Source organism: Littorina saxatilis, linkage group LG9 (assembly GCF_037325665.1).
Source record: "Littorina saxatilis isolate snail1 linkage group LG9, US_GU_Lsax_2.0, whole genome shotgun sequence".
NCBI lineage: Eukaryota > Metazoa > Mollusca > Gastropoda > Littorinimorpha > Littorinidae > Littorina > Littorina saxatilis.
Genome location: NC_090253.1, coordinates 55770262 through 55824136, shown reverse-complemented (window position 1 = coordinate 55824136; position 53875 = coordinate 55770262). Strand labels below are relative to the sequence as shown.

Below are 53875 nucleotides of genomic sequence, written 5' to 3'. Positions count from 1 at the left end.
TGTGTGTGTGTGTGCGTGCGTGCGTGTTTGTGAGTGTATGTGAGTGTGAGTGTAACATACACATACATTGCTACGTAAGGGAAGAAAAAACATCAATTGAATTGAATTTTCTACGCGTAGCAAAACAAAACATTGTTTATACAGCCGACATAAAACTCTAAACTAAGTTTCTACTGCGTTGACTTCTTTGGTTAAACTCAAACGATTGCCGGGAATATACGCTGCATATGTCTACATACAATGTAGCGATATAAGCCAATACATTCCGAAGTAATAAAACTGAAGTAAAAAAGTTTGCAAATAAATCACCGCTTATATCTAAAAAAAAAAAAAAAAAAAAAAAAAGTTAAGCGCAAAACTGTTCCGTTCATAGTAAAGCAGAAATGTACATAGCCAGAGCAAGGTGACATATTTTGACAAAGTCTGGCCTGCAAATCTGTCTATATCAAATAACTTTCAGAGGCAGAGAGTTTAAACATCAATATGACTCAACTAAAATAAAATAAAAACTTCGACACGATTTTGTGGATAGCACAATTATATAATACCCAACCCGTTTTCGAGATCAAAAATAAAATAACAACTACGACACGATTTTGTGGATAGCACAATTATATAATACCCAACCCGTTTTCGAGATCTAAAATAAAATAACAACTACGACACGATTTTTTGGATAGCACAATTATATAATACCCAACGTAGCCTAACCCGTTTTCGAGATCTAAAGTACATGGACGAAAATCTACTGCGAATACAATTATATAATACCCAACGTAGCCTAACCCGTTTTCGAGATCTAAAGTACATGGACAAAAAACTACTGCGAATATCTGCACCTTTGGATATCATATTACACCAACCCCGTTTTCCAGACCTAGCATACATCGGGGAGACACTTATGAACATCTCCGTGCCTTTGAATTGCATATGATATCCAACCCGTCTGAATATCTTACAGAGATCGACATAACACCAGTGCACATTTCTCTACCTTTGCATAATATAATATATCATACCAAACCCGTTTTCGAGATCTGTCATATGAGAAATCACTAATGCAAACACCTTCCGATAGCATGTAATAGTGACCCGTTTTCTAGATCTGACAGACACTGACAAAACACTAATGCAAATCTCTGTATATACCTTTTACTGACCAGTCAATATCTCTAGCAAGTATACTTTTATACACATATTGAATGATTGTGCGTGATTGTCACAAAATGGTGATTCCTTCTGTGAAGTTTTTTTTTCCTCCGATATTGAATGCCCTCAAGAATATTTCGATTTAAAATTAAATCTCATGCCTTATAATTAAGTGTTTGTCTGCCTCTGTTCCTTTTCATCCAAATCCCTGCTTATTTCCTTGTGGCATTGTCTTTTAGGTGGTGCATGCACGCGTGTGCAATCACGATTACGTGTCAACTATCTTATAATTATGTATTATAGTTTTATAACTTTGAGAAATAGATCGATTGAAAAAAGTTTCTAACACCATTGTGTACGCATAAAATTGAGGATAGCCACAGACAAAAGAATTTACTTTTTGCGTGGCTCAATTTACAAAGCCACGAAAGACATCACACCACAAACAAATGCGAATAATGTCCAACCTGTTCCCACGTGCTGACACAATTTGGTACATGACGTCACAACACAACGTCACTGATGACATCAAACCACACTGATGTCATCAAAACGCCACAATGTGTCACTGTCACAGTTAGTGACGAAGCACATAATAATGACAAATCACATCTGACAGTCGTGTGAAACATACACAGATTTTTCTTCTTCACAAATCACGTAATTTCTGTGTCGAAATTCCAAACAATGACGTCAGCTGTTCACAGTGACCAGAACGGACAACACATCAATATCAAATGAGTGACGTCACATTTCTGTACTTCAAATTGTACATGCTTGCATATTGCTGTATTGAACATGCCAAGATGACGTCACAAGAGATACATCACGGCCAGCTTCCAAAAGCGGATGACGTCATTTTTGTGTGAACACTCCTTTGGTGTTTTCATTTTATGGCCGTCTCTCTCTCTCTCTCTCTCTCTCTCTCTCTCTCTCTCTCTCTCTCTCTCCCTCTCTCTCTCCCTCCCCTCCACACACACACACACACACACACACACACACACACACACACACACACACGATGAAGATGATATGGCCACAAATGTCAGCAACGTATTTTTGTCTTTTAAAGTTGTTTCAACCAGAACGTTATGCAACATGTCTTGTGCAGCAAACATAATCATGATGTCATAACACTACCAATAATTATGGCTCAGTCAGATCTGACGGCTTGTTAGCACTGTGCAGGTCTTTGCGTCTCGTTTCAGCTGCGTAAGGAATATCAACCACGATTCCCATCTCAAGGCAACATAAGGAACAGCAGGACAGGAGGAGGTACAGGGCGATGATCTTCTTTGGACGAAGGCGAAGCCGAAAGGGAAGAAGAAGGAAGTCTTATAATTCTGAAACAGAGAAAGCAATGCAGTCATTACTAAACATTTTAGATGTTTTAAACTGTGGTTTTGTTTCAACAAGTTAGTATTCATTGAATACCGCTAGTTTCGTTGAAGCCGCCGCCACTCGGTTTGTGTTACTATCAGGCATTTGTTGTATTTTTGATTCAGAGGTACAGAATGACATGCAATTAATCCTCCAGTAAAGATTCAAAATAAAGTAGACTACGTTTTAAAGATTCTTTCCTTGCTGTGTGAACCATCTAGTTAATCGATCATCATAGATTTGTTCAGGATTTTACAGGGAAAGGACCACCCTTCCTAGGACACATGGCACAAGTCTGCATCTCAGTAAATCACTATGGATTTGTTCAGGATTTTACAGGGAACACATGGCACAAGTCTGCACCTCAGTAAATCACCATGGATTTGTTCAGGATTTTACAGAGTACACATGGCAAAAGTCCGCACCTCACACCTTATGAGGAAATCAGTCACTGAATACTTGTCACAACTGAGTAATGACTGTTCTTCACATTTGCTTACGGTCAATTCAAACATTACGAACGCAGACAGCGATCAATTTCTCCTGTACAATTATCAGACCAAGAAGGGAACCACAATAACAATGACATCAACATCAAAAGCAAATAAAAACCATACGTCATCAAAGACATTTATCGAAAACATGAAAAAAACGTCCGGGGATACCATACCCAGGAACTCTCATGTAAAATGTCATAAATATCGGTCCAGTAGTTTACTCTGAATCGCTCTACACACACACACACGCACACACACACACACACGCACAGACAGACAGACACACACACAGACACACACACACACACACACACACACACACACACACACATACACCACGACCCTCGTCTCGATTCCCCCTCTATGTTAAAACATTTAGTCAAAACTTGACTATATGTAACAAGAAGAACAAAAAGAAGAAACTAATACCCAAAAAGATGGAAAGAAAAGCACGTTGGAGTAGAGTTTTAACGGTTACGATTTGTTCATGTGGGAGCTACAATTAGAGTCCCAAAGCACACCTGGTGTGTACATTAGACACCTGACGCGAGCATTTCTTGACTGTGAGTCAAACCCACCCACAGCGCTGTGCTACATCTGTCCTACGATAGAGAGAGAGAGAGCGAGAGAGAGAGAGAGAGAGAGAGAGAGAGAGAGAGAGAGAGAGAGAGAGAGAGAGAGAGAGGGAGAGAGAGAGAGAGAGAGCGAGAGAGAGAGAGAGAGAGAGAGAGAGAGAGAGAGACAGAGAGACAGACAGACAGACAGAGACAGAGAGACAGAGAGAGACAGAGAGAGAGCGAGTGTAAGAGAGAGAGAGAGACAGACAGACAGTGACAGCAAGAGAAAGAGAGAGAGAGAGAGAGAGAGAGAGAGAGAAAGACAAACATACAGACATGCACATACATCCAGACAGACAGACAGACAAACAGAGACAGACAGACAGACACACTGACAGAAAGACAGCCAGCCAGCCAGAAAAGACACACAGCCACACAGACATAAGACCAGACTGGCAGACAGACAGAAACAGGCCGACAAACAGAGACAAAGACACTGGTAGAGATTTATCTAATGAAATTATTGTGTGTGTGTGTTTTTTTTTATCGACACACAACTTAATAGAATAAAACTAATATACAGAGAGCGTTAAGTAAAAAAAAAATTAAAAAAAGAGAAGAAAAACATGAAATCATAAAAACCAAAGAAACCCAAAGTGCTGATCGACAAAACGGATTCCATTATCTCGCACTCTATCCGGCCGTGTTTAGCAAACCTGAGAGGACACGAGACGATTGAGAAATCACCTACTTGCAACCCTTGTGCAATATAGCAGACACCGAGCACGTTAAAAATGTACTTCTCTTTTTGAATCGCAGTCTGCATAGCAGCAGTCCCGATAGAGAAAAATGCCTGTTGAAAGTCGTAAGTCAACATGTCATGTTTTGTTGTAGAGTACTTGAGATTCGGGTAAGAGTGCAGCGGTTTTCATTTGTTTATGATTTTTTTTTAATGATTTTTTTTATCAGTGTCAGTATTTGCTCTAGTGCACTTTGGTCCCTGAGATAACTTTTGGGGAAGAATAAAAAATGAAAAAGTTGAGTTCGAAAAGTCAAGGTCAGTGTAATAACGGCAGAATTAGTGCTAGTGTTTGCACCTCTCTTTGTGCGTGATTTGCACGAGTCAAGGAGGGAGATAGCAAAAGGATTAGGAAAGTGGAATAGAATAAATCGGAGGGGGAAAACCCGGACTTTTTAAAGGAGACGAAAACGAAGGACCGAGGGGCGGGATGGAGAAGGAGGCGTAGACACTGAACACATGGGGGAGAAGGAGGCGTAGACACAGAACACATGGGGGAGAAGGAGGCATAGACACAGAACACATGGGGGAGAGGAGGCGTAGACACAGAACACATGGGGGAGAAGGAGGCGTAGACACAGAACACATGGGGGAGAAGGAGGCATAGACACTGAACACATGGGGGAGAAGGAGGCGTAGACACAGAACACATAGGGGAGAAGGAGGCGTAGACACAGAACACATGGGGGAGAAGGAGGCGTAGACACAGAACACATGGGGGAGAAGGAGGCGTAGACACTGAACACATAGGGGAGAAGGAGGCGTAGACACAGAACACATGGGGGAGAAGGAGGCGTAGACACAGAACACATGGGGGAGAAGGAGGCGTAGACACAGAACACATGGGGAGAAGGAGGCGTAGACACAGAACACATGGGGGAGAAGGAGGCGTAGACACAGAACACATGGGGGAGGAGGCGTAGACACAGAACACATGGGGGAGAAGGAGGCGTAGACACAGAACACATGGGGGAGAAGGAGGCGTAGACACAGAACACATGGGGGAGGAGGCGTGGACACTGAACACATGGGGAGAAGGAGGCGTAGACACTGAACACATGGGGGAGAAGGAGGCGTAGACACAGAACACATGGGGGAGAAGGAGGCATAGACACAGAACACATGGGGGAGAAGGAGGCGTAGACACAGAACACATGGGGGAGAGGAGGCGTAGACACAGAACACATGGGGGAGAAGGAGGCGTAGACACAGAACACATAGGGGAGAAGGAGGCGTAGACACTGAACACATGGGGGAGAAGGAGGCGTAGACACAGAACACATGGGGGAGAAGGAGGCATAGACACAGAACACATGGGGGAGAAGGAGGCGTAGACACTGAACACATGGGGGAGAAGGAGGCGTAGACACTGAACACATGGGGGAGAAGGAGGCGTAGACACTGAACACATGGGGGAGAAGGAGGCGTAGACACTGAACACATGGGGGAGAAGGAGGCGTAGACACTGAACACATGGGGGAGAAGGAGGCGTAGACACTGAACACATGGGGGAGAAGGAGGCGTAGACACTGAACACATGGGGGAGAAGGAGGCGTAGACACAGAACACATGGGGGAGAAGGAGGCGTAGACACTGAACACATGGGGGAGAAGGAGGCGTAGACACTGAACACATGGGGGAGAAGGAGGCGTAGACACAGAACACATGGGGGAGAAGGAGGCGTAGACACTGAACACATGGGGAGAAGGAGGCGTAGACACAGAACACATGGGGGAGAAGGAGGCGTAGACACAGAACACATGGGGGAGAAGGAGGCGTAGACACAGAACACATGGGGGAGAAGGAGGCGTAGACACAGAACACATGGGGGAGAAGGAGGCGTAGACACTGAACACATGGGGGAGAAGGAGGCGTAGACACTGAACACATGGGGGAGAAGGAGGCGTAGACACAGAACACATGGGGGAGAAGGAGGCGTAGACACAGAACACATGGGGGAGAAGGAGGCGTAGACAGAAGAAGAGAACTGAACTGAACTGAACTGAACTAAACTTTATTATAACAAGAAATTCCTCCGAGGTAGGAAAAACACCCCCGTTGGTCAAAGGAAAATAACCATTCTCACTGCCACCAACTGAGAAGGTTATTTCCCTTTGACCATTAATATGTCCCTCTATAAGTCCTTGTAGAATCTTAATCCACCAATAACTCCCTAACCGTGTGTTTGACTGGTCCCGTCTGAGGAATGTATAGAACCTGTTCACCAAGTTTGGTGACGATCGGTCCGTTCATTCTTGAGATCTATATGCGAACACAAACACACACACAAACAAACAAACAAACAAACAAACACATCGACCGAATCCTATACACACCCCTATACCGGGGGTGTAATAATAATAATAATAATAATGATAATGATAATAATAATAATAATAATAATAATAATAATAATAATAATAATAATAATAATAATAATAATAATAACTGGACATTGTTAAGTGCCTAACCTATAGCTCTAGGCCCTTTACAAAGGAACATAGATATACAGAACAGAACAATTAAAAGTACAACCTACATAAAACAAATTAATCATTCAGACACAAATCACCACATGTACTGTTCACACAATAATCATATATATGCAATACACACTATATTATACACAAACATACACAGCTAACACTCTCAACAATCATAACAACTTTATGGGAGAGGAGTATGTGCAGAAATGGAATGAAGAAGACATTAGGCCAGGTTGGTGTAATATTCTGTGAAAAAGAAAGTTTTCAACTGTTGTTTAAAAGAGCTGAGAGAGGTGCAGTGTCTGACAGAGAAGGGAAGAGAGTTCCAGAGTGGTGGTGCAGCACAACAGAAGCTTCTTGCTCCGTGATGCTTCCTGTTGATGCGCTCAACTTTCAGTAACCTGGTGTCAGCGGATATTAAAACAAGAATGATAAGAAGTAGGAGGAGGAGGAGGAGGAGGAGGAGGAGGAGGATTTAGCTGGTTGGTTGGTTGGTAGTTAGATTTTCATGTTCCGATTCTGTTTTGTTTCCTTTCTCGGTGAGTTGGAGGAAGGACAGAAAGAGGGACGGACGAAAGAGTGCAGAGCCATCGTCATCAATAGATATATAAATAGCTAGCTAGATAGCTAGATAGGTAGAAAAATAGATAGGTAAACAGACAGACAGACATATATATAGATAGATAAATAGATATATAGATAAATAGATAGATAGATAAATAGATAAATAGATAGATAGATTTAGAGCTATTTTGCTTTAGGTGTGACAGGGCCGGATCTGGGGGGGGGGGGGGGGGTTCCTGGGGTTCCGGAACCCCCCCCCTGGCCATCCAATGTACCTCTCAGAGAAAAACAATGTGGACTTTGGACCCCTGCCTTCAGTTGGAACCCCCCCCCCCCTCAAACGAACTTGGTCCGGCCCTGTGTGATGATACGATCTGATATGTTGACGAGCCAAGCCTAATGCCACTAAAAGCTTAAACGAAATGTTGTTAGAAACCGATACAGCAAAGTGCACAGAGCACAAAAAGCAAACATATACCGTAAAATCCCTAGCATAAGCCCACCCCCCCTGTGCACAGATTTAGGGCAAAATTGGGGGGTGGGCGTTTGCTAGGGATAGACCCCTTTGCACAAAGTAAGTTTTGTGCTCAACCGTGTAATTGAGTGAATACAAACCCCGAAAGCATGTAAGTTAGGTCGTGTGAGTAGAAGTGAAGGAAAAAAGAAAGAAAAAGGACTTTGAGGCAAAGAAGGCCAACCATGAGAGAGAGAGAGAGAGAGAGAGAGAGAGAGAGAGAGAGAGAGAGAGAGAGAGAGAGAGAGAGAGAGAGAGAGAGAGAGAGAGAGAGAGAGAGAGAGAGAGAGAGAGAGAGAGAGAGAGAGAGAGAGAGAGAAAAGGACTGGCTCTTCTGAAAACAACCCGAGCATAGTCATTCATATAAATTTATAAAGTAAAAAGAAAATCGCCAGACCTTTGCAAGGACAAACAATAACAACACAATTCCGGGAAAAAGAAACTTGATGAAATGTCGAAATGTCAACACCAATGAAGCCCTTTCTTTCTGTACAGGGAAGAAATTACACGATCGTCTTTGAAAATGAAACGTTAACTGAACTTGGATTTTGTCTTCAAAAGGCCCAATCTTTCTGAGAAAGAAAAACCCACAAACTTAGGAAAAAAAAGAGAAGAGAAACTCGAAAAAACATGAACGATGGGTGGGAGTGAGGAGAGGGGACAAAGAATAAGAAAAAAGGAAAGAAACACGAAAAGGTAAAGAAGGGGAAAAAGATGACTTTTAGAACAGTCTGCACAAATCCTAGTGAAAGTGAGCCTATAGTCTCTTTGAAAAAAGCAGGGTGGGCGTTTGCTAGGTAGTTACCCCTGTGCACAACTTTTGGCCCAAAGTGGGGGGTGGGCGTTTGCTAGATGGTGGGCTTATGCTAGGGATTTTACGGTATATGTATGCTCCACTTTCCTGGGAACAGTATGTACTGCATCTGGCAAACGTTTAACACACAATGACATAATTGGCTACACTAGTGTATTTTTCAGTTAACCTTTGCAGCGACACAAGCGCCAATGGGAGGCTGCAAAAACTGCACTGTCAGCAGGAACGACTTCGAAGCTGTCACCCATACTATGAAGATTCTTATCAGCTTGTCAGCAACTTCTGCGCCGATTAGCAATGACTGCCAGAATACACCAAAGGGGGGTAATCTGTTGCGAAGCGATCTGTCATTGAGAGTTGTCCCGCTTTTCTACGCCCTGTCATGATTTATGAGATTGGGTGATGACGTGGCAGACAAAATGGCGGACGAGGGGGGTGGGCGGGGTGATGAGGTTAGTTGGGAAAGAATGGGAGTGGAGGGAGGGGGGGAGGGGGGGGGAGGGGGGGGGGTGGAGTGTTAGATCTCATTGATGAAATTCTGATGTGTATATTTGAATGGGGGAAACCGTTCTGTCTCCATTTGTAAAAAAAAAATCGGAGATTGAGACTGATGTAAAACAGAAATTGGACTATTGCAAACTCTGCCAGTGGCTATGTACCATCAGAAGCCAAACTATTTAATCCCTTCAGGAATAATCCCTTCAGGAATGGGATCCTATATAGTAATCCTATATAATCCCTTCAGGAATCAGATACAAAAGAGGTTCTGCCGGAGAGCAAGAAAACTCATACAGGTGAACAAACTAATAACCCTAAAACCTACGTACGCCTTCGTGGAAGTCCTTCAACATTAAACAGAAACAAAACAACAGTAACACGCTCTATACCGTAATGCATCATTACGAAGTTCTGCTTTTATCCAAGGTGAAAATATTGACAGTACAATATTGCCTGATACACCCCAACAGCCTCTCTCTCATTCGGTTGTTGAACCTGCAGTATGCTAAGGCCAACAAAAAAAAAATAGTCTGTTTACGGTAACCCGACCGACCCTATTTTTTTCTCGCGACCCTAGACTTTTTTTTGGCATTTGGGAAAAAACAAAACAAAACAAAAAACCGTAAAAATATGGTTTTTTGGAGAAAAAAAAATCCCGACCTACCGACCCTATTTTTTTGGCCTATGTTACCGTAAACAGACCTATTTTTTGGGGGGGCCTAACCGAGTCTTGAGAGAAGTAATTGAGGACCGAGAACCGAGACCAGAGTAATGGCGTAGGAATGCTGCCCCCGGAATCAGTACGCAACAGTAAGCAATACAAACATCACATGCAAAAACAAAAACTTGGAACACTGACTACACATCCTACTGCCTACGCAATACGTATGTTCAACCTTCTCTATTTGCCATTGGGCCCTGAAACATTTGTTTTCTATTTCTGTTGTAGCTGATGTTCTCAAGTAACAAAGTCATGACAAATCCGAAATCAAAGCATAATTATTTGCGTGTTGGATTTTAATCTAAACACCTCACGGGAGCACGTGAAATTTGAAAATACATGTACAAACTGTCAGCATCATTTCGTGTGTGCGGTTGAGTCCACATTTTGCACGGATGTACGTTAATCTACCTGAAGACTAATTTCAGGAAACTTGAACAGTGTCCAGACACTTTTCAGGTACACATAGATTTTTGTGTAAGATGTTTTTTGTAAGTTAGTAACAAACACATGTTCTAAGAATAAGCTCCAACACAAAAACATCTACACGCTCACAGCAACAAGGCAAACTAGACGTGACGAAATATTCAAATCTTAACATGATTGGAAAACGATTGGGGAAAAAATAACCGGTTAACAGCAATCCAATCCGGCAGTATACATATACCCAGCCTGATTTACTTGATAAACTTTGTGTTATTTTATCAATTCAATCTAAAAATGACAGAATTTCGAGTCAATGCAAACTTTGGTTGTCTTCTTCTTCTTGACTTTTGATAATCAGCTTAATTCCTGGATCATTTTCAATTTTCAAAAGGTAACAACAACAACAACAACAACAACAACAACAACAACAACAACAACAACAACAACACCAACAACAAAAGCCCTCCAAATTCTCAAAAACAAAACTAAACAAACCAAAACAACAACAGAAGGCATACTGAAGGAAAGAAACTCTTAAAGCTTGAAACTTTTTTTAATATATTTTTTTAAAACGTACATTTTTGTAAAATTAAAAGAAGTCTCAAAATAATGTAAAAAAAATAATCTCAATTTATGTCAATAGTAATACTATTCTGTCGCCTGTGGCCACACTAAACGGTCAGTGTCCGTCGGTCATTCTTTCTTCTTCAGACAGTGGTTACCTAGCTGGAGGAATGAACGTGTCACGCACTTAAATCCGGGGCTGCATGTTGCTTTTTGCTAACGACGCGTGAACGCTGGTAAGAGCCGTCCTTGATCTGTACGCGTGACTGAACACCGAGAAAACGGTACTAGGCTTCTCTGTCCAACGAATACCCGAATGGCTTAGGTCATTCTCCTCCGTTAATTCCCTCCTTGTTCCTTTGGCTCTGTCTCTATATCTGTCTCTTTGTCTCTGTCTCCGTTTGTCTCTTTTTCTCTTTGTCTTTCAGACGCTCTCTCCATGTCTCTATGTCTGTTTGTCTCTGCCTCTCTATGTCTGTCTCTGTCTGTATGTATGTCTGTCTGTCTCTCTCACTTTCTCTCTCTCTCTGTTTCTCTCTCTCTCTCTCTCTTTGTTTCTATGTCTGTTTGTCTCTCTGTCTCTCTGTCTGTCTCTGTCTCTCTCTCTCTCTTTCCTCCTCTGTCTGTCTGTCTGTCTGTCTGTCTGTGTCTCTGTCCCTCTCTCCCTCTCTCTCTCTCTCTCTCTCTTTCTCTCTCTCTCTCTCTCTCTCTCTGCATTTTTTGCAGTCAATGTCATCGCTGTCTTATTAAGCCGCTGGCGTAAAATCAAATTCCTGAAAGTGGGATGCAAGGTCTACTTACCTACACCTCAATCCTTGTTTTTCTTCGGTATAATTATGTTTCTAAACTATTCAACATCCTCTGAAATACTCAGCAAAATGTGTTGGACATGCACATGTAACCAATTTAAACGTTACCATACGCGAATTTAAAATATGGACTGCACAGAAGCCCACATGACTTTGCGTGTTTTTGTTTTGTTTTTGTTTTTTAAGTAAAATGTCCAAGTTGAAGGATGAACCTCCTGACAGGCTCCCATGGGGTCGCCTTCACGCGGCGGGAGCGTTTAAACAGAGCTACCCCACCCCTTTACTTCTCTTCTTTTGTCTTATTTCTGCCTTACCAGTCCTTTCACCTATATTTCCTTCCAAGAAAACTCTCCCTACTATTCCCTGCAGTTTTCCAATTCTTTTCTTGTTGTCTTATTTCTACCTGACTGGATCCATCACCTTTATTTCACTTACCAAAAGTCTTCTTTTCCACATCCTTATTTCTCTGCACCCCGCATGTCGTAAGAGGCGACTAACGGATTCTGTTTCTCCTTTTACCCTTGTTAAGTGGTTCTTGTATAGAATATAGTCAATGTTTGTAAAGATTTTAGTCAAGCAGTATGTAAGAAATGTTTAGTCCTTTGTACTGGAAACTTGCATTCTCCCAGTAAGGTCATATATTGTACTACGTTGCAAGCCCCTGGAGCAATTTTTTTATTAGTGCTTTTGTGAACAAGAAACACTTAACAAGTGGCTCTATCCCATCTCCCCCCTCTCCCCTATCCCATCTCCCCCCTTTCCCTCGTCGCGATATAACCTTCGTGGTTGAAAACGACGTTAAACACCAAATAAAGAAAGAAAGACCTCCTTACAGATTTATGATGGCTTACACGATCATGTGACGTACGCGAGAGGGAAAGGTCCTTTAACAAAGACGACACAAAGAGGCAGGTGGTCTCACAAACATGTCCACAAAGAGTTAGTTCAAGGTCGACTATCCACAGCATGGAGCCTCGTGAATGTCCTAATGCTGACCTTAACACAAAGTATTTCATCGCCAGCGGGTCTGTTTGGACGGATACAGACATAAATGCAAGCTGTATTCTTTACGGTTTAGCGTAGGTGAAAAGGTCAAGAAAAAAACATTTAATCACTCAAATGATCACGACTGGCAAGTTCAGTTTTACGTCCTGAAAGGTCCAATAATTGGTCTATATTGGGACAGGTGGAGAAAGTATGCTATGTGGTAGGACAAGACAGAAGACAGACATGTAAAAAAAAAAAAAAAAAGACATATTACGATTAGTGTTGTAATTCTAATTAAGCTGTTGATGCACGCACCAGTTTTTCACAATGGAGACAGACAGACAGACAGACAGACAGACAGACAGACAGACAGACAGAGACTCGGAATACCTGCAGAGGGCAAACATGTTAGAAGAAGAAGGAGGCGAAGACACCAGTAACAAAATACTAACGGTAAAAACTTAAACGAAAACAAAATGTCAAAGCGCAAAACAGAACAAACATGCACAAATACACAGACACGGACACCGTCACACACACACACTGACCCCCCCCCCCCCCTTCCCGCTCCACCCCCCCCTCCCTTCCCCCACACACACAACCAAAACTCACCATCACACAAGAGGTCCACAAGCGTTTCCCGCATATCACCGAGACGGTCGTAGCTGTCGACGTGGTAGAAATGCTTCTGCGTGGGGTAGTCGCACATCATCATCATCTCGGGTTGAGGTGCTTGCGTCCCGACGGAAATGACGTAAATCTCCACGCCCTTCTTGTCCCGTATCCGCTGAGCTTCCGTCAACGTTCTCAACGGATCGTCCAGCTCGCCATCGATGATGAGAATGGCGACTCTCTTGGCGCCCCTCCTGGCTCCGGCTCTGTGTCGGAACGCCGTCTTCCTCAGGTCCTTGACCAGGCTGGCGAAGTCCGATCCTCCAGGGGCCTGGAGGTTCTCCACGAGGTTGTCTTTGGTTGAATGCTGGTTGAGCTTGAAGCTCTGCTCGTGAGGCACGCAGGGGTCCGGAGCTACCAGCCCCAGCTGGATCTGCTCGCGGTCGATCTCCATTTCGCCCGCGATGGACTTCATGAAATCCAGCGCCTTCTTGGTGTTCTTCTGTCCCGCGTTGGCGCTGTCCACCACGAACATCATGTCCGCTTCTTGACGAGTCCCACACGCTGAGAGAGAAGGGGATGGAAAGAGTTAAAAGTTGTAGAAAGAGTAAAAGAATGCGGTTGTTTGAATTGGGCGAAATCCCATTAACCTGTTCGCTGCCATGACCTGCTGGTAAATAGTTTTCAGCATGGATTTGTTCACGTGAACGAAAGAAAACATCGGTCTCGGATAGCAATATCTAGTTCTGACGTTCGTAGCAAGCACAACTACGAAAAAAACAAGTAAAACAAGTCGCGTAAAGCGAAAATACAATATTTAGTCAAGTAGCTGTCGAACTCACAGAATGAAACTGAACGCAACGCAACGCAGCAAGACCGTATACTCGTAGCATCGTCACTCCACCGCCCGTGGCAAAGGCAGTGCCCGTGGAATTGACAAGAAGAGCGGGGTATTCGTTGCGCTGAGAAGGATAGCACGCTTTTCTGTACCTCTCTTCGTTTTAACTTTCTGAGCGTGTTTTTAATCCAAACATATTATATCTATATGTTTTTGGAATCAGGAACCAACAAGGAATAAGATGAAAGTGTTTTTAAATTGATTTCGAAAAAAAAAATTCATAATAATTTTTATATATTTAATTTTCAGAGCTTGTTTTTAATCCGAATATAACATATTTATATGTTTTTGGAATCAGCAAATGATGGAGAATAAGATAAACGTAAATTTGGATCGTTTTATAAATTTTTATTTTTTTTTACAATTTTCAGATCTTTAATGACCAAAGTCATTAATTAATTTTTAAGCCACCAAGCTGAAATGCAATACCGAAGTCCGGGCTTCGTCGAAGATTACTTGACCAAAATTTCAACCAATTTGGTTGAAAAATGAGGGCGTGACAGTGCCGCCTCAACTTTCACGAAAAGCCGGATATGACGTCATCAAAGACATTTATCAAAAAAATGAAAAAAACGTTCGGGGATTTCATACCCAGGAACTCTCATGTCAAATTTCATAAAGATCGGTCCAGTAGTTTAGTCTGAATCGCTCTACACACACACACACACACACACACACACAGACACACAGACACACACACACACGCACATACACCACGACCCTCGTTTCGATTCCCCCTCGATGTTAAAATATTTAGTCAAAACTTGACTAAATATAAAAACCACACAAGTAAATCAAACAAACAAACTAACAGCACTTACCTTGATCAGCAACAGGGTTGTCAGTGGGTTCCGCTGAAACAAACATTAAACATTAAAGGTTAACGCCTCTTGTGTATCTTTCCAAGTGCATTGTTTATTGGGCTTAATCAATTGCAAGATAAGTCGCATTTGCTCATACAATTTGACAATTCAATCCGAAGAAATGAATGTTCGTCTGCTTTTTCGTTTTTCTGTCTCTTTCCCGTCATTTGGATCTACCTCTTTGTCTTTTCGTCTGCCTATCAGTCTCTTCATCTCCCTCTCCCATTTCCTACAACCCCGCCCCACCCTCTCCCTACTCTACTACCTCTCTGTCTCTGTCTTGCGTTTGTCAATCAGGATCTAAATCTCTCTCTCTCAATTCCCAGACCCCCATTACTCTTTGCCTTGCTCTCTCTGTCTCGGTCTCTCTCTGTCTCGGTCTCTCTCTGCCTCTGTCTCTCTCTGTCTCGGTCTCTCTCTGTCTCGGTCTCTCTCTGTCTCGGTCTCTCTCTGCCTCTGTCTCTCTCTGTCTCGGTCTCTCTCTGCCTCTGTCTCTCTCTGTCTCGGTCTCTCTCTGTCTCTGTCTGTATTTGTCTCTGTCTGTGCGTCTATCTGTCTGTCTGCCTGTCTCCACAAGGAACATGATGTGTAATGCAAATACCTGTTAATCCCTTTTGTCATCAAATGTTTTGGATTTTTATATATATGGCATGCGTTCAATGTCAACACTATATTTTGTATGATTGAACCGTTTTCCCCTTTTGTAGTGTGTATAAGAAAATATGATTTTTGTTTTCTTATTATTATTAATATCATGTGCGTCCGTATTAAGTGTTTGCATAAGGGACAGGTTGTAAAGATTAGGCTTTGCATAAAACCTCTATCCTTTTGTAATAAAGTTCAGTTTCAGTTTCAGTTTTTCTCTCTCTATCTCTCTCTATCTCTCTCCCCTTCATATCGGCAACGCCTCTCACCCTCGCATGTTTGCAGGACAGCGTCAAGGAGAATACTGTCCAGTTCCGTGAAGCTGTCCAGGCGGAAGACGGGGCTCCTGGGGGCGGGGGGAGTGGTGTGGAGGGGGATCACATTGTTGTCCATCTCCCCCTCTCCTCCCATCAGCTCGTCCATCATCATGGCCGCCTCACCGTCCAAGCTGGACAGAGGGGGAAGGAGCTTCACTTTGGACGGCTGTCAATCAAAAGTGAACTCCAGGTTAGACCAATACATGTAGAAGACTGCAATCACTAGGGCTAAACCGTTTCAAGGTGACGGACACATTGAGCGAAATATTACAACACCAAAAAAAGAAACAAACAAACATGGAAAAAAGAAAAAGAAAAAGTCGCTTGTTCATTGCAATGCTTGTTATTCTCTCAGGTGCCAGGAGACTGGTTCCCCACACCTCTACCTAACACTTGTTGCACGTGTCATGCATTCAGAACGCAAACGTCAATGTGTTGCTTAAAGCACACACAAAAACAACAACAAAAAACGCAACAACTTTAAAATCGTTATTATATTGTGGCAGAAAAAGCCCATAGAGTGGTACCTGGGTGAAGAGGACACTTTTTGAACCAGCTAGGAGTGTCCCTGCATTGCAGATGTCCCTCCGTGTCGAGTGTGACTTCGTAAAGTACACCCACAATAAGGACAAGCGGAAGGTGTCTTCTTAATAGATAAGGACCTTACCTTACACGTATCGCCACACAAAGAAAAGAGATCTAGCGGGAAGATCTTTGGTCAGTTCACTCACATTGTCTGTTTCAGGCACGGAGCCAGGTCCAGTGAGAATCCTCAGCTCTTCTTCGTTGACCTTGCTGCCCACTCCGATGACCAGGAAGGTCAGCCCCGTTCTGCGAGCCTTCAGTGCCTGCTTCTTGGTGCGGTGCAGTTTGGTGGAGGCACTGGCGGTCAGCACTATCACAACCTGTTGGGAGAGTAAAATGACAATCATGAGCATAATAATAAAATGAGAGTGCCCGCAGTGCTTGCTTCTTGGTCCGGTGCAGTTTGATGGAGGCACTGGCCGTCAGTACCATCACAACCTGTGGGGAGAGTAAAATGTTGCATGATATTCCTTTGTGGAAATGTCAAGCCGAATATTAATGGCTTTGACACAAAACTCGTTGCACAAAGCTTTTGGCACTGAATTGTCGGTAAAAACAACCTTGGTGAAATCTTTGCCAAGCCAACTTCCAGCTCAATAAAGGACAGCCTTAACTCAGAAGTTCCAGACATCTCATACAAATTGTACTTGCTACAAATATGTGCCTTCTTTGTCACATAAACATCCAACTATAGACACAGACACAACCTCTTTCTTTCTGTCTGTTTGTCTGTCTGTTCGTCTCTCTTCCTCTTTCTCCCTCTCCCTGTCTTTCTCTCCATCTCTCTCTCTCTCTCTACTCCTTTCTTGTTCCCTCTCTCTCTACCTCTTCCTCCTCTCTCTCTCTCAGCCTCTCTCTTTCTATATCCTTCTATCCCTCCCTCTCTCTCTCTCTCTCCATCTCTCTTCCCCCTCTCTCTGTCTCTCATTCTCCTCCCCTCCCTCTCTCTCTCCATCCCTCCCCTCTCTTCCCCCCTCTCTCTCCACGCCTTTTACCTGAGCAGCTCCCCTCCTGCTGACGGACCGCCTGAAGGACTTGGTCCTGATGTACTGGATCATGGTGTCCAGGTTGGCCTGACCTTTGGACATCTGCAGCTTGTACAGGTGACTGACCAGTCCGTGCAGGTTGTCGTGCTCGTTCAGGGCAAACCCGTGCTGAACCTGGATACGGATAAGATATGGCTAAGGATACGAAGTAGGATAATAATTATAGCGATAAAATAAGGATAACGATATAGATATAAGGATAAGATAAGGGTTAGGAAAAGGTTTAAGGTAAGATAATGATAGATGAGGATGAGGATAAGACAAGGATAAGATAAAATAAAAACATGTTAATGACGTCACAGAACAAGAACAGAGGAGAAAAGATCTGCCGTCACAAATAGGTACGGAAAATGGAAGCAGGAGAATTGCGTATGGTAAAAAAACCACAACAAAAACACTTACAGTGTCACTGAAGAGCTCCACGCCAATGCGAGTACCGTTGTCGCGGATGTCCAAGCCTCTCGCGAAGTCTCGCACGAAGCGGATCATCTGCCAGAAGTCGTGATGCGTCACAGCGTCCGAGTTGTCCAGAGCGAAGACAATGTCCACCATCTTGCCATTGCACGCTGCAACACACACACAAATCATAACATAAGAAAATGAAAAATAAGAAACATGTGGGAAACGTACGAGGGCCAACCGAGAAGTACCGGGCCCGATCAGGAAGGAATTGACTTCGATATTCAGAACTTGGCATGAATTAAGACGTCCTACAAGCGATGACGTATTTTCAACGGTTAGTTTGTGTAACTTATGGCTCCTCAAACTGTTTACCCCACAATGAAGAAAATCAGTAAAGAGCATAAATGAAATATATGCAAAGAAAAAAATACTGGAAATCCAGGATTGCAAGACTCGTACCCTTGAGCAGTGAATTGTTTTAAATGAAATGAGGTTTTTTTTCTCGGTAACTTGAAACATGTTTGAAAAAAAAGAAGCCCTAAACAACTAAAACGCAGACATTGTCCAGCAACAGGATAAAAGCAGGTCACCAAAGATTACACAGTTAACGCGGCTTCTTGGCCAACTTCTATTACTTCTGTGTTCGCGGTAAGAGCGTTTACAAGGAGATTGGGGATCATGTGAAAGAAAGATTGCACCCGCAACCCTTTCTATTTCCTTTTGTCTCGGTTGATGGATTTTGATGTTTTATTTTCCTGTTTTGAGTATGAATCGGTGGCAAACAACATTTGTATGTGTCAGTGGCTCTCTCTCTCTCTCTCTCTCTCTCTCTCTCTCTCTCTCTCTCTCTCTCTCTCTCTCTCTCTCTCTCTCTCTCTCTCTCTCTCTCTCTCTCTCTCTCTCTCTCTCTCTCTCTTTATTTAACTTTAAGTTTGCACACTTAGTATTACGCCAAAGATATGCTGTGCATTGTATATTCTGAACATATTTTTGTTGTACTATTGCTACATGTTCGATTGCTACCAGCTTGTACTTATAATTACTTGCATAGTATGCATTTGATTTTATGAATAACCACATAATTATGTATGCTCTTCATGCCTCATCTTCATCATCATCATCATCATCATCATCATCATCATCATCATCATCATCATCATCATCATCATCATCATCATCATCAGCTTTATCATCACGTGCTGAATTTTTCTGACTTTTTAACTTTTTAATTTTTAATTTTTCAATTGTATCATTGTGTGTCTGTGCGTCCCAAGGACAGATTGTAAGAAAACGCGTAGCCTTAAATCTTAATCCTTGTTAAATAAAGTTCAATTCAATTCAATTCTCTCTCTTTCTCTCTCCCTCCCTTTTTCCTCATTGATCGACTGCGGGGAGGTCACGTTGCACCGCAAAGATGACACAAGATGACATTATCCTTTTAACTTCAACACTTCTTTAAAGATAACAAAACGCCAGAAAGACAGTCACATACCGTTACGTCTGACACTGTCAACTCAAACGCAACAGAATATTTTAGGAATGACAGATCTTAGGCTTCAAGGTTCATACCAACGAACAGGTGTGCACGTCCTACATGCTTCAACGGTCAGTAACCTTCCGAATCCAACCATCAAATGCACAGCGACCTGCTAAGGTCTCATTCGGCCAAACAAACAGCTTACAGGCGGTAGAGAATTCCACCTATCCTGACCCGCTTAGCCTCAGATTAACACTTCCATGCAATGTGGTCGCCCCGCTATTTGTTTTTCGTGTCAGCAAGGCATGTGTCCCGTCTGAAGAGATGGAGAGAAACACTAGACTCCTTGTAGGTGTGTGTCCTTTGTCCAGTTTCGTGGTCAAGGTGAGGCGAAGTGGTCCCTTCAGAGTGTTGTTTCTTCTTTTTCGTCTTCCTTGTTCATGGGCAGAAACTCCCACGTTCACTCTTGTTTTTGCACGAGTAGATTTTTACGCGTATGACCGTTTTTACCCCGCCATTCACGCAGCCATACGCCGATTCCGGGGGAATCATGCTGGGTATTTTCGTGTTTCTATAACCCACCGAACTCTGACATGGATTACAGGATCTTTTCCGTCGCACACTTCAGGGAATAGAAATTGTATTGAAAAGCAGCCCATGAAGCATTTGAATTGTTAACATACACTGATACCGGTTGTTTAACGAAGCTGCTTGGCTTAATATTGAAATTCACTGTGGATTAACCGGATAAGGGCTAGGGTGAGGTTTAAGAGGACCCTAAACTGAGTGGAACACAGTAACAGGACCAAAACAATTATCATTTCGCGAATAGTGAAAGTACATGGAGCAAAAACCAAGGTTACTGCGGGAATGTCACTTAAAAAAATGTCCAGTATGGACACACTATCCGGTTAATCCACAGTGAATTTCAATATTAAGCCGAGCAGCTTCGTTAAAAAACCGGTATCAGTGTATGTTAACAATTCAAATGCTTCATGGGCTGCTTTTCAATACAATTCATATTCCCTGAAGTGTGCGACTGTGTATTCGTACTTAATCGTCCTGTTGTCGTGTTCCCTCGTCCTTGAAGATCCTGTGTCCCCCGAAAGCGTAGTATGGCTGCCTAAATAGTGGGTAGAAACGGTCATGCATGTTAAAACCGTGGGAGTTTCAGCCCGTGAACGTAGAAGGAGAAAAAGAAGAAGAAGAAGAAGAAGGAGAAGGAGAAGGAGGAGGAGGAGAGAGAGAGAGAGAGAAAGAAAGAGAGAGGGGAATGTTTTAGGGGTTTTAGAGTGAACTCTCGAAACCTATCTTCTACCTGTGAGGGGTCAGTGTTTTTCAAATACACATGGATGCAGGGTTACCTCCCGCATGACTCTGTGTTAGATACCCCCCCCCCCCTCCCTTTTTTCACACCCTCTACACTGCCGACAAGACTAATAGATGTTTTATTCTAGGCGTCCGGAGACGCCTAGTAATTGGGATCAAGTAAGCGCTTGCCTATGGACAGGATAACTCTGCGGTTGCCTATGGGACACTGCCACATTTACGTCTTGAGTTACTGCCCTTACTTTTTTTTTGTTTTTTTTGTTGACAAAATTGTTCAACAAAAACATCGTAGGTCGAACTGTGCAGGGTCATCCGCAACAAACTCTAACCATTCATACTTTGAAGTATTTGAGTGACTTATATACCGACATTTTTACTTCTTAGTTTTAGCACAGGTGTAGGAAAAAATCATGAACCAAAATGTTATTTATTTTTTAATTTAACATTTGTTTTACAAATGTGACCATGGTCTTTCAAACATACAGTAACATTAAACATTGTTATGTTAAAAAAAAGAAAAAAAGAAAAAAAGCTTTTGTGCACAAATCAGAAAATACATTGTACATTTTACCTACAGGCCAAACAGTGTCCGTGGCGGCAAAGGACCTATATTTTTAGATCAGTCACTGTGGCAATTTGTCAAGAACAGGCGCTTGCATTTGGATGTGTCCACTGATAGTAGGTTTGGTTGTTATGAGGAATAAAAATGTATGACAGTTTGTTATGATGACATGTAATTCACATATGCTGAAATGTAATATTATACATGATATAATATTATTATGGCTGTTGCCATGACCATGAACCCCAAGAAAGGTTTAATGTTATGTAAAATCAAAATACCAAAATCAAGCACCTATTTATTTGGTCTACGGCGTGTGTGTTCTGCTCTCTCTTGGCACACAGCCACAGGTCAAAGCAGAGGTTAACTTGAGTGCGCGTGTACCTAGCGGGTGATTTCTATTTACTGTAGACCGCGCGCTGAGTTATGTCGAGTTACTCCCCTTGGGTACGGGCAAACTCGCTGTCGAAGCCACGCTGCAAACTGAGGAGTAGATTGTGTGTGTGTGTGTGTGTGTGTGTGTGTGAAGTAAAGGGGATGGTTTGCGTCCTGATATTAATCAAGAATAAATTTTTGGGGGAACAAAAATGTGATGTATAGCTCCCAACAGTAACAACAACAGCAACAACATTATGAAAGAAAAGCAAGACGAAAACGCAGTGAAACACATCAAAACCAACAGCTAACTTCGAGTTTAAGTCACTGCAATAACTTGTCATAATTCCAGACGTTATCTGGTGTTTTGCTCACTGCGACAACTTGTTTAACACGATGTGAATAGCCCTCCGTAATCCCAGCGAAAACGTCCAAAACGCAGACACCAAAACTCGATGTTTTACCGTGTTATGCATAATACTAACATCTCAGGAATTTTATTGCGTTACGGCAGTTTTTCTAATGTGACATGAATCGCATAGGTATAATGCCACACAATTCAGTTGATTAACGTGATGTTTGATGTTATATGCCAAGTTAAAGTGCCAAAACGAGACTTTTCGCCCTGTGGCAGAAGTGGAAAAGTTTTTCGTCTACACCGCGGAGGTAAAACCGACACAGAGGCAGACAACCTACCTGCACACTTCCTGTATAAACTGTGGATAATCGTCAGCGAAGGTGGGGGACATTCTGCTGGAATTTTGCCAGTGTCCGGGGGGGGGGGGGGGGGGGGGGTTAAGTACTTACATTTCACAACTTAGGCATGTTATTGTTATTGTTAGTATTGTTACTCCTCACTGAAACCAAGTAAAGCAGGCTGTTCACCCTCAATAATGCTTTTACTGTATTAGTACTGTCACAGTATGTTTGCATGCAAATATTAGTAAGCTTCCATGAAATATTGAATATATATATAATTTATATCCATTTCACAGCACTAGGATGGGATGTCTGGCACTTTGAATCACTAACAGAAGCACTGCCTCTTCCATACCCATCTCCTTTTTGAAAAGAGTATACCTATGGACCAGTGAATGGTTACATTTTAATGATCATATGGGTTGCTCTGATTTTATTCAGGATCAGGTACGTTTGTTTTTTTAACCACACAAACACTTAGACAACAATTATCAGAGTATGAGTTTTTCCGCGTGTTGATTTTTATTTAAATCCAAGTCACAGCTTCTGTTTTATGATGAGTGATGTAGTTTGAAACACTTGGACAACAATTATCAGAGTATGAGTTTTTCCACTTTTTGATTTTCATTTAAATCCAAGTCACAGCTTCTGTTTTATGATGAGTGATGTAGTTTGAAGTGTTGGTATTAAATGTTCTGTGCTGGTATTCCCATTTTCACCTGCAGGGTTATGAAATATATGGGGAAAAACTTGGTCAGTAAAATCATCTTCAAGCGTGAACTGATAATTGTCTCTGTTTAAAATTACAATGTATTTCGTGAACACACCTTGAGAATGACCCTTGCGTGATTTAAAACTGCCTGCTGTGAATACTGTTGTCATACTATGAACTTTCTTTTGAGAAAAACAAAAAGAATGAAAAGCTTTTAACTAGCTTGTGAATGAGCCTCTTACTTCCATGTGGGGCTATAGCTGCTTTGAACTATTTTTAATGCCTGAAAAGGATAGTGATGGAAATTACTAGTTTAATGTCAGGTGTGACATATACTATTGATTGAACTATTTTTTTTATTAATCTGCAATTTTGTTACAACCTACTTTGTTTATTTGGTGACAAGCTAGTGGGAGGCACTTTTTAGACTTTTAAAATGTCAGGTATGGGAATTGTTAGCAAAGTTTCACATTTTCTGCAGTTGAATCCATATCTCCACAACAACAAAATGTATGGTCTTATGAACAAAAACACATACTTTCTGTGCTTGTTCGAAGGTAAAGACATATTTCTTTGTGTTTGTTAAAAGAAAAACCTCTTAATTTTGTCTGTTGTGAAGGAAAAGTTTACATGGTTTCGTCACCCAACTTACAAAATTTGTCCCACAAAATGTTAGGTTTTTTTTTCTCCACTTTTTTTTCCTTCAGTTGCCATGTCTAAAATGTACACATTACGTAAAATACTCCATGTCAAAATCCAAATGTTTAAGGCAATGTGACAATTATTTTAAAATATCATTACACTATTCCTATAGCTTTGCCCAAATATAATGCAAGTAGGGGAGGTAATTGTTGATCCATATATTCATCTTAACTTTTTACGCATATGGACGTAACTCCTTAACTTGCATTATTTTTGTGCAAGAGGATGCATCTCAAGATAGTTGATATTTTCTTATTCCCAAAAATAACAACAATTCTGTCCAAACAGATTTGTTTTTAATTTTTATTTACAGAGGACCATTGTCGAATGTATATGGTTACTTATTTAGGCACATTTCAACTCGCTTCTCATCAAGGATAGCAAAAATGTGATTCAAAAATTTTCTTATTTGTATATTACACTATTTTTTTCCGATCAAATTAATTATTACAAAAATTGTCTAAAGTGACAAACTATGAAAATCATGCATTTAAAAAAAACCCAAAGCTTTTAGAGCTTTCTGATGTCGCTGTAACACTTTAAAGCTGCCAGCATGCAGATTTCTACACCTTCTCGTATGATGGCCTATCCAATTCCTTATATCTCAAAGTGTCTTCCACTTTATTTTCAGCCCCGTAGAGCAAGTCGTTTGGCTGCAATCAAAGCAAACAATAAAAGCAACGAAAAAGTGTTTATTTTACAACGTTTTTGTCAAACATGCAGCCAATAAACAAATATTCACTTGCAAAATTATACAACAAACTGTATCAATACCTGTTTTTCACATTGCATTCAAAAAAAATTATCTACGATACCAAACCTAGAAAATAAACTGTACTTACATGTATGAGCGTCTATCTAACCGCACGTGGGATAACTCTGTAGCAGAGCGTATATTGCACGCTCTGCTCCGCAGTGAGTAGTCGAAAATAGTGTTTTTTTCTGTGCGTTTTTTTGTAAATAATGCAATAACAGCACACACATTTGCTTGCAGAATTAAACAACAAATTTCACCGATACATGCTAGTCACATTGCATCCAAAAAGAATGATCTACGACTCCAAACTTTGAAAATAAACTGCACTTATATCAGAGACATCTCTGCTTACATTAAAATATTCTATCAACCCGTTAAGTTTAAGGCCTAAGTACTTAAGCATTTAGGGTCGAAACTACTTCCGCTATATTCGAAAGGGTGTGCTTGCCAGCTTCTTTAACAAAAATATTCATTTTGTCAAAATAACATGGACGCCTGTTCATTTTGAATGAACATTTTTCTTGTCATACAATGTTTTCGGCTTTGGGACTTTCTGTTGCTTTTTTCTCTTGCCCATCGCTTGAACTACCCCACCATTCTTTCGCCAAGCCCCAAATTTTCGGCTCCCCCCTTTTTCGTTTTGTCAGCTGCTCTTATGACACAAAGGAGTTTTGCGGTGCTGGTTCTAGCTTTGTACGTATTGTTGCACGGAACGGTGGGACTTGAGGACTTCCTTCTCGATAGACTTGAGGGTGGAGGTGTGGGTGGGTGGGTGGGTTGGTGTGTGTGTGTGTGTGTGTGTGTGGGTGTGTGTGTGTGTGTGTGTGTATGTATGTGTGTTTATGTTTGTGTGTTTGTGTGTGTGTGTGTGTGTGTGGTTGTGTGTGCGTGTGCGTGCGTGCGTGCGTGCGTGCGTGCGTGCATGTGTGTGTGAGATGTATGTCTGTCTGTCTGTCTGTCTGTCTGTATGTATGTCTGCCTTGTCTATCTTGTCTGTCTGTCTGTCTGTCTGTCTGTGTGAATGTCAGTGATACAACCAGTGCCTAGAAAGTCTGTTAGTTATCTATCTGTAAAGTAAAATTCGCTTAAACGAATACCTGGTAGTGTTGCTAATACAAATCGTTTTCAAACTGATATGGACTACCTGCACTAACACGCTAAACCGGAAACTCCTTTACATTTTGAAACCAACTAACTACCCGATTAACCATGTCTCTGCCGCGGAAAAGGGACACCACTCAAGCTTGAAATGAACTACCCGCCCACACCATTGACAAATCTGTGCAAAGCAAAATCTCAACATTCACAGCTTGCTGTAACCCCAAAGTGACACTTTGTTGACGAGAATTTATGAATGGTAAATGTGTTTTGAAAAGTGAAAATTGCAAAGGTAGGCACAAAGGTCTTGTTGTGGTTTTAGCTTTAGATGACGCGCGTGTTTAAACGTGATCCGTGTGTGTGTGTGTCAGGGCAACATGCATCATTATGATTGTTCGTACACACCGCAATTTCAGAGAGAGAGAGAGAGAGAGAGAGAGAGAGAGAGAGAGAGAGAGAGAGAGAGAGAGAGAGAGAGAGAGATTGACAGAGGGAGAGACACACACACACAGAGAAACAGAGAGAGCATAATTATCTATATTCACATTCGTGTGTGTGTGTGTGTGTGTGCGTGTGTGTGTGTGTGTGTGTGTGTGTGTGTGTGTTTGTTTTAGTCTGTCTGTCTGTCTGTCTGTCTGTCTGTCTGTCTGTCTGTCTGTCTGTCTGTCTGTCTGTCTGTCTGTCTGTCTGTCTGTCTGTCTGTGTCGGTGTATGTGTGTGTCTGTGTGTGGGTGGGATTACATGGGGCGAGGAGCACAGCACCCAGATAATCTAAAGCTGATATCTCAGCAGGAGCTCTTCGGGACGACTTGGCCGAAGTACAGGGACGGTATTGTCCACAAACTGACTGCCAGCCAGCCAGCCAGCCAGCCAGCCAGCCAGACTCTTTCCGACCCACACAAGCAAACATATGCAAAACAGTTCAGTTTGTCGAACACAAAGTTTCACAGCTAGATACTTTAGAGTACTTTCTACAATGTTACCCCACCCCTCTCTAAAATGACAACCAGCATTGCATACTACAGGGGAATTTTGACGATGAAAAAAAGCATAAAACAGAGGGACCCCAACATTGCAAACAGTACCATACAGCAACATACTGATCTTGTATAATTATGTACTTCTTAGCACACCCCTTTCAACCTTTAAACGATTGTGCCGTCACTTTTAATTTTTCAACAATGAGGTATGCTATTCAAAATCACTGCAATGCGCCAACTGAATAACCGGTTTAATCCTATTGCTGTATAATTCTGCCCGTCTGGAAACGCATTCAAAAGTTTCATGGCAAACGTCATTTTTCTCTAAAAAAAAAAGTCTCCACCTGATGACTTATCTTATGTTTTGTTCAAAAGTACCAGTTTATAGGTTTAAACTGTAGGCTATTACTGCTGGACGATGTGAAACTCAAGATCGAACAGGTACCGTCTCCACTTTGAACGCAAAAAAATGATGAATTGAAAGTGAAAAAATGTTTGGTTCTTGAACCTGGTCGGAAAAAAAACAACCGAATGCGGACGGTTCAAACTGAACAAATATAGTTCCTTGTTGAAGGGCGTCGCGTTAACCGGGAGTTTTCGGTATCTGACCGGTACAATATCAGAAAGCCGGAAATTAAATCGGACGCCAGTCATTCATACCAGTCACCATTTTGTTTCCTGACAAACTTGAAGTATGCCCTATGTTTGAAGGATTTACGTAACGGGGTGACTGGTTCCCGTGAGAGCAAGCATTTGCACTTTTGAAAACAGGCATTTTCAGCACGTTGGCTTTGTTGGATCTCTGAGCACTTAAAACTCCTTTCAGTAAGTCTGCCACTTTATGTTCCTCTTCCCTTCGTAAATACATCACGTTTACAGGCTGGAACTAACAGCTTTAAGGCTTTTGGTGGGACTTTTATCAGCAACACAGATCAGCAGAAAGCCACACACGTCTGTCTGTTGGGAAACAATATGAATGCCTCATAGTACATGTGGGCTTTGTAATAGTGAGGAAGTCGGCAGTGAATGTCGTTATTTGTGTAGTTTTTCATATGAAAGAATTAAACATAAAGAAGATTCTCTCTCTCTCTCTCTCTCTCTCTCTCTCTCTCTCTCTCTGTCTCTCTCTCTCTCTCTCTCTCTCTCTCGCTCGCTCGCTCTCTCTCTCTCTCTGTCTCTCTCTGTTTCTCTCTCGCTCGCTCGCTCTCTCTCTCGCTCGCTCGCTCGCTCGCTCGCTCGCTCGCTCTCTCTCTCTCTCGCTCGCTCGCTCGCTCGCTCGCTCTCTCTCTCGCTCTCTCTCTCTCTCTCTCTCTCTCTCTCTCTCTCTCTCTCTCTCTCTCTCTCTCTCGGGCGATTCCGATTTTTAATACTGTTCTCTCCCATCATGTCTCTTTTATTTTAGTTCAGAAACAATGTATCACAACGCCTTTGGTTTTCAATTAAAATCTAGCGAAAGATTGCAACGGGGTTCTCTTGTAATTTATACGTAACCCGTAAAGTGTCATCAACTGGACACCTCAAGGACTCTTGACTGTGACAGCCTCATTACACTTTCATCAAGAATACATTTCATTAACCCCCTTCCCTCCTCCATCTCCCAACTTCCTCCCCCACCTCCTCTACCGCTGTCCGTGAAAACCCTTGCTAGCCACTCGATGTTTTGCACAAGACGACAGCTGCTACTAAAACTCATTAGCCTGAATCCGGGGGCAGAATTTAAATGAAAATCTCGATCCAGTTTTTAATCAAGCCGCTGCCCTCCGTCTGAATCAGCACTCTTGTCACTTGCACAACCCGGTCCACCTCCCATTCCCCTGTACCGTCCTTATCATTGAGTCACGTGCCTTCCTCTGCTCTAAAGTCTGTGTTCATTATCCAAAGCTCGAAATGAGAAGATGATCAAATCTTATGACGCCCCAGAGGCATGGCTTCAAACGCGCTATGAGCAAATCAGCAATATTGTTCCCGCGTTTATCAAAAGAGGCCTCCCTCAATCCCCCCCCCCCCCATCCCCGTCTGTCCTCACGTGGCTCTCTCCGTCCTTAATTCTGTGTTTATCTGCCAAGGCAAGGAATCAACCGATGGTCAAAAGTTATGACCTCTCGAGGACACGCTCCAAATTCAGTCTCGGAAATTGCACACCAGTCCTCCTCACCCCCACCCCCGTCTGGAGCCCCCCTCTTCCAGAATCGTGGCTATCTCATCTCCACTGAGATTCTCCCTTTGGCAGCAAAAGCTCGAAAGCAGCAGATGGTCAAAAGATGTTACCCTCTGAAGGCACACTTCAAATGCAGCATCAGCAAATCCGCCCAAGTGTTCCCGCACCTATCTTAAGTAGCTTCTTTGTTTCTAATCCAATACCTCCCCCTCTCCCACTTCCCCTCCCCGTCAATTGCGTTCCACTCGTCCAAACATTTAACTCTCTGAATACACCCTCAAGTCTGTGTTTCTCCTTGAGCCGCTCAAAATGAACGGACGGTGAAATGTTAAGACTCCTCGGGGGCACGGCTCTAAACTCAGTATCGCCAAATCAACTCAATTGTTCCCGCATCCATCTTCAGAAGCCGCCCTCACTCTAATCCAACACCCCCCTTCCCCTCCCTCTTCCTCGTTTTCTTTTCGATTAGCCCTCAACCTTGTGTTTTGACCTAACAAAACTAGCAGTCACCCGGGGGTCAAAAGTAATGACCCCTTGGGAGCAAGGCTTCAGACCCAGCCATCATCGCCAAATGAGCTACATTTTTTCCGCATCCATCTCGAGGCCTGAAATTAGTGTGGGCCATACCGCCCCCGACTGACAATGAGGGCTCATCTGGCATCTTCATTCTTTTCTGACGGGTCTACTTCGTTTCGGACAGTTGCTCCCGGCTGCTGGTGCATCGGGCATGCATGGACAGTCCGGGCTCTCACGGGCCTTTTCTTTTTTTACATTTAGTCAAGTTTTGACTAAATATTTTAACATCGAGGGGGAATCGAAACGAGGGTCGTGGTGTATGTGTGTGTGTATGTGTGTGTGTATGTGTATGTGCGTGTGTGTGTGTGTGTGTGCGTGTAGAGCGATTCAGACCAAACTACTGGACCGATCTTTATGAAATTTGACATGAGAGTTCCTGGGATTGATATCCCCATACGTTTTTTTCATTTTTTTGATAAATGTCTTTGATGACGTCATATCCGGCTTTTCGTGAAAGTTGAGGCGGCACTGTCACGCCCTCATTTTTCAACCAAATTGGTTGAAATTTTGGTCAAGTAATCTTCGACGAAGCCCGGGGTTCGGTATTGCATTTCAGCTTGGTGGCTTAAAAATTAATTAATGACTTTGGTCATTAAAAATCGGAAAATTGTAAAAAAAAATAAAAATTTATAAAACGATCCAAATTTACGTTTATCTTATTCTCCATCATTTGCTGATTCCAAAAACATATAAATATGTTATATTCGGATTAAAAACAAGCTCTGAAAATTAAATATATAAAAATTATTATCAAAATTAAATTGTCCAAATCAATTTAAAAACACTTTCATCTTATTCCTTGTCGGTTCCTGATTCCAAAAACATATAGATGTGATATGTTTGGATTAAAAACACGCTCAGAAAGTTAAAACAAAGAGAGGTACAGAAAAGCGTGCTATCCTTCTTAGCGCAACTACTACCCCGCTCTTCTTGTCAATTTCACTGCCTTTGCCGTGAGCGGTGGACTGACGATGCTACGAGTATACGGTCTTGCTGAAAAATGGCAGCTACTTGACTAAATATTGTATTTTCGCCTTACGCGACTTGTTTTTTCTTTTTTTTTTCTTTCTTTCTTTCTTTTTTCTGTATTTTTTATTTTTGTGTATCTTTCTTTTTTTCGCTATTTTTTCGGTTTTTTCCCCTTTTTTCTTTCCATCTTTCTTTGTTCTTTGGTCTCTTTTTTCTGATCTCTTTTTTAGTCCCCGTGATGGTGGCATTCTGGCACCAAAAGTGAAAATAACAAAATCAGCGTTAACAGTTACTGTTGTTATTATCGCTTATCTTGCGAAAATCACAAAGATCTCTCTGTCCTGCAAGAGACCGATATCTTGTTATTGTAGAAGGCCACAGAAAAAAATAAAGTTGCCAGCGCGAGAAACTAGAGCTAAATCAACAGCACGTCTTGTCTTACATGGTCTTTAGATGATGGCTTACACGAGAGGGAATGTATCTTTTATTGTGTTGGCGTACAGGTGCCTCTCTATCTCCATTCAGTGTATTCTAACAGCTGCGGCGAGGCCCGGTGGAGCACTGGACTTGTGATCGGAAGGTCGCAGGTTCGAATTCGGGCCGGGACGGACACGGGTCAACTGTATGTGAAGACCCAGAGACGGAAGCCATGTCCCAACCCCGTGTCACCACAATGGCACGTAAAAGACCTCGGTCATTCTGCCATAAGCCTGCAGATGGCTGATATCACCTAAACACGCATACATTTGTGTATGTCATCAAAAGCCGTGAGGGCGTAAAAACTCGAATTATCATATAGCCCATATCATGTCCTTAAAAAGGCGAAATATTTAGCCTGTAGGACATAAAGCATTCTCTCTTTCCTATTTTTTTTTTTTTTTTTTTTTTTGTACACAAGAGGTATATGTATCTTTTGTTCTGTTGGCGTACATGTGCCTCTTCATTCCAATTCAGTGTGTTTCAACAGCTGCGTGTCCATCTTAGCCTGTCTTCTAGGGGTTGACGAGTGTACCGCTGTTAACCGTGACGAACTCACGGGTCAACACGGCTGCTGACAATAGCCGTTTGACCGGAGAATCTCTCACCGGTACGATAAAAGCTCTGATTCCTGAACTGATTGTACCTTTTGACCCCATGCTAAAAGCTAGCGGCTAGTAGATACTGTAGACATGTTAATTGAATTCGTATAGTGGTACATCTGTTTAAAGACCTATTAAATAGAAATCTTTGATCTTAAAAGAGGGGGCTTTAAAATGGAGTCGAGTTTACTGACCTTATAAAAATCTGATAAAAATGGAGTCTGAAAGTAAAGGCGGACCCTAAACAGAGGCTTCGCTGTCTACCGTGTTGAAAGCCCCCCCCCCCCCCCACACTCACACACACACTCACACACGCACACACATACAACATAAGACACACCAGAAAACAAACATTATCATTGCCAAGTACGCCTCAAGAGCGCTTAGCAAGGAGGTCTTTCCATCAATTCCATGTCAGAAGAATTCGGCCCATCTTATCATTATCATCTTAACATTATTAGCGTCTGTCGTTGGCAATTAACTGCTTCCCATGCAGCGGGTGAGATGGGATCTAATCAGCTGGGAATCATAACTAGCTGCTCAAAAAATTCCTTACGACGTGAGGGTAGTCAAAACAGTTCTTATCAATCTTTCCAACAAGCCCTCGTATCGTTACGGCAAGCCGAGACAAACGAATTCAGTTCTCGTGACGAAAGTTGCCTTGAACAAGAACACGTGATTATTTGAGTTGATTAATAGGAGGTCTGCATGTCTTTTTAATATCCTATTGTTTTAAACCACGTAATTATTACCGTCTTGTACGTTTGAATTCTGTCATTTTCTGCAAAATTCTGTCTGGTCATTCACTCTCTATTCTTACTTTATGTACTGTTTCTATGTCGCTGTTTCTACTTGTCTCTCTGTCTCTGTTTGTACTTGTCTCTCTCTCTGTTTCTACTTCCAGCGTTGTGTCTCTATCTCTGTTTCTACTTCCTGCATGTCTTGTCTCTCTGTTTCTGGTTCCGGTTCTACTTCATGTCTTGTCTCTCCTGTCTGGTCTCTCTGTCTCTGTTTATACTCCCTGTCTTGTTAGTGTGTCTATTCGCACGATCTGTGTTGGTCTCTCTGTCTCTGTTTATACTCCCTGTCTTGTTAGTGTGTCTATTCGCACGATCTGTGTTGGAATTGTCTATTTCCGCCTGATTTTGTCATCTTAACATTATCTCCTTTTTCCGAAATCTTTCTTTATGAGTTTCCTTCTCTTTTTTGATTATATTTATTTTACCTACAAAAGACATTTATACACTCCTTCTGCTGGTGCAAACTAATAAATCGTTGGAGAGCTTGTGCGTCAAAGTTTACATGCCATGAAATGTATCTTCGCTTTCAAAGTTGTGTCCCCCTCTTAAAGCATAACCATTCCCCATGGCCTTGATGCTAGCACCAAGCACATCTTACGAGCAAAGTAGATTAAGAAGTTATGGTGTTGCTCACTTCCCCGCCATGATGAAAGAGATGCTTCACAACGAGCCTACGCCCACACACACAATCTCGTTACTGTATCACACTGCGAGAAAGATAGCCCATCTTCGTTGGATAATCTTCTACCCCGCAGAGCGGAACAAGTGTTTCTTTGCTCATCACCTGTCTTTGATTTAAAACGTCTTGGAAGCTGTTTTTTTTTTAATTGTGTGTCTGGTTATTTATTTATTTTTTATTTTTTATTATTTGGGTGTTTTGTTGTAAGTGTGCTGGCTTTACGGAGCTGTTTAACTCTACGGCCGCCTTAACCACTTAACCTCCCCCCCCCCCCGTATTCCATCCCATCCCCCCTCCCGCTAAGATAAATGTAGTACAGTCTTCATCTGATCTTTCAAAACATCAGCATGGCTTACAAATAATAAACAAAATACCCACATGGTCTTTCTGCCGATATAAACTAATGTCACACGCTTTCCTTCTTTGCCACTACTAAAGCAAACGTGTGCAAGATTGTATGTTACACGCTTTGGAGCATGTGCAAGAACGGATTCAAACTTGAAATCGTCCCTCCAAAAGCCCCAAAATGCACACACGACTTTTATTTCTCCTGCTGTTGTCGTTTCTTCTCTTTACAAATTCGTCAACGCTGAGAATACTGAAAACGGCATCCCAGGCGACAGTACTGTTTCCAAACGCGAGTTTAGCTTCCCTTGGAAAGTGGCCTGACGGCTTCGTTAGACAATCAACGTAATCTCGTGTGGAAGAAAACGTCTGTCACACGACCAAGTCTGAATAGCAGGTAATCATACATGCAACTGTTCAAGTGCGAACTCTTACGAATATAACTCCCAACATGCAACATGAAGCAGTATTCTTCAGATCTTTCAAAACATCGTCATGTTATCGGACCAAAAAAAGTTAGAAATTCCAAAAAGCACATTTCTTCTTTTTTTTCTGTAATATAAACTTATTCCCCATGCATGTAAACCCAATCCAGCTTCATAGAGAATTTGAACACGACATCACATGCTGAGCGATGAATTACAGCCTGGATTGTAACGTACTCATAACCCCGGATGGTAAGGGTGAATGCTTTTACATTTTCTTTGATATATCAACATGTTTATGCATGTAGGGTGAAAAAAAAAGAACGTGGCAAATAGCCGAAAGCACCGCGATGAACCTCAGACCATTTAAGCCATCTTTCCAGTAAGGCTTATCTCCGCTTGCGATGCGCATGTCATTATAGCCCTTCTGCGCGGTGCGAAAATGTAAAACAATAACGAACGTGTAAGCTGATAGACTTATTGTCAAAGGGTAAAACATCATTAGCACTTCAAAGATGTCGGTATGCATTATTTTATTTTTTGTGCCAAAATGGCTGTACAAGTTTTGTACATTTTTTTGTTAGGTAGTTTTCAGCGGCCCTTGGCATCTCCTTTGTGCTCATCAATCAATGAGTCTTATATCGCGCATATTCCGTGGGTACAGTTCTAGGCGCTCTGCAGTGATGCCGTGTGAGATGAAATTTTATACGGCCAGTAGGTTGCAGCCATTTCGGCGCATATTTACCTTTCACGGCCTATTATTCCAAGTCACACGGGTATAGGTAGACAATTATTAACTGTGCCAAAGCAATTTTGCCAGGAAAGACCCTTTTGTCAATCGTGGGATCTTTAACGTGCACACCCAATGTAGTATACACTACATGCTCATGCAAAACAAGATGTGTCAATTTTACCAAAATAACTTAAAAAATGTCGGGGATTTGAAGAAAGTTTTGGCATTTCGTCGACTGCAGACGCCAAAAGACATGCCAGATTTCAGATCCATATTTAAAAGAAATTCACATTTGTTGCACGTTCCTATCAAGGCTATGATTACTACCTGGAAAAAGGCTGTGTTGTCAAACGTTCAAATGTTTATTGCTATGCTTTTGGCCGAGTGAAGATTGTAACCTGCAATGTTGTGACACATGCAAGCTTCCACTATCGACACGTTTTCGAACCTATCATTACTCTTCATTTTTATGTGAGAACTAAGCGCAAAATCAAAAAACCCTTGAAGAATGGAAAGGGAGATAGAAAAAAACAAGTCGCGTAAGGCGAAATTACTACATTTAGTCAAGCTGTGGAACTCACAGAATGAAACTGAACGTAGTCCAAAGTGACGAGCCTGTTTGGCGCGGTAGCGGTTGCGCTGTGCTTCATAGCACGCTTTACTGTACCTCTCTTCGTTTTAACTTTTTGAGCGTGTTTTTAATCCAAACATATCATATCTATATGTTTTTGGAATCAGGAACCGACAAGGAATAAGATGAAATTGTTTTTAAATCGATTTCGGAAATTTAATTTTGATCATAATTTTTATATTTTTAGTTTTCAGAGCTTGTTTTTATTCCAAATATAACATATTTATATGTTTTTGGAATCAGGAAATGATGTAGAATAAGATAAAAGTAATTTTGGATCGTTTTATATTGCAAAAAGATATTACAATTTTCAGATTTTTAATGACCAAAGTCATTAATTAATTTTTAAGCCACCAAGCTGACATGCAATACCAAAGTCCGGCCTTCGTCGAAGATTGCTTGTCCAAAATTTCAATCAATTTGATTGAAAAATGAGGGTGTGACAGTGCCGCCTCAACTTTTACAAAAAGCCGGATATGACGTCATCAAAAGTATTTATCGAAAAAAAGAAAACAACGTCCGGGGATATCATTTCCAGGAAATCTCATGTATAATTTCATAAAGATCGGTCCAGTAGTTTGGTCTGAATCGCTCTACACACACACGCGCACAGACACACACACGCACAGACACACAGACACACACACACACACACACACACACACAGACACACACACACACACACACGCACACACACACACACATACACCACGACCCTCGTCTTGATTCCCCCTCTATGTTAAAACATTTAGTCAAAACTGACTTGACTAAATGTAAAAATAACAAAAGAAACAACATACGAATGCGAATCTCATTCACGTAATGTTGAAACTGAGAATAGACGAACAAACGGAGTCAGTACATAAACAGAAAAACTGTAGGCAGACAAGGACAGACAGATGGATATATGATGTCATTAAGATACGCATGGTTCGATGCTTTCTTTGGGCCGAAATGGAGTCGTCTTCTCAAGTTTGTCTTTCCAGTGACTGAGTTTGATGAGACTACTGTCAGATCTGCGGCGTAGACCAGATAAAGATTGCATACATTAGGCCTAAAAAAAAAAAATAGGTGTGGTTACGGTAACCCGACCTACCCTATTTTTAGGGGCCGATCCTATAACTTTTTATTACATTTGTCAAAAAAAAAAAAAAAAAAAAACCGAGTGCAAAAAACGCAATGAAAGCGAAAGCGCCCGAGTCGCACACTTATTTCCCTGTCAAGTAGGTTTAATTTGTACACATTAATAGAAAAAAAAGTAAAAAAAAAAAAAGTTATTGCCTACCTACCTACCCTAATTTTTTTGGCTATGTTACCGTAACCACACCTATTTTGTTTTTGGCCTAATACGGAGAGTCTGTCTGTTTGCCAGTTCTTTCCGCCTATCGCTTCGGTCTCAACGCTGAAATGATCCCGCTTCGTTCCTTGCATTTTCCAAGCGAGATTCATGGACGATTTTGAGATTAGTTCATTATTTGTCTGGCTGTCTACTTAAACTACCACTGGGTCGACGTACTGTAAATGTAACGTTTTGTTTTGTCAATAATGACATTTTCCAATAACCTACAATTCTTGTTTTATGATTCTGAATTTTGGAACGTCAGCAGTCTATCTGGTTTTAGACTTTTTGTTTTGTTTTTGTTTTTTTGTTGTATTTGCCAAGCACATCATTGTGGGGCTTTCAATCAATAACATGCATCCGTCTACAATGTATCATCATCATTCATCCTTCAACATGTATATTAAATATGTAAATGGCAAGTATTTTTGGTTTTAAACTTTTGCTCCTGACACACGTTGTTTAAACAAATACAATTTCAACTTCTTGAAACTGGAATAAAAGGCGATTACATCAGACGAATTCTGGAAATCACTCTGCGGAGTTTCCTCCGAAAGCGGCGTATGGCTGCCTAAATGGCGGGGTAAAAACGGTCATACACGTAAAAGCCGTGGGAGTTTCAGCCCATGAACGAACAAACAAACAAACAAACTCTGCGGAGTTATGGCTTGTGAAATAGTTGCTTTTCCTTGGATACACTGGGGCAAACAAATCCACATAATAGTGAAGTCAAGCGACCGAATGACATTCCAGTGCAAATTAGCGTGTGTTTTTATAGAACCCACCGAATTCTGACAGAAATAACATGATTTCTCCATACGTACATGATCCTTTGCTTGCATGTACACTCGAATGGGGGATAAGGCACTATAGCAGTTCCGCACATTATAACTGGTCTGGGAGTTTGGAAAATTGTACAATCTTAACCCACTAGCCGCCACTGAGATTCGAATCCCGTTCTTTCCACGCCGAAGGCCAAGGCGCGCACGGCTCGCGAGTTTTGGCAATGATGATGATAAATGTTTTTAACGCCCTCACAGTTGAACAATTAGGGGCATGTTCTCGGGTGTTACCCCGATTCAAGATAGTTTAAAAAAAGCTATACATATAAAATATCAAAATTAAAAAGGGCTGCCGCGAAGGAAGTGTGGCTGTCGTGCTCGAGCTCCTATCCACCAAGGCACCAGAGATGGAGGTTGATGTCAAGTAGTCATGGACTTGGAGTTTTGGCGAACGAAAACATTTCTGTCAGATTACGGACAGGGTAACTTTAACGCTTGGAAGGAAGAGGTGACTACGGCAGAAGCGGGACAACAGAAAGAATAGGAAAGGGAGGAACCAGGAAAAGTAGCCAGGTGTCACTGAAAGTTGGTTCAGAATAGATAAAAGCTCTGTTGATCCAGACAATGGTCGTGCTAAATGCCCAAGGCTTGCTCGTTAACATAAAACAAGAAATAAAACTGGACAGTCAAGTTTATTCTACTTGTTCGCACAATACATCATAGTTCTTTTCCCGATTTATATATAAAAAAGAGTGTTTCTTGTGTGTGTGTGTGTGTGTGTGTGTGTGTGTGTGTGTGTGTGTGTGTGTGTGTGTGTGTGTGTGTGCGTGCGTGCGTGCGAGCGTGTGTGTGTGTGTGTGTGTGAACGTTTGCGTGTATATATGTGTGTGTGTGTGTGTGTGTGTGTGTGTGTGTGTGTGTGTGTGTTTTTAAGGATTTTTTTACTACTACAAAACAGATTCCTTTCTTTCTTTCTTTCCTTCCCAGATTTGAACTTAAAACTGCTGAAAACAATACAGGAATAATGCAGCAAATGAAAGTGGAATGATGCTCTCACCTTGTGCCATAGCCTGTGCTTCACAAACTATAAAGGTGCTCGACATTTGTGACCCTCCACCAAGGAATGAGTCGCATGTCACCTTTGCATGATTTTCATATTTTTACATTTTCTTAAAGAGTTTTTTATGCTCTATCCAGTGGTGAAAACCGTTTAAGAAAAGAGCAAAAACTGTTTGAGTTATAAGCCTGTGACTAAGGTGACCCTCACACTGTTACCAGACACTCACCGAACTTATATTAAGCCAAGCGCAGAACCGCGCGAGGTGACATGCGACTCATTTCGTGGTGGACGGTCACATTTATTTGGCCTTCTTTTTATGGTCCAGAAACTGTAAATAAGGGGCCCTTTTTTGTTTACCTTAATTATGTGTTGGATTAATGGCATCGAATGCCAAGGATACCTGGACAGATCCGTAGTGTTCGAAACTGGTCGCTCACGCGGGAAGGACTTAAGTACCTTTAACGACTGCACCGACTGACCAGCGAAAGCCCAGACTGTGACGGACACCTCATTAGTTTGCACAACACGGAGTCATCCGTCATCTGCCCGTCGGAAACACAGCGTGTCCGCTTATCATCACCTCATTTGCACGGAAGATGTTTAGGGCATGTCCGAGTTAATTTCACGACCTCGTGTAGACCTTACGTTGACCTTATCTCCGACAGACGGCGGTGACAGTACAATTTGCTCCCCCGGGGGTAAATTCCTCCATTTTTGACTTTTAAGTATGTGTAAGGGTCTTTTGCTAAAATGGTCGTGTCGTTAAAAGTGTATGATTCATGCGAAACTGCATTCTTTCTTTATATCTGAAGATAAATTGAACGTGTCATCGAATTTTTGGATTTTTGTTTTCGAGATTGTCGTTTTAGTGTTTAAACATCTTTTTATTTAAACACTTTTTTTTGTTAAAGGTTTTGATCATTTTTAAGATGACAACTATTTTGTTTGATTCTTTAAGGACCCTCTTAATTATCGCATTTTTGCAAGGACTGGGTGGCCGAGTGGTAACGCACCTGCGCTCGGAAGCGAGAGGTTGCGAGTTCGACCCTGGGTCAGGGCGTTAGCAATTTTCTCCCCCCTTTCCTAACCTTGGTGGTGGGTTCAAGTGCTAGTCTTTCGGATGAGACGAAAAATCGAGGTCCCTTCGTGTACACTACATTGGGGTGTGCACGTTAAAGATCCCACGATTGACAAAAGGGTCTTTCCTGGCAAAATTGTATAGGCATAGATAAAAATGTCCACCAAAATACCCGTGTGACTTGGAATAATAGGCCGTGAAAAGTAGGATATATGCCGAAATGGCTGCGATCTGCTGACCGATGTGAATGCGTGATGCATTGTGTACAAAAAAGTCCATCTCACACGGCATAAATAAATCCCTGCGCCTTGAATAAATTGCATAAAATTTTTTTTAAAAAAAGATCCCTGCGCTTAGAACTGTACCCACGGAATACGCGCGATATAAGCCTCATATTGATTGATTGATAAGGCCTGCGTCATTATTTTCTATGTCACTTCTTGTTTTATCTGTCGTTTTTATCGATGACGCTGTTTTAAAGAATTCCTTTCCTTTCTTCTGTTTTGCCACCAACATTTTTCTCAAAGATTGAATTCTTTCGTCCAAATTCTGCATGTGCAGGTGTAGTTTTTTTGTTTTTGTTTGTTTGTTTTGAAAAGACAAAATCATGAAACTATGAGTCTTGTGTTACCTCTGACTTTTCAGAAAGAAAATTCCGTGGCGGTTGCATCTACTTCAGGAAAAGAGCTAGGACAACAAAGATAACTAAAAACGCTTAGGCAAAAAAAAAAAAGGTCTGTTTACGGTAACATAGGCCAAAAAAATAGGGTCGGTAGGACGGAATTTTTTTAAAAATTTTTTTTTCTCCAAAAAAACATATTTTTACGTTATTTTGCCAAAAAAACAAGATTTTTTTTCTTCCCCAAATGCCAAAAAAAAAAGTCTAGGGTCGCGCGAAAAAACTAGGGTCGGTCGGGTTACCGTAAACAGACCTTTTTTTTTTTTGGCCTTAAGAAAAATGTCTGAGGTCCTCATGAAAAGCTTAAATAATATTATTTATCCTACATACGTGAGAGAGACACCCGTGAGATAATAATCGTTCAAATCACACGTGTGTATATCATGTAAATGAGGTCATGTCAAGCAAGTCTGATTTTCCACTGCTTATGATGCCAAAGTCACCGAGACAAACGTCATTATAGAAACAAAAATTGCGCTCGCTAATTACCCTCGATGAATCTTTAGAACTAACACGTCACGCCACACTTTCAGAGTGACGTTTCTTTGCTTTGACGTAATAAATTGCACGAGGCTTTAGAAGAGATCGAGGTTCCAAATCAAGCGTCTTCAAGTTTAGCTGCGTCGTCTGCAAGACATTTTCAGTAAAATACACGTAAGTACAGTATGTAGGATAAACAGAATACTACATGGCTTGCTGTGTCGTACCAGATTTACACTCGTTGCTTTTTCAAATAGTGAACAGCTCGCTTTCGCTCGCAGTTCAATATTTAAAAAAACAACTCGTGTAAATCTGGTACGACACAGCAAGCCATGTAGTATTCTCTATATAAACCAACAACAAATCCGTTTATCGTGCTTTAGACAATACAAACATAGTATTTCAGGACGCGAATACTGCATGATCATTGCAAGGACGTTACACTTTTGGAAACTGAGCGAGTGTGAGTTTATTATCATACTCAACGCACAGCGTTTGCAATGGATCGTCGACCAGACGAGGAAAATAAAATGCACAGACAAAACACTATGCGCGTGGAGTATCGGACACAATTAATACAAAGAGATACACAGACGAAAACACCATTGAAAATAGAGAGAGGGCGAGAAAAGGAGAGAGAGAGAGACAGAGAGAGAGAGAGAGAGAGACAGAGAGAAAGAGGGAGAGAGAGAAAAAAGACAGACAAACAGGCGGACGGACGGACGAACGAACCGACAGGACGATGCATAGGGAAAAAAAGAAAAAGAAAAAAGTGTTTCTCACGTACCTCTACGCACTACATCCACCCATGTCGTTGTCGTCGACATTGGTGTAGTTGTCGTTGTCGGCGTTGTTGTTGTAGCTGCACATTAATAATAGATAATCATATTCTCTTGATTGATCAAGTCTAAAACTGGCATAAGAACTGAGCTTCATTGATATGGCACACAGTTAAATCCACAGACTAAAGCCTCATGCTGTTTGAAGCGAACTGTCCTAGTGTACATACACCAAGGGTTTGGCCGCAGACTGAACAAAAAAGATTTCACCGCTGACTGATCAAAAAAGATTTGACCGCAGAATGATCAAAACAGATTTCACCGCAGACTGATCAAAAAAGATTTGACCGCAGAATGATCAAAACAGATTTGACCGCAGAATGATCAAAACAGATTTCACCGCAGACTGAACAAAACAGATTTCACCGCAGACTTAACAAACAAGATTTGACTGCAGACTGATCAAAAAAGATTTGACCGCAGACTTAACAAACAAGATTTGACTGCTGACTGATCAAAAAAGATTTGACCGCAGACTGGACAAAAAAGATTTGACCGCAGACTGATCAAAAAAGATTTGACTGCAGACTGATAAAAAAAGATTTGACCGCAGACTGATCAACCACAACAAAAATCAACGATTGTTTTAACTAATGTTTATCCACTGACGGAAACCTAGACATCATGCAGTTTGAAATGAACTGTCTTTGAGTGCATACAACATGTGTTTGACATAAGACAACAGAGAAGATTATTACCAATTGATTGATTTTAAGTCAAATTTGAATCATTCTTAAGGCGACTGAAAAGCATCGCGATAACTGATATCAGTTGACTTTCATTACTTAGAGAGTAAGTGACCGAGTACGCACAATCTAATGATGCAAACCATCGGAGAAGAAAACAGCACTTCCTGTTAATTACAGACATGTTGAAATATTGTTAAATGGTAGCGAAAACCTTTCTCTTTGCACTAACAAGCTTGTTTTTGAAAGTGTCCAATCGTTTATCCATGAATCTGGTCGTTTCTGTTGATTTGACTCAGTACCCATACTCAAGCCAACAAACCTTATTTTATATGCATTTTTCAAATGTATATTTAGCGAGCTACTGCTTACTTGCCACAGGACTATGGTTTGTAATGTACTATGTATATTCTTATTTGTATGCGCTGCCAACTTCATCTTTTATATGTACCTACCGTTTTCTCCTCCCTCCTCCACCCTCCCCCCTCTTCCTCCTGCTAGCTTTTTCTTATTCTTTCTGATTTACTTTAACTATGCTCTTCTTGTAGATAGTTCAACAATTGATAAGTATTGCTTGTCCGACATCATATTTGCGTTATTTTCCAACTACGTAGGGCGCGTAATATAAGCGTTTGCTTGAGTTCGTGTCCCTATTGTTTATCGTTGTATTTTTGTATCATGTTTGATTTAATAAAACATTGTTTAAACCAGAAGAAAACAGCGTATTGTAACACTGAATGACGAATACTTTTTGTATAATCCAAAACACGGTAGAAGTTAAAAGGATTGACTCATTCTTGCCCTTTTATGCTCTCCCAGTTCCAGGGCCGACACGACACACATTCTAAGAAGAGCTCGCCAGAACAAACGGAAAAAAAACTTACTTGTAGTGGGTGTGGTAGTAGTAGTTGTTGTGGGGGTCGTTGTCGTTGTTGTCGGTGTGGCTGTGGTTGTCGGTGTAGCGGAAGTGGCGGTGGTGGGAGGGAGTGTCGTAGATGTTGTTGTCGTAGGCGTTGTCGTGGGCGGTGGTGTAGTAGTGGTAGTGGTGGTTGTAGTTGTTGGTGTTGTTGTAGTTGTTGTTGGTGTGGTCGTTGTTGTAGTTCTTGGCGTTGGTGTCGTTGTTTTCAATGTGGGTGGCTTCGATACTGCAAAGAGAAAATGTAATATGCCATGACCATGAAAGGGTTTCTGTTGGCATCAAGATACCGTACCGTCTTTCTAGCGCAAATGACCGTGCGCATTAAGCAACACGAACATATCAAGTTTTTCACCTGAAATCAGAACAGCCGTTTTATTCTTACACGTTCCAAAGGAAAACCCACAATAAACCTCAATTCATTTCAAAAGTTGATGCTGGGGTCGTTAAGAGCTGATTTCCTCGCAAAGATTTTCAACTTGATACAGCCAGCTCACCAGAAACGTCAAAGGCTGCACTAAACGGAGGATTGTGATTGCTTGCGGCACTATAGTTTTCACATTCAACACCAAATGTGTCGATTGAACATAGGATTTATGTCTTTGAGCCATGTGATGCCAGAGACTGATTACAACTCGCATATAGGCGGCTGGCGGACCTGTGTTTGTGAGAGTTCAATCATAAAAAAAAGAATTCCAAGTAATACGGATCGAAACATAAATAAACATTTTGTTTTGGGCCAACATTTGACATTATTTGTATACAAATCTCGACAATCAGTGTTCACCTTGACCACTAGCACGGTATCGTAAGACAATCGCTGTATCGATCGGTGTATGTACAATGTCATATTTGTTTGTCAAAAATGCAAATGTATAACATTATGAATTAATGAATACCTATATTTAAGTATTTAAGTATTTCCAATCTCCGGTACCTTGACATTCTTGTTTTTGTTTTGCTTGTGCTCTTTACATTTAGTCAAGTTTTGACTAAATGTTTTAACGTTGAGGGAGGAATCGAGACGAGAGTCGTGGTGTATGTGTGTGTGTCTGTGTGTGTGTGTAGAGCGATTCAGAGAAAACTACTTGACCGATCTTCATGAAACCTGACATGAGAGATCCTGAGTATGGTACCTCCAGACGTTTTTTTTCTTTTTTTTGATAAATGTCTTTGATGACGTCATATCCGGCTTTTCGTGAAAGTTGAGGCGGCACTGTCACGCTCTCATTTTTCAACCAATTTTGGTCAAGTAATCTTCGACAAAGCCCGGACTTTGGTATTGCATTTCAACTTTCACATTTAATTAATGAGTTTACTCATTAAAGTTGTCATTAAAATCGAATTTTCGAAAACAGATTTAAAATTGATTGCATCGTATTCTTCATCAAATTCTGAATCTAAACATATATACATATGTCATGTTTACTCTTAAAATGTGATCACAATTAACGAAAATAGATTAATTAATCTTACGATTAAAATTTAAGAAATCGATCCAAAAATGATTTCATCTTATTCTTTATCATTTCCTGATTCCAAAAACATATAGATATGATAGGTTGTATTCAAAACAAGCTCAGAAAGTTAACAAGAATACAGAAAAGCGCGCTTTCCTGCTTAGCACAATACGCTACCGCGCTAATCTGGCGTGTCAATATCACTACGTTTTGCACGTGGAAGGTGAGCGATTTCCTTCACGCGGGGATTGACGAAGCTGTACTGTCTTGGTGAAAAAATACAGTGCGTTCAGTTTCATTCCGTGAGTTCAACAGCTTGACTAAATGTAGTAATTTCGCCTTACGCGACTTGTTTTGCTTGTTTTTGGCTTTAAAAACAATCCAGGTAGCATTAATGATTACCTTGGCAAGTCTTGATGGCCAGGATTCTCTTGAGCGAGTCGAGTGCGGTGTAGCCGGCTACCTGGAAGAAGTACTCGCCAGAGGGCTGGGAGGCCATCCTGCTGAGCTCTCGGTAGTTGACGGCGTGGCCCACCCCGATGGCGAAGAGGTGAACATGGCTCCGCTTGGCGCGAGACGCCTCCATCAGCGTCCTCAGCATGTTGCGTGATTTGCCGTCTGTGATGACTACCACCACCTTGGCTACCCCTGGTCGGCCTCCTCCCTGTCGAGACATCATAGGAGACAATGAATATAATTACAGTCCAGCCTGACCACCCCCCGAGCGGTGGCTTTTCCCCCGTTATTCATGCCCCTTATGGCTCTGCCGTGACGGCGTAAAACTTAATTTCCCTCTGACCACCTCTTGAAAGCGACTACTTGACCACAACCACCTACATTATCCAAGGATCCCAGACGATATTATCTTCTGCATGATTCCCCTTTCCTAAGCGACCACTTGTCTATAACGAACACTTTTGAACGGTCCCTTGGCTGGTTGTTATGGACAGTTTTGACTGTACAGTGGAACCTCCCATAAAAAACCCTCCTAAAAACGGCCACCTCTGTTTTCCGACCGATAATGTATAAGCTTTGCGGGCGAGCATGTCTGTGATAAAACAACACATCTATATACAGCGATAGCATGTTGCGGGATTTTACTGTTTGAGATGAATGTCCTCGTGCAAAACGAATTCAAAACATATCCAGAGGATACAATACAATACAATACAATAACTTTATTAATCTCTAAAAGAGAAATTGCATTGCTGAGCTTTTGTGTCCGTAATGAAACATACATAAAACATTCAAAAATAAACATTTGTTCTTTGTCATTCATACATTCTTGTGTTCTTATACATTTCTTCAATTCATACATCAATATTCTATCATAATTATGTACATACATTTATTCTCTTTTAACAGTCTGTCTTCAAACGCATCTCAGAGAGGGAGGCTAGAGATTTGTGTTGTGCCATAGGTAAAATCATGTGCTTAGCTTAGGTTTTACACACACGCACACAAATCCTCATTTATTTTCGCTTGTTCAGTGGACAGCAGAGAAAGTAGGCAGGGTAGATGTATTCGGACAATGATTGCATTCAAGTCTTAATAACCCAACATGGAGGAAGGGATATTCTATACAACGGCTACCGATTCAGAGTAGGCAAAATATATGGCGAGAATGCTCACTGGAATTTTATCTGAGAAAATGCCTTCGATTCGGTTTCTGTTTGTGCGCATGCGTATGTGTGTGTTTTGAAAATGTGTCATATCTTTGCATGTTTATATATCTGCATGACATCGAAACACTGAACAGCAGCAATTTTTGCATGGGCGCATGACAAAAAGCTATTTGTGCGAGTTCTGATAAGCGGGAACAAAATGACATTCACAGCAAAACGTGAATAACAAGGGAGTAATACGGGAGGCGGCGAATTGGAAAGTGGCGATTCGGGAGAGGCCGATTCGGCCGCTTCCCTGTGAAAAGGAATAAACATGTTTTACCTGCTATAGACCATTGCCCATTTTTTTTTATTTTCATTTTCATTACTTTATTGTCCCATCGCTGGGAAATTCGGGTCGCTTCCTCCCAGTGGAAAGCTAGCAGCAACGGAGTCGCGCTACCCAGGTGTCTGCGTGTTTAGGTGTATTCAGCCACCTGCACTTATGGCAGAATGACCAAGGTCTTTTACGTGCCATTGTGATGACACGGGGGTGGGACATGGCTTCCGTCTCTTGGTCTGCACATAAAGTTGACCCGTGTCCGTCCCGGCCCGAATTCGAACCTGCGACCTTTCGATCACAAGTCCAGTGCTCTACCAACTGAGCTACCGGGCCCCCCCATTTGTGACGGGGGAGGAGGGAGCGGGAGTTAGACTGTGAAGAGGATATAAAGCCATCAGGATTATAAACCTTTTCTTTTCTAATTTGTATTTGTATTTATTTATTTAATTGTTTATTTATTTATTTATTCATTTATTTATTAACTTATATATTCATTTATTTATTTTTGACTGATTGATTGATTGATGGACTGACTGATATATTGATTGATTGATTGATGGACTGACTGATATATTGATTGATTGATATTCATTTATTAATCTATTTTAATTGATTTGACATTATTTTTTTCTTTCTTCGAGAGGGGTGGGAGGGGGAGGTAGGGGAGGGGGGGGGGGGTGGGGGGTGGGGGTCGCTGTTAGATGCTAGGACTTAACAACGTTTTCAGCTTTCTTTTGGTAACATGAAGAAAAGATCATCACAGGGTATACGTTAAAAAAAAGATAGTTTAATCATCAACATGTCCTCCCTATAAGGCTGGAAACCAGGTAGTTTCTTTAATATGTGGCTCAAATAATCGGTAGGAACGGCAGTCAAGATGGCTCCATAGGATCTTCGCCATTCTTCACAGTACCCAGCACTTCTGTTTCCGTAATTACCATAATGCTGTCAGTTCAGCGGGAAAGCATATGCCGAAAAAAGCCCACCAATGTTATCAATGGTCGCCGTTTCCCAGGATACTGCTCCTTCAAGCGGAAGAATAAGAACGAGTCAAATACTTCGCTTTCTTGAAGCAAACAACAATGATGACCTAAATACCCCGCAACCTTGAAGAGAAAGAAAAAGGCAAAATTCATCCCATGCGTAAAAAAAGAAAAAAAGTCCCAGTTGCTCTTTTAAAAGTAGAGATCATCATCCCAGTACTCCCAGTCTCTGGATGTCTTGCCTATTATCATCCCAACGATTAGAACATTCTTCCGTCACGCCTCTTTCCGCCTCGATTAGATTAGTCGCAAACAGCACGACCAGAGAGCCTTCTCCCACTCTGCTGCCGTTGCGTGGAACTCTCTCCCTTACTCTATCCGACACTGCCAAACATTCTGTTCCTTCAAATCAAACCTTAAAACACACTTCTTCACCCAGTATTTTGATTAATTTTATTTCAACATGGTGCATTTTTGAATCAGGTGTTTGAATGTTCGAATGTTTTTGCCTGTGTTAGTATGCTTGCAGATTGTATTGATGTAGTGTTTGAGTTTCGTTGTTCACTTGTGTGCTGAATGCTGCTGCACATGCTTTTGCTTTGCTTTGTATGTATTATGTATGTTTTCATTGTAAAGCGCTTTGAGAATGTAAAGCGCTCTATAAATCTCCCATATTATTATTATTATTATTATTAGTGAAAGGGAACTGTTAAAGTAAATTACAGCGTTCGAGAAAAGTGGACAATGACGAAGAAGACTCAGTGGGAGATTGTGTTTGTTTCCTCAGACTCCGGGTCAAGACTTTTTACAGGAGGTGAGGCCAGTCCCCAGCTGTTCAGCGGCGAGACTTGGTATGCGTGCGTTAATTCGCGTGTGCGTGAACGCACGTGTGCGTGTATGCGTCCGTGGATGCGTGGGGACATGTGTGCGTGTATGCGTCCGTGGGTCCGTAAATGCGTGGGGGCACATGTGTGTGTGTGTGTGTGTGTGTATGTGCAAACGTCCATGCATGCGCATGCGCGTGAGTTGGTATATGTGCGTTTGTGCGTGCGTTTCTTCTATTCCAACTCACTTTTGACTTGAACAAGTAGGTCCGCGTATACTTGAGAGCCAGATCTGTGGCCGTGGAGTAGCCGTGGCTCTCACGAATGTTCCGTATGGCTCGCAGCAGCGCGGGCTTGTTCAAGTATCTCTTCAGGTTGAACTGCAGGTCCACGTGGTCGTTGTATGTAATCAAACCCACGCGCGTGGCGTTCTGGCCGATCTGGAACATGGAGACGACGTCCTCCACGAAGCTGAGCTGTCGCCGGAAGTCTGGGCCCCAGATGCTGTTGGAAGAGTCGAGCAGGAAGGCCACATCGGCTGGCTCGTTGCCGCAGTATTCCCATGCTGCTTCTGTTGGGGGAAAGGGAAGATAAATTATGCAGGTGAGGCATGGAAGAGAAGGTGGAAGAAGAAGAGGAAGCAGTACAAGAACATCAAGAACAACAAGAACAACAACAAGAACAACACGAACAAGAACAACAACACCAACACCAACACCAACACCACCACCACCAACAACAACAACAACAACAACAACAACATATAAAAGAGAAAAGACAAGACAAAACATTGAATGGCCAAAAATAACAAATGGAGAAAGTGACGGATGGAGAGAGAACGGGGTGGGAAAGTGGTGGGATAGGGTGGAAAGGGTACGTTAAAACCAGATCAGAGACGAACAAAAGAAGAAGATAAGAGACAGGAACAGGCACACAGACAACGAGACAGACAGACAGACAGACAGACAGACAGAGATTACCACACGGAGGCAACGTGGAAAAAAAAACCACAAAAATACTAAGTAAAACTAAAACACTAAAAAAAATACAAAGAAACATAGGGAATAATAAACAAGTCGACGAAAGCATGCACAACATCAAGAAAGCCTTAGAAAATAACACCAAAATATGATTCGGTCAAGAAACACTTTGAAGGCCGACGCCTGCAAAGGAAACAATTACAAACAAATCGGACCAATGGGGAAAACACCAACCGAGGAAGGAAGAGATACAGGTTTTCTCTCACGGGGGAAAGAGGTCAAGCGAATTAATTGGACAAAGAAAACACCGGTGCCGAAGGGTCCAGCTTCTGTAATTGGTATCAACCACAACAGGTACATTTTATCAGTATGGAACATGTTCAGTTCGGGAACAGGGGTTGGAGAGGGGGGGGGGAGTGGTGGGGGGGGGGGGGGGTCCTAGGGGTTCCGATAGCTCTTAGAGTTTCATAGTTCTCACCATGTCTGTATAGTGTATGTATTAGTTACTGTGATACCAAATTGTCTTACCCATGTATGTATGATGCTATGCGCCAGTGATGTATGAATGCTATTTATTTTTGTTTTTATCACACAGCAAGCTGCTTTCCTCGTGTATTTTTTATGTTCATTCATGTATTGTACACTTGGCAATACATTATCTATCTATCTAACAACCCTTCAGTCGCGGCATTGAACATGTGTTGACTAAAAGCAGCCCTACAAACTTGGGTGGGGACAGCAGTTTTGTTTACGGTGAAACTGCGGCAGTCGTTGAAAAGACATGTAACATTGGTAAATTTGAATATGTAAGGTAGGTGCTCAGACCTTTGTACCTAGTCTTCAAGGGGACACACAACTTGTATGTCTTCCTCCTGACGGAGCTTTCGCTTGGAAACATTACAAACCTATCTGCAAACATTACGATTCTGTGAAATGCTCAATACCTGTACACTACCTCTTGGCGGTCAGTCTGTATGTCTTCAAGAAGTCACTTTTCCCTGTTTGTCCAAACACACGCCTAGTCAAACTCAATTCCGTCAACTCCATCTGAGATCGGTGGACAACTTAATACCCTCGGCTGAAAGAAACAGAAACGTTTTCGTTGACTTCTTTGTAGCCATTCTTCCTGTGAAGAGATTGTCTTCGCCATTTCAAATTTGATCAGTCAGCGGCCAACGGGGGTCAGTTTGCTATCATAATATTGACCCTTTCACTGCAGGGAAAGCAGAACCTGTTCGACCTCGACCATTCAAACCCTACCCCTGCGAGTATCGTTTTAGTCTCGGCTAGCCAGCCAGCAGTACTTGAGAATTGGTGTGTTCCATAGAGCTCGGATCCAGTTGATTGCGTGTTACGCGAGTGATAGTTTAGTTTTTAAAGAGACACTTTAACAATAACATTGTTGATGTGTAAATCACTCAATGTTATGTGTTTTGAGAGTGTGTTTTTATGTGATGGTATTTGTATATATACTAGTCCAAAGAAAAAAATATGTTTGTCTTAATACATTCAGATAATAAAGTTGTATTGAATTAATTTGAATTGATTTGAATAAAAGTTCATTTCAGTCCTTAATGCCGTTTCCAGATAGTTTCTTGGCATGCAGATAAAGAATTAGTATTTCTTGCATTGATTGATTTTCTATGTTTAGTACGTCACACGCATTCTAAAATACATCAATGCAACTTGAAAACCGAATAGAAAGATGTCACGTGAATTTAAATTGTTGAAAAGACACAAAATTAATTTGATTTGTTTGTAGCAATAATCTTCCAGCGTATTCATAACAGAAAAGATTAGAATACATTCTATTCGCCACGTAGTATACAAACGCAATGGATCGTTTTCACATTTTGTTCCCCTTCTTTGAGACATGTGACGTCAGAGTCCGACTAAAACTCGTATTCAAGCGGCTGGCCGAGACTCATAAAGAAATAAAGATAAATCTATAACTACAATGGATCGATGCATATTTGTATTTGTATTTTAATTTTGCATACCAACATAAAACATTAAATCCCGACTCTCATTGTTTAACCAAAACGCTAGTGCTGTCTCGCAGAACAATGCCTTGTCTAAGTTTTTGCCAAATGTCATATTTTAGTCAAATATGCACAACAACAAAAAAACGGATATGAAAAGGACTGAACTCTCACTCTGCAATACGATCCAGTTTCTTTCACACGCGTTCCCGTTTAAAGTCACGTTGTCGAAGGGTCTTGCTGACCGAGACTCGTGTCCCACTGTCACAGCAGGATACACATGTCACAGTTGGGGTTATGGTAACCGAGACCCAGGTTTCTATTGTAACCGAGACCTAGGTCACTGCATGTACTAGCAAGCACTAAAAGGCTACTCAAATAAAATTATGTGTGTGTTCGCGGGTTTAGCACAGGTTACTGTTTGCAAATTCAGCGGTCGTAACTTGAACAGCATGGGCTTTTTCATACCTGGCTGTTCAAGTACAATTGTGACCCTCCACCACGAAATGAGTCGCATGTCATCTCACGCGGTTCTGCGCTAGGCATGATATAAGTAACAGTGTGAGGGTCACCATAGTCACAGGCTTATAACTCGAAAAGTTTTCGCTCTTTTCTAAAACGGTTTTCACCACTGGATAGAGCATAAAAAACTCTTTTAGAAAATGTAAAAATATGAACATCATGAAAAGGTGACATGCGACTCATTCCGTGGTGGAGGGTCACAATTGTCGACAGGGCTTACGGAAACGCACTGAGTGCCCTCTTGCCTTTCAATATGACTACTGGGCTATTTACTTTGTATTTTATGCTAGTGAATGCTGCGTTGTAAGTTGATGGCCAAAGAAACTTTCTTCTGTTAGAGCTATAGACATTTTATTCGTTCGGTTTTATGTTCTCCTAACAGTTGTTGTTGACTCAAAAGAAACTCTCAGAACAATAAACCATATTATTTAATATATGTGTTTCTTTGTCTGGCGTTTCTTTCTTTATTGATCCTCACTTGCCTTCCTCTCTGTCTGTCTGTCTGTCTGTCTGTCTGTCTGTCTGTCTGTCCTCCCCTTCTCTCTCTCTCACTCTCTCTCTCTCTCTCTCTCTCTCTCTCTCTCTCTCTCTCTCTCTCTGTCTCCCTCCCCTCTCTCTATCCTCTCCCCCACTATATCTTTCTCTCTCTCCCTCTCTCTCTCTCTCTTTCTCTCTTTGTCACCCTCTCTTTCTTTCTATCTCTTTCTCTCTCTCTCTCTCTCTCTCTCTCTCTTTCTCTGTCTCTCTCTTTCTCTCTCTCTCTCTCTCTCTCTTTGTCTCTCTCTCTCTCTCCCACTGTCCCTCTCCCTCCCCCCCTCTCTCTCTCCCTCTCGATCTATCTCTCTGCCCCACTTTATCTTTCTTGCATCAAACTTCTCCTCCACTCTGATGACCAACACAATGACTTTGAGCAATATTTTTCTATTAGTTCAACGAGCAAACCAACTTAAACTGAGATAAAAAAAAATCTCTGCGCTGCTCGCGTGCATACAGGTAGGTGTGGAACAACATACTAAACACGATACACAGAATGCTAAATGGTAAATCATTCCTGTAAGCTATATGGGATTATGATGGCTCCTAGGTGGAACACTGATTAGCTAGACTCCATAGTACGCCACGACAAGAGACGTAAATGTGTGGAACTCTGAATGTTATCTTGATACACTTCGGGCTTTCAGCGCTATCTTGATAAGCGATCGTTAAGATATATGAAGCGAATGCGTGAATGTACGTCGAAACACGGAATGATATCTTAAATTCAGGTGGAATTCTTAGCCGTAACTCCAAAATGATGCAATCTGAGGATTTAACTGATGTGAATGTGTGAAAGCACGTCAAAGTCTGAATGCTATCATAGATGAACTTGCGATCTGCGGAGACAAATGAGAGGAATGTGTGTGTGTGTGTGTGTGTGTGTGTGTGTGTGTGTGTGTGTGTGTGTGTGTGTGTGTGTGTGTGTGTGTGGATGTTATCTTAAAGGTATAATATCTAAGAAGAAAGGTCCTCAGATCGCTTCCAAAGTTATTATACGTTATTTGCGTGTTTGACCAAAATATGACATTTTACACAGATCGAGACAGTCATTGTTCTCCGAGACCGCGATAGCGGTCGAGGTGAACAATGACTGTCGAGATCTGTGTAAAATGTCATATTTTGGTCAAAAACGCAAATAACATTTATGTATCGATCGAATTCCTTTCAGGTACTATGACTTTGTTGTTGTTTTGACGATTGAACGAGCACACACACACACATGTATGCAATCAAACACATAAGCTTCATATTTGGGCGTTTCAGGTTGACCGAAACTTCAAAGGAACTACAAAACACACGTCATGTACTGACTTTGTTGTTGTTTTGACATTGAACAGCACACACACATGCAATCAAACACATGACGTGTGTTTTGTAGTTCCTTTAAAGTTTCGGTCAACCTGAAACGCCCAATTATAAAGTTTTGTAGGCCTCTGACGTCACATGACTCAAAGAAGGGAAATCCAATCTCCAATCGATACATACCATAAGATTCTGCGTGAAAAATACTGCCACCGCTCAGTAGGACGTACGGCCTTCACTTTGCAAAACGAGCAAGTGTT

General features: G+C 41.7%; 1 protein-coding gene across 1 annotated transcript; it reads right to left on the bottom strand.

The window, feature by feature from the left end:
* Positions 1 to 1015: 1015 nt before the first annotated feature.
* Positions 1016 to 48858, bottom strand: LOC138976523 (cartilage matrix protein-like). The gene is made up of 11 exons (XM_070349385.1): positions 48541 to 48858; positions 44941 to 45202; positions 43047 to 43307; positions 41425 to 41499; positions 18134 to 18297; positions 17681 to 17845; positions 16832 to 17005; positions 16053 to 16266; positions 15097 to 15129; positions 13378 to 13941; positions 1016 to 2492 (listed from the first exon to the last, which is right to left on the bottom strand). Exons 1-11 carry the CDS (start codon positions 48739 to 48741, stop codon positions 2485 to 2487), a joined length of 2121 nt encoding a protein of 706 aa, XP_070205486.1. The 5' UTR covers positions 48742 to 48858; the 3' UTR covers positions 1016 to 2484.
* Between the last annotated feature and the right edge of the window lie 5017 nt (positions 48859 to 53875).

Excerpts from the sequence above, each read along its gene's own strand:
- LOC138976523 (XM_070349385.1), bottom strand. The coding sequence starts at position 48,741 with ATGTTCCAGATCGGCCAGAACGCCACGCGCGTGGGTTTGATTACATAC. Across the intron at positions 16,267-16,831 it reads CCGTGCCTGAAACAGACAAT|CCGTCCAAAGTGAAGCTCCT; the intron begins GTGAGTGAACTG and ends TTTGATTGACAG. Across the intron at positions 15,130-16,052 it reads TGTCCTGCAAACATGCGAGG|CGGAACCCACTGACAACCCT; the intron begins GTGAGAGGCGTT and ends TGTTTGTTTCAG.